At 39.1% G+C, this 58,419-nt stretch overlaps 2 protein-coding genes and 1 pseudogene across 3 annotated transcripts; all 3 read right to left on the bottom strand.

Moving 5' to 3' along the window:
- Nucleotides 1-2,324: 2,324 nt before the first annotated feature.
- On the bottom strand, nt 2,325-8,549 carry LOC127654112 (tetratricopeptide repeat protein 22-like). The gene is made up of 7 exons (XM_052141111.1): nt 7,968-8,549; nt 7,830-7,885; nt 7,539-7,654; nt 7,181-7,299; nt 5,371-5,532; nt 3,902-4,054; nt 2,325-3,807 (listed from the first exon to the last, which is right to left on the bottom strand). The coding sequence occupies exons 1-7, from the start codon at nt 8,526-8,528 to the stop codon at nt 3,280-3,282; spliced, it is 1,695 nt and encodes a 564-aa protein (XP_051997071.1). The 5' UTR covers nt 8,529-8,549; the 3' UTR covers nt 2,325-3,279.
- A 3,146-nt stretch (nt 8,550-11,695) lies between these two features.
- LOC127654187 (leucine rich adaptor protein 1-like) lies at nt 11,696-35,986 on the bottom strand. 2 transcript variants are annotated; one of them, XM_052141255.1, is made up of 4 exons: nt 35,722-35,986; nt 35,227-35,460; nt 14,852-15,571; nt 11,696-14,818 (listed from the first exon to the last, which is right to left on the bottom strand). In XM_052141255.1, exons 2-4 carry the CDS (start codon nt 35,422-35,424, stop codon nt 14,753-14,755), a joined length of 984 nt encoding a protein of 327 aa, XP_051997215.1. In that variant the 5' UTR covers nt 35,425-35,460; nt 35,722-35,986; the 3' UTR covers nt 11,696-14,752. The 2 variants fall into 2 exon arrangements, with proteins under 2 accessions (XP_051997215.1, XP_051997214.1); XM_052141254.1 differs by having other exon boundaries at nt 11,696-15,571.
- Nucleotides 35,987-51,003: 15,017 nt separating this feature from the next.
- LOC127654227 (protein WWC3-like) overlaps nt 51,004-58,419 on the bottom strand; it is a 105,570-nt pseudogene continuing 98,154 nt past the window's right edge.

The raw sequence follows: 58,419 nt of genomic DNA, 5'->3' as shown, positions 1-58,419 counted from the left end.
TGAGGACTTCTCCACATGCGACACTGCCGACAAGACTCGGTAAGACCATGTGACGTATTTCCACACAAATACCTCGTCTTCAGGCAGGGTGTGGTGTCTTTTTCCAAGGACACCTACCCCAACATGAATATGTTTAGCCCCAGCTGGAATCAAGCAAGTTTTTTTCTCTGGGAGAAGAAAGAAGAGAAAAGTCCAAACCAGCTAGTGCAGCCTGTTCCCATTGTGGGCACGTCTGGCAGCGACCGTGACCGTCAGAAGCAGAGAGATAACGACCGCAACCAGGAACTGCTCATAACCGGAAAGGCATCTTTAAAAAGACATCTATGCACATTTTTGTATTTGTAAATGTGTTTTTGTCTGTACTATGGTTCCATCTGTACAAAGACAAATTCCTGTCAAATACAGTTCTAAAGTCTAAATGTATTTTTAATTTTATTGTAGAGAGAAGATGAGAGAGACTCAAGGAAGGTTAAAGTGAAGGAAGAGCAGAATGAGAGAGAAGCTTTGTACATCTAGAGTCCTGGCTGATCTGGAGCTTAATGTAATCAGTTCGCAGGAGGCCACAGGAGCTCAGGTTTATATGGATGAGCAAGGCGCCCTCCACTGGCCAGTGCTGTTCCTTTACCCTGAGTACAGGCAGACTGCCTTCATATCTGCATTTCATGAAAACTCTAGATTTGTTGCCAGTGTTATCGATATGTGTTTGGGGGCTGGATGTCCATATTTCACATGCATTAATGGTAGTCATATAAAATTGAACTGTTCTGTATATGCTTTCTTAGGAAAGGTGGCCTGGTTAGGAAGTTAATGCTGGAATTTTATTTATTCTTTTAAGGTGAAGTGTTTGTGTCACTACAAATTAAATAAAAAAATATATATTTTCAAACAGATTTCTTGAACATTTCTGCTTCCCACCCCAATATTGGAGTGGTTCTAATTCTGTTTGCAGCAGATTGAAAAGACTCAAATGTTATTTAATAATTGTTTACAGTTCCACAATTATCATCATTGTGTAAACAGATAATTCACCCATAATTGAAAATTCTCTCTTCATTTAGTCACCCTCATGCCATCCCAGATGTCTATGACTTTCTTCTTTTCTAATGCAGCGATATTCTGGTTGTGGGTGGAAAAACAGATCAATATTTAAGTCCCTTTTTATATGCACAAAGAATGCAAATCACCAAAAACAAAAGCAGATGAATGTGAAAGTGGAGATCGATAGTAAAAATACTTACATTTATCTGTTTCTCACCCACACTTATCACTTCTGAAGATATGGATTTAACCACTGAAGTCATATGGATTACTATTATGCTGCCTTAATGTACTTTTGGAACTTCACAATTTTGGTACCCATTAATTTGCATTGTGAGGACCAACAGAGCTCAAAACTTCTATAAAAATCTTTGTGTTCAGCAAAAAAGAGAGCCTTGGATGGCAAGAATGTGAGTAAAAGATGAGAGTTTTCATTTTTGAGCGAACCATTTCTTTAATACAGATATTTTAATGTTTAACTGACATTGGATCATCTGAAATACACCTTTAAAATCATATCATCTCTCTCTCTCTCTCTCTCTCTCTCTCTCTCTCTCTCTCTCTCTCTCTCTCTCTCTCTCTCTCTCTCTCTCTCTCTCTCTCTCTCTCTCAAAAAAGAAAGTTTATAGGATGAGTAAATAAAAAATCAGTTCTAAAAATGATCAGAATGTGGTTTCAGTGATCTGATCGCGATCCAATCATAATGCTTCTTGCATAATGCATACACAGCTGTCAATATTTTTTCCCCCCAAATATTCGCGATCTTCATTTAAACGATCTCGATGTCGATTCTTAAATCCCATATCGATATTTCACTCAATGCGCAAGCCTCTACTACAATGAGAGGAAATCACTCGTGCTATGCAACTAAAGTGAATATATTTGGTAACTGGCTTGTAAATGTTTACATTTCACTCACCAGTAATCGTGTAGTTGTGTCGTGAATTGTTTCGCAACGAGATCCTTTCACAGCGTGTTTGAGAGCAAAAGTTGTTCCGTGTAATGTGCCATACATATGTCATTGAATACAACATTTCATGCTCGTGTAATGCACAGATGAGATAAAGCAAAGGCATTGTTTACGGAAATGTTTTTTTGTTAAAGAGACCGTACCAGTTTTAGCACGTTCAATAAATCAATGTAAATACTTGTAAATTGTACAAATTATGCAATTTAACAATAAATATGTAACAAAAATAACATGAAATCTAATATCTTATTTAATGTTTGAATAAGATTATTTGTTCATTTTTAAAAAGCCAAAATGTGACCAAAATGATGAAAAAGTAATTAAATATAATTAGTAAAATTGATATTATCCTTGTGTACCTAGTTAAAAGGTCCCCTGTATAATTAACAGCATTATCTGGGAGATCCTTTCTTTTTAACAAAAGGTACATTAGAACTTAAATAAACACATATGAATCGATATTTAATCGAATCGAGAGCTTGTGAATCTGGAATACTGTATCAATACCCAGCCCTTCATTTAATGTGGTCAAGTAGTATCCGATAGAGGTCAGATCACTGAAAACACACCTTAAAACAAAGTGTAAATGGGGGCTCAGATAGTAGCCTATATTAACTCACGCTTTACTGATTTAGATTCTGTGATACAGAAACAAATGTACAGTGTCTCATTCACTGAGCTTAACTCATCCAGATTTAACAATCTATAATAAAGAAACAACATTGTATCCATCAAATTAAGAAACCCTAGTGTTCCTGTAAAATCTCAACATTTTGGAGCCCCACAATAATATTGTAATTTATTTTTTATTTATTTCTCTTGTCCATCACACTTACAAAAATGAACTAAACTAAGTTGCAAATGAGTATCCACAATATTGTTAAGTAATGTTCACCCAAGGAACAGTGCACTCAAAAAGGAAAATTCTGACATTATGGACTCACTTATGTTATTTTAAAGCCATATGACTATCTCTCTTCCATAGTACATACAAGGAGATGTTCAGCAGAGCGTTAGTCTCAGTAACAATACACTTTGCATCTTTTTTCCTAGACAATGAAAGTGAATGTTGACTGAAACATACTGCATCTTTTCTGTTCTACTGGAGAAAGGCATACAGGTTTGGATCAACAGGAGGGTTAGTAAATTATGACAGAATTTTTGTCTTAGGTGAACTATCACTTTCACAGGTACAATTCCAGAATATCACATATTTCTCATTTAAAATCATATTGTCAGCAATTCTTGAGTGACTATGTTGGAGACAGCTTTCATATAGACTGGGACCTGCCCATTGTGATTCTCTTCCCCTGTGGCTGAACGCTCTGCAGCAACTTTTTAACCACCTCCATCCTTCCCTTCCTCACCAGATCTTTGGAAAGCTCAGTCACCTCATCTGTGTGTGCTCGGCACAGTGCCTTTAACTCGGTTTGAACTACGTTTGGCCCGTACCTCTCCTCGGCCTGCTTTAAACATTCCTCTAATTGGGTAATAGCATGACCTGTGTCCGTACCACTCTGGGTGATGCTCATTAGAAGAGCCTGTAGAAGGCAGTGTAGGGTCTCAGTGTCTTGTACACTGGGATATTCCAGTTCAAGTGCTTTCCTGAAACAGTTAATAGCATTCTGCTCCTCTCCTTTCAGCAGCAGACAGCGGCCACGCAGGACCTGTAATTTAGGGATTGTAGAACCTAGAGGACACTGCAGAGCTTTAGCTAGACTGACCAGGGCTTGGTTAATCGCCATCTCATCAACCAACAGGCTTTCTTGAAGGACATCCACACCCATGTAGTAGTAGACCTGAGAGGAGTGTGATGGATGTATTATAAAATACTGTACCTTCTGTATTATGGTCTGATAACTTAGGGTCTTGAACATGGAAGTTGGAACTTACCTGACCCATCTCTAAGTGAGTTCTCAAACAGGGTCTGACAGCCAGGACACGTTCCAGGTCAACACGGGCCTCTTTCAGAATCTGACGGTCGGGGTTACAACCTTGGCCACACTTAGCCTTATCCAGATCCTTGGCATAAGTTGTGACACTGAGCTGGAGAGAAAGTAAATAGCTAATAAAACACTATATTGTGGAGCACTGCTTTGTATTTGGAAGGGTGTATATTAAAACCTTCAGAAAAGCTGTTTTAAAAGAGACTTTAACGAAATGTTGTTGATTCACACAATCATATGTAATTAATATGGGGAAGACCAGGGTTAGTTGTCACACCAGGAAATTGTCATATCTCTAACAAAAAAAAATGGTAGTCAAAAGTCCAGCTGCATTATTGTGTGTTAGTTTTTAAACTTTTAGTTATAAATGTTAAAAAAAAATTTTTGTGCAAATTCTAATCACATTTTTGTTAGAATTCTTGGGTACACAAGTGAACCACACCAACACATCAAGGCAAGGGTAAACTATATTATGTAGGCAGAATTTTACAGAAAGGTTTAAATGTGTTCTAAGGACAAAGGTGCTTTTTGTGCAAGTCAGGTTGTCATATTTGAAATATATGCTAATCATATATGTACCCTATATGCTCTATCAAATACAACATTTGTAAATTGGGGGGTGCCACCCTATTGTTCACATAAAACTTACACCACTGGTTTAATGGCAGGACCATTGTGATTTCTATAACTTAAATTTTGATCTATTTCACACCAAAAGCGATTGTGTAACTTTAGAAGACATTGATGTAACCGCTGGAGTAGTATATATGACATTTATGCTGACTGTCTGTGATTTTTGGTGCTTCAAAAGTCAATATAAGGGATTGGTTTTAGTGTTTAATTAATTTGATTATATTTCCTGTTGGCAAAAATGCTGAATTAACTTGGATTTAATTTTTTTTTTAAAAGCGTCCCAAGAACTCACACTCCCAAAATTAATTTTCTATTTAGAACTTTTGTCTTGTTTTCTAGTAAAAATATGAAATATTCTTAAAACAATATACATTTACTTGAGAAGCAATAAGACTTAAGATATTTTGTCTTCTTTTCAAAGAAGTCTAACATAATTTAGAAATGTGAATGCTTATAACAAGATATGTCAACGAGTAAGAAAAAGATATATTCAAATCGAAAACTTTAAGATTAAGATATGTATGCATAAACCCCACTACATTTGGCTATATTTCTCTGAGAACATGACCTTGTTGTCATTCTGCTTCTCAATTAATGTTTTCTTGTTTTAATGATGTTGACATGCTGTTGCTAAAAATATATTTTTTGCAGGAGTGCTGATGCCAATTCAACATGTTTAAAGTTTGTGGAAGAAATTTGAGATACTAAGACAGGTAAATATATATATAAAAATGTTATTACAGTCACCTTGTTGATTAAGTGGTGCACAAGCATTACTCTTACCTTGGCACGAGTGCAATATGCTTGCCAGTTGAGTTCAGCATCAGGCAGGGCATTCAGTGCCATGTTACATATACCCATGGTCATCTCTAGTTTGCCTGACAGAAAGAACACGTTTGCTAGTCTGTTGAGGATGAATGCATCATCTGTGGCAAGCTTGATGGCCTGTAGATATGACCAATGAGAACATATTTACTGTATAATTATTTACAACATTTTATGCAGTATTAGTCACAGTCTTTATGTTATCAACCCTAATGTGTTAGCATCTCTGTTTATCAAATTATATTTAATCTTATCTTCTAACACTAGTGTCCAGAAAAAAACATATAAAAATAACTTAAGACTGGAATAACTTGTAAAAATGCCAACTGAATGTCAGCTGAACTACTCGCTACAAACTTGATCAAAGAAAAATATATATTGGTGACTAAAAGTATGGAATAATGTACAGATTTTGCTGTTTCAGAAGGAAATTGGTATTTTAATTCACCAAAGTGGCACTGAACTGACCACAAAGTATGGTCAGTTTATGGTGCTATTTTTTACATCGTCCTATTTGAAAAAAGTCATTTTTGATCAAATCTAGACAGGCCCCATCTCCAGCAGCCATCACTCCAACACCTTTTCCCTGAGTAATCATGCTAACACAGTTGAAAACTATTTGTTTAGTTAAATGTTTTTTTGTTGCCACAGTATGCAATAGACTGGCATGTCTTAAGGTCAATATTAGGTCAAAAATGGCAAAAAAACAAATCGCTTTCTCTAGAAGCTCGTCAGTCAATCATTGTTGTGAGTAATTAACATTACATTTATATAGCGCTTTTCTGACACTACACTCAAAGCACTTTACACAGTGAACAGGGTGCTCTCCTCAACCACCAGTGTGCAGCGCGGTAGCAGCCATGGTACACCAGTACACTCACCACACACCAGCTATTGGTGGAGAGGAGAGAGTGGAGTGATAGAGCCAATTCATGGATGGGGATTATTAGGAAGCCATGATTGATAAGGGCCGTTGGGGGAAATTTGGCCAGGACACCCCTACTCTTTTTGAGAAGTGTGCTAGGATTTTTAATAACCACAGAAACTGTCAGGACTAAGGTTTAACATGAAGATTTCATAAAAAAGTGTACACAGTCTTCAAAGACAAAGGACAACTGGCTCTAACAAGGACAGAAAGAGATGTGGAAGGCCAGATGTACAACTAAACAAGAGGATAAGCACATCAGAGTCTCTAGTTTGAGAAATAGATGCCTCACATGTCCTCAGCTGACAACTTCTTTGAATTCTACCCGCTCAACACCAGTTTCATGTATAACAGTAAAGAGAAGACTCAGGGGTGCGAGCCTTATGGAAAGAATTGCAAAGAAAAAGCCACTTTTGAAACAGAAAAACAAAAAGAAAAGGTTAGAGTGTGCAAAGAAACACAGACATCGGAAAATAGATAACTGGAAAAGAGTGTTATGGATCTTAACCGCATTGATCATTTGTGGAATCAGCTAGACTGTGAAGTGCATGAGAAGTGCCTGCCAAGACATCTATGGCAAGTACTACAGGAAGCGTGGGGTGAAATGTCACCTGAGTATCTGGACAAACTGACAGCTTGAATGCCAAGGACTGCATGTGGAGGATTTTCTGATGAGAACTCTTTGAAGTAGTTTAAAAAAAATCAAATTAATTTTCACATTGTTAATGTCCTGACAATATCAGTTAAATGCCACTTTGATCAATAAAAGTAGCAAAATCTGTACATTATTCCAAACTTTTGGTCGCCAGATACTGATTTATTTTCTGGGCTGACATACAGTACCGATCCATAACATGTCAAAGGGTCAGACCCAGAGAAACCACAGTCATGAACTGCCATCGGTACAGTGGATAACTCCTCCATTCGCTCCAACATGAGACCAACATAACACCAGGCCAGAGCTGGAGAAAGATCATTGAGTGGAGAAAAGAGAATAAAGATGTTGTCTGAGTTATTGCTTTAAAGTATGCTTGGCATCTGCAGTTGACCATTGGAAGACTTCTTCCATCTGCTGGAGGCAAGACGCTAACAAGAACATAAAACCGGAAAGACTAGTCTGTAAAATGTTGATTCTTCCCTTAATAGTATAAGAACATTATCTGAATGTGTTTAAGAATAAAAACTGCTTTACTAAAATCACCTTTGATATGTGTGTTGTCAGAGTTTAGAGTCTCTGCAAGAAGCTTGAGGCCCTTGTTGAAATAAGTAAGTCTTGTGTTTTCAATGTCCTTTGAATCCCTCACAATACCATCTAACCTATGAAAACAAGAAATGGGTTAGGGTCAAGATCATTTCATTGATGTGCGGATTTATGGCGATGAATGTCATAATTAGGCTTAGCTACTTTAACTTGGAATGCTTAGATATGCAGTCAAATGCTTGAAGAGGGATTAAAAGTTATGTTAAACAGGTAGGTAGTCAGAAATATTACCTTATGTAAATTGTTGCCATTTTGAAATACCAACTTCTCTTTTCCTCGACGGGTATCTGTAACAATAAAACACCAACAAAATCAGCTACAAGGTATCTTCATCTCTCTGTAAATATGTTGAAATTGCCATGTGCTCACCAGTTCCCCTCCATAATCAAGTGCACGGTTGTATAACATCAGTGCAGATGTCAATGTCTCCCTTAAATCTTTGTCTCTCTCCAGCTCCACATCATAAGGGTGGGCGTATGCCTGCTCAGCCAGGCAACGGGCCACCCTTAGCCTGGTTTCTGTCTGGTTCTCCCCCATCTCTGGGCCCATAAGGGTAGCCACACGTTCCATGCACTCTCCTTCCTCCTGTTCATGACCCAACCGTTCATGTACATAACCCAGGTTGGCCCAGGCATTGAGGTTTTCAGGATCCTCTTGGCAGATGCTGTTAAAGACCTCCTCTGCTGTCTCCAGTTCATCCAAATGGAAGGCTAGGAAGCCCAACATATTGCGTACAGCATACTGCAATCGTCCCGTCTCAGCTTCGAGCTCAGCCCTGAGGCTCTCGCTCTTGAGTTGGGTGTCTCGGTGCCAAAGAGCAGCTGGTCCATTGGGCTCACCGTTGAGATGTAGCTCCAAATGGAAGTGGCCAGGGATGTAGGACATTCCTTCAATCAGAGACTCAATGTCTTCTTCTGTGCTGTCCTCCATGGTTTCCCATAGACAAGTAATGACAATGCTTATCTAAGACTCTTTAATGAAGTAGGACAGGAAATACAGGTTTGTATAGGAGGAGAAAAGACACAAGTGAGGACTGTGTGGTTATACATGCACTTCCTTGCTTTCTTTAACAGGTTTCCCCACCCTGCTGAACATTGTGGTTCTTACATTTTTAAAGGAAAACATGGGCGTTTGTGTGCAGTTAGGTGGCACACCTTGGTGTCATGTAAGGTTTGCAATGTATAATGAGCCAGAAAACGTAGAAGAGAACATGATGGTCAAATATGTTTTCAGTTGATATCAGTTTAAAACAATGTTCTGTGAAATAAAATATCTTTTTTTAACATTCAAATGTAAAATCAGCTGAAATGTAAAAAAAAATTATAATAATTTAGCAGTGTGAGTTATGCCACCAGACCTGACCTGAGGAATTTCATTTGTTGGGCATTTTGATAAAGAGTGCTAGTTTACAAACAATACTAAAGTAACATTTTAATTGGCTTGAGTTCTCTCAAAGGGACAATTATAATTTTTAGAACAACTAACATGAATCCTTCTCATGGGGGTTTTCTCTACTAAACTAAACTAGTCATTACACCACATGTTGTAAAATAACTTTTATATGTCAGAAATACATTGTAATGTTTATTGTTGTTTATGCCTGTTGACTTGCCATTGGCTGTTGTGTTTGCTTAAGTAATAAGGTAGGTCTGTGCAGGTTTTAGGGACTGTTTAGGAGTGATATTAATTAACATTTAAAAGTAATTGTGGGTTATACAGTAGTCATGTTTCTGTTTAATTTTAATTCTAGTTCAAAATTCTGTTTAATGTTAATTATATTGTTTCAAATAAAGACAAGGGTGTATTTTTAGATACCCTGGTTGAGATTAGTGTTCCATTAAGTTACTTTGATCCTGTTTGTAAGTTGTTGGTTCTCTCTCCTATTGATTGCTAATGCATTTAATCAGTGTGATAATTATTACTTCTTATGGCTGATCCTCGGACTAGTCAGTCCTTCCCATGAACAACCTATGTATTATTTTACATGAGATTATAAACATATGGTCTATTTTATGAAACATTGTGTATTTTAAAGCAATACAACCCTAAAGGGTGTACCTTCATCAATTTTATGTCAGTTAATAGTTATCATTTGATAGGTGCAATTCCCATTCTGACCACTAGAATGAATCCTTTCATCAAGTATAAAGAGCATGCAATGACAACAATGTGAGTGTAAGAACAGAGAGCCTCCAATGGTAATTTTCAATCAAGTAATACAAACGTGAAAACAACGAGTCAGGCAGAAAAATTAATATCTCAACCTGTTCTGCTATTTGTGTCCTCTGCACATTAATTCAGCGCCATCATATCTTGATGATGCTATGTTCCCCTTACCAACTGAAATCTATGTTACCTCTTTTAAAGGTGTTTAGAAAGCTGTTTTTGTTATCAAATGTGATTAAATTTTAAGTCCTTTATCAGATTGATCACCAGAGACAATCTGCTGTGATTCTTAAATACAATAGTTTTCTGTTAAAAATTTTACATTCTGGGAGATCAAGAGTAGGCTCACTGTTAACTAACTGGTTTTAGGGTAAATAGCTGTTGTATGAAAGGCATTAGGGGAAAATGATCATTTAAAATGATGATATCATCTTGGCGAAAGATAGTGACATTTTGAAACGTATATTTTAAAACCCCCCCATGAACATTTTAGTTTGTGGCACAAATATTTGGCTGCTTTGTTTGCCTTTTAAAAATTAGTTAGGATAAGCCACATATTTACATTTATGTATTTGGCAGACGCTTTTATCCAAAGCAACTTACAGTGCACGTATTACAGGGACAATCCCCCCGGAGCATCCTGGAGTTAAGTGCCTTGCTCAAGGACACAATGGGGGTGGCTGTGGGACTGTGGGGCTTGAACCAGCGTCCTTCTGATTACCAGATTACCAGTTATGTGCTTAGACCACTACACCACCACTAGACCACTGCAGCGAGCCTCTCTGAGGACTCGACGGCCGCTAGGCTAGGGAGGAAGAACATCCAGGGTTCACACTTCTTGCGAATGCAACTGGGGAAAGAGCGCACGTCTTCGCCTCAAGGGAAAAAATTAATCATTGGAAATAAATATGAAGTGATGTGTTGACATTCAACAGTTGGTTGATCGTCAGATACCAGTGTATTATTAAGAGATGTGAGTCCAGTCCGGCTTGAGTAGACAATGGGTGGAGTCCAACTATTTGTAGATTTGTGTGTACATCTTGACACTAGATTTGTTTCAAAATTGATAAATGCGAGTAGCGATCCACAAATGTACAGGAAGCAATCCACAAATAAATTGTTGTGTGTGAGTTAAAAAATATATTTATAAATGTTTTTTTTATTTGCAAATCTCATTTTATTTATTTGTGAATTCACTTTATTTTTGTGAAACTCCTAAAATTTATTTGTGGATCTTGTTCAATATATTTGTGATCCAAATTTATATTTGTGAATCTCTTTCCATTTGAATGCTAATATACAACAATTCCATCTCCATATTGGTACAACATTGTAAAATTGTTGGCAACAACACACAGTATTCTTCACACATGGGCTGAAATGTACAGAAGTTTTGACAATGATCTAACCTGTGGTTTGTTTTACCTCTAGCGACACAAACAAAATGAATGGAGACTATGCCAAATTACTTGAAGTATGTGCCAGAGAGGATAGGTGTTGGTGGCCGTAAGAAAACTCTCCCTAGACCCACGCCACTTGCATTTTTTTTAAGGGTTAGACCCATATTTCTAGAGTGGAACTTAAGTTTGTTTCGTTATAGTTTCATGCTTTTACTGTTGTCGCCCAAGCAGTTACTCCCTGAATACATTTTTTTTTTTTTTTTTTTAATATTGTTATTTTACTGATTATGTTATTCATATATATTCCAAAAAAGTGGTTTGTGTTTTAATGTTTCATTCTGGCATCTTATACAGTGTTTTTTTTACTCTCATACAATATTTATTCATAATTATTCAGGAAGGTGCCATAATCTCAAATGAGTCTCATTTGATCACATTCAAGCTTTACTACTGACTTATTTAGAGGTGTTTATTTTTGTGTAATGTCTAAAATATCCAATATTATACAATCATTCTTCTTTGCATCTTTATTTTTATTTCATCCTTCATCCAATATTTCATTTCAGTCCTTCTTGATTACCCTCACACATCACAATATCTTCCCCTATTCCTGCCATAATCCACTTTACTGTAGCCCCTTGGAATTGGACAGTCTATATTGCTCTATTGGATTCTGACCAAACAGCTGAGCAACACACAAAGTTACATATATATATTCAGTAGTCATGGAAACCCTTTTCCAAGAGGCACAGAGACATTATTAACTAAGAGTGGGTGTTTGTGAGATGAAGAGAGGGCCTGATCTGAGCTTACTGTAGTTATAATACTGTCATCTTGTTCTGCAGAAAACAAAACAATGAATGCATAAATACTGCACACATTACTAAATACAAACTGAATACATGGTTTTCACGTTTAGAAATAAAATCCAACATTTTGTCATGTACCATGTTTTATTACATAACACTAAATGTTATATTAGTGAATACTGATAGTTCTGTAGCTAAGCTCAATTAGACCAAAAATATATTTCATAACAATGCAGTTCTCTTTGCATACAAAACAGGCAATGCAGGATTATATCCAGTGCTAACACCGTGACAAGCCAAACATTTACACCACATATAGAATTATATTAATTGGTAAGAGTTGGCCATTTCTGAGCAACTTTAAATTACAATTGCACTTTAAGTGCTAAAATAAATCTCCTCATTGTAAGGAAATGGCATCCTGCCACTTCCAAGACAACAGCATAATCACTGTTCTCCATGGAATTGGATTGTTTGAACATTACTACTTGTAACTGTGCAGTAAAATTAACAATATTTGACATTCACGTTCACAAAGTTTCTGGCATCGGCGATCAAAAGAACTAGTAAAAACAAGTACTCCAAAATCGTTGTTTATGCTCTAAACCTAACACCCAGTTTACCTGATTAAAAGATTTCAATTACAGCATTTTACTCATTGATTACATATTCATTCTGACAGACAAATAGTACAAGCAGCTTTCAAATAAACATTTTAGATATGGAGAAAATGTCATCAGAAAAGAGTAATCAGTCTGGTGCATGGAGAAGACAATGTATAGTTGAAGTAAAACCTGATGAAGGCTTGTGTGCTGAAATGCGTGGCTTTTTAGTCTAATAAATGTATCCTGTATAATTAATTGTCAAAGGCAACTCAAGGGTGTTGCTTATTCTGGACACTGCCTTTTGTAACAGGGTCACATTGTAACAGATGGGAACATGCTTGGTATTCAGAATTAATTTGTGACATTAAAATGTTAACTCAAAAGAGTGCACTATAGGGAGATTTAAGACTTTGGTAGTAAATTAAGTATGATTTAAATATTTCCTCCTGTTTGATTTCCTATTGTTTTTCATTATTGTAATCACCAGAAAGGTCAGACAAAATGGTCATCCACAGCATAAAAAACATCTATTTCATTGTGATTTTGTAAAAAATATGTGGTTTCAACCTCTTGGTTTGTGTTAGCTAAACAAACTTTGGTCCACTCGGAAATATTAAGGAAATGATCAATGTTCTTTTCAATTGTAAGCACTGGTGCATTATGTAGACATGAGCAAATAACAGACTAAGGGGCTGTTCAAACAGAATGTGTGATTGCGTCAGTTGTGTCATTACTCACTGTTTTTGCAGTGTTTTCCGCATAAATGTTGAGGTTTTAAGATGTTGTGTCGCGTTAAAAGAACTTTTAAAAACATTTAAAATTTTACAAATTAGTCCCGAGGCACCTGCATTGTGTTCCATTTATTGCTTTTATTTTATTTATTTTTTAAAGCAAGAACGCATTTGGTCTGAACGGCCCACTAGAATACATGATTCGTCATCTTCTTAACTTTTTTCTGAGGACTGATTGCTTCTGAGGACTGTTTTATAGTTCTCTTTAAGAGATGAACTCTCTGACAGGCCTTAAAATAGAAAACAGCAACAACATATGCTTAGAGAGTAAGTTTAGAGCAATTATATAATTTAAGGGATATAAGTAACTGACTTGCACAGTAATAAAACAATTGAAGAAGATGACTCTTGTTAATAAATAGTTGTGCTGAAATTCTGGAAATAGATGCCACTTAAGAAAAGATTATGATTTGCATATAAAACCGACATTTGAAACATGCATCCTTTAACATCTACATAACCTATAATATAATTCAAGGTGAAATGTGTCATTTCTGGGCCACCAAACGTCACCAAACAGAACTGCAAAAACATTTTTGTTTACAAACACTTGGACAGAGTACAAATAGACCTGGCCCAAACTCACACTATTGGTTGAGACAATGTTGCAATGTAGGGCTAGTCGGGATGCTCAAATAAACAGAGCAATGTTTCAACAGAACCAGAGAGCAACAATATTTACACTTTTTGGGGGAATTAAATGTGCTGTAAGCTATTTTTTCATGGAAAGATATGCAAAAATGTTCCTACACCGTAAGATATCTCACCTGATAGCACTAGAGTCTGTAAACAGCAAATAAAAATGTGTCCCTGGGCCACAGACAATGATGCTTTTGACCTGTCAATCATTTTGAACGTTCTCATAGTATTGTAGTTGCAGCAAATTATTGAGGCTTACTGACATTTTTAAGCCATGTTGTTCATAACAGTCGTCTGTTGAGGGCGCTATTTTGCTGCGGTTGTTTTAAACATCCATTTCTGCACAATATTGGTCTCATTAAAGCTCATTTGTTATCTTTGGAGTGCTGGGTTTTGGAAAGAGGGGGCATGGCTCAGCAACAGCTCAGTCTCAAGGAAGTAGAATGGATGAAATCGCTTACAGGACCTTTAACCGATGAATTGCTTATAGTTATCTCTACATATTAAGCGAGGAGAAGAAAAAGTATTTTAACACTGAGAAAAATAAACACCATGTATAATTCAGGGTTTTCAAACTTTGACCCACACAGATCAGGCGCTTAACCTCTGACATTTTAAGATCTATTTTGAGAGGTTGTCCTCAAATAAATCTGACATCAATGTTTGCAAACAAAAGCTCAGTGGAGACTAGAGAAACAGACCAGTCTCTGATCAACACCTTTGGCTTGATAATAATCTACATTATCACAAAAATGTCACATCATCCTGTGACTGAACCCAGCGCCAGTGTGCGTCATACTCTAGTTGAACCTTGCTATTCATTTTGCAGGCCTCTAGCTCAACTTTGCCATTCATTTTGCAGGCCTCTAGCTCAACTTTGCCATTCATTTTGCAGGCCTCTAGCTCAACTTTGCCATTCATTTTGCAGGCCTCCAGCTCAAGTTTGCCATTCTTATGTGTTTTCACTTTAGGGCTCAAACTCGTCCCAAGCTTCTCAGTCAGACAGGCCCTGGATAAGTCTGAGCCAACCATTTGCTTCACTGCTTTATCAAGGATTCCTTTGGTCTTGGAGGGCTGTGCCTGATTCGAGTCATAGTTGACTGAAGGTTGTGGCCTCCCTGTCTCAGAAACCGCTTTACTCCAAATCTGAGCTTCTTCCTTAGGAGTCTCAGACTTGACTTGTGGATATCTGGTTGCAGATGCGGTGGCACTGCTTATCCCTCCTCCAGTACATCTGGAGCCCTCCGTACCCATAGAGGCAGGACAGAGAATAGAATCAGTCCCACTGGAGGGGCAGTACTCATCCAGGTCATCAGCTAATGTGTCCAAGTAGCTGCCGATGGAAATGTTGTCAAGCTTGTCATGGGGATCTTGCAGGCTGCTCCAGCTGCCCCTCCAGGAGGTGTCAGGACCATCCCCTAAGCTGTACTGGCTGCTGGTCAGACTGCTGCAGTGGCTGGTGAGCATTCCACGATCTTCCAGGAGCCATTTGACTGCCTCAATTCCCTCATGCAAGGCTAGCAACTGGTTCAAGATCTTGACATCTGCTGCTCGTAGATGAGCCTGGGCACAGGAGATAAGATGGAAATAAAGGGTGTTGATTTTTCAGTAACTATGATTATAGTTATAACAATTCAAAACACACCCTTTTAACACCTTTGTGTGCTCATTTTTTAAAATACTTTGATGGATGTGTTTTATGATAATAGCTATCAATAAGATTGTAGTACTCTCAGCTCCATTTAACACATTGTACCATGTTTAAATCTATTCAACAGATTTCTGCAGATTTAGCACTGAAGATCAGCACAGAAAATGTGAAAGAAAAGTCAGTAGATTCTATCTTGGCCTGCTCTTCCAACTCTTCTGAAGGCAAAATAGGTTTTGGTGAAAAACAAGCTAAAATGTAGGTTATTTGTTGTGAAATTCAGGACCCCGGTTTTGAACCCCCAGGACCCCAGAAAATATTGAGTGAAACCCAAAAAGTGTTGTTTTTACTTTTACTTTTCACTCAATATTTTCTGGGGTTCAAAAGCCTGACTGGATTCTTGTTGCTGTCTGCAGAGCCGGAGGTCCATTAACGTAAATGCTGTTGAGATTTATAGATCTTCTGGCAACATCCATTTCCCAAGTGAAACTCTCATCTGCTCTTCCTAATTCCCACAGCAAATGGGCTAAGCAGTTTTCTTCATCTGACACATCTAAGTATGCTGTTCAATGCTTATAAATTTTGCTAATGCTGTAACTAAGTTGTGGGAATAGTATATAAATAAACTTATCATGGCATATGTACTCTCCCAAGTGCATCAGACTGCATAAATGAATATTGCCAAGACAACTAAAAAAGCATGTCCAAATTCAAGCTTCAAGTTTCCATAATTAATCTATAATAATGAACAATTCCATACTAATGTTAAGTTCTCATCAGTCATCTAGAGTATATGTTTATGGAACAAGGAATCTTGAAAGTGTACATCCATTTTTACTCAAATAAATCCTCCCTTACCAGGTTCCACTTGGGTCCCCTAAGGCCAAATCAATAAAGAGTCTAAATGGATGTTATTGATTATTTAGTGTCTTTAATGAAGCAATGCATTATTATTTAATAAAGAAATGCTTTAGATCCCTTCCTTCTGTTCTTTTGGAATGGATTTTAATTTTATTACTTGTATCCGTCAAGATGTGAGGGAAGTTATCGTCAATTTCATAAGATGTCATAATGTTTCATTTGGCAGCAGTGAAGTATTTTCAGCAAGTTAGGGATTTACCAAATATGTAATATAATATACAAATTCCTGAACTCTGCTTGCTGATTGAGTAGCTCTCCCATAAAACTGTGCTCATGAACATTCTGTGCTTCGTCTGAAAGCCACTGTACTTTGGTTCCCACTAACTCTAATGGATACTGCCCTGTCTGCACCCAATGAGCTACAGTAACCAGGCATCTCTTAAAGTGCCATTCTTTTTTTACTTTCTTTCATTTTTAAAGACTGAAATGAATAATATTCAGGAAGAAATAATTTCACAAAACAGCTCTTTGACTTTTGATTATGACTAATGCATGAACTTGAGTGTCTACATTCTTTTGAGGCGGCTGTTGCTCAGTTGGTAGAGCGGGTCGGCCTCTAATCGCAGGGTTGGTGGTGCGAATCCTGGTCCACATGCTGAACTGTCCTTGGGCAACACACTGAACCCCAAATTGCTCCCAATGGCAGGCTAGCACCTTGCATGGCAGCTCTTCTGCCATTCATGTGTGAATGGGTGAATGAGTCACAGTGTAAAGTGCTTTGAATACCGTTAAGGTTAAAAAGATGCTATATAAGTGCAGACCATTTACCAAAAATGGTACTTTATCAAACAGTATATTTTATAAGAAAGATTTTAGGTCAATGAGGGGTGGCAGTTGGGGGAATCATGGTACTGTTAATAGAATCGTTAACTAGAATCGAAATAAGAACCAGAATCATCCTTTAATGTGCTGGATCCCAATAAACTCAGGACCAGCAGAATGATATACATCAGTTTAAATGCAAAGGGCCTGTCATAAATGGACAGTGTGCTCTTACCCTATACAATCAGGCTTGCTGTGTAACATAAATGCACTAGAGGACTGCTGACGTCAACCACACTAATTAGAGTACAAAAAACAACAGAGAACATTCTGAGAGCATGGGAGACAAAAGGAACAAATGAGGTAGAGAGATGGGGGAGGGGGGAATAGAGACAAATTTAGAAAGCAAAAACAAACAAGCATTAGAGAGTATATAAAATAAGACTTTGTACAGTAAATAAAGAAAGATGCAAACAGTACATTTAAAAGACAAGAGGGATCAAGAGAACCGACTCCAACAATTTAGCTCTTATTTTGGTTTAACCTCATCACTCCATCTCAGTCTCCGCTGCTGAGACTAATGAACACACTCGTAAATATTCTCCTTGTCTCTGATGTGGTGAGCAATGATCCTTGCCCAACTCAACTGCCTGTCTGCATCATTATATCTATATCAGGCAATTCCAGGAATAAAGGTACAGCGCCAGTAATTTTGGATACTAGAATATTAACCCTCTAGTGCAGGAATTATTAAATCACAAAGGAAAAATCTGTTTGAAAACAAGAGTTTGCATCACAAAAATGTATAATTCCTGTTGAATTTATGTTGTCATAAATAAGAAAGACAATGGCTGCATCAGCAATTGCATCCTTGCCTAAAATAGTATGCCAAAAGTAGTTTGTCAATGGAGCGGGGAGTCAGAATCCTCAATATCCAATAAACAGTTGGTGGAAAATACCTGCATTTGCCGAGATTCTGAAGTGTGCCTCCACTGAACCCTATACTATCCCATAAATACACTAGAGCTGCTGAGAAGTCACATTCAAAACGCACACAGAGAACCGCAAGTTAGGCTGCTCTTTTCAACTGTTAGTGCTATATGAAAATTGTTCCTTGTGGTTAAATTGTACTTGCATCTTTACTGTTATTGTTACTACATCATATATTCTGGTCACGGGACAAAGTCCACATTCCCAGATCAATTATGTCCAGGAATGTATTCATACTACTCACCTGCAAAAGAACATAATTTTTAAGTGCCAAGTATGCTCTTCATCTAATACAGTACATCCTCTGACAGTACGTGACTTTCGACGTAGCCAAATAAAGAGGAAAGTAATTTAGACTTTAAGGGTCAAAGGTCAACTGTTTTGATTGGAAACAAATGGCAAATTCCAATCGAAAGTGATCGTCCCAATGCTCTAATCACTCAGAAGGACAGAACTCTTAATGTGGGAGCATGGCATTACTATATGAATGTATCCTACACAAACAGTCTTCTATATGAAAAAAAATCTTACTTTTGTTTGGAACGACCCTTCGCATGGCATCCCCTTCTCGCAGTGCCCTTCAAGAGGACCCCACGATGAATAGTTAAAAATGGCTTTTGCAAATCTGCCCATTGTAGTGAACATACATCAGAGGTTTTAGCACTGTTTAAGTTCAAACATTCATTGAGAAATTTAGCTGAAGCAACTGTCTAGAAGCCACATTATTTTTCTAAAGAGGTTCAAATAACAAAGATATCATTAAAAGGAATCAATCGCAATGTCACTAATACTGCAATCATCTTTTTAAAAGAGCTTGACTGTCCTTCCATAGCTTCCATCTCAGTTCCAGACTTAATGCCACAGTGACCCACAAACTCTCCTTAGGGAGAGCATTCCACAGTGTCTGAGGTTCACACTGGAGATGGCTCTTTATTCTCACAGCCAGAAGAATTCCAGTTTCCCATTCCTCAAAACCATAGCTCATACGTCTAGTGTTCTAATCCATGGAATTCTGGAAAGCTAATTTTCCATGCTGTGATGTCCTGCTCTGTTAAGTAGCACACAACACCACGTGTCATGTGTAAATGAGTATGCATTTTACAAACAGATTGCCACTTTTATGTATCATGGTTTAGTGAACAATTTGGGCTGGTGAGCTGTTTGGTCAGCTATAGTATGGAGAAATGTTCAGGTCACATAACCCCAAATCAAAAGACAGTACATATCAAATCAAAAGACAATATATGAAATCTAAATAATATATTATATGCAGTATATATTTTCTTTTGTTTTTATATGTATTGTCTTTTGATATATATATATATATATATAACTGTAATATAGTAATTAAATCATCCTGTCCAGAAGCAATTTTTATTCAAATCTGCATAAATTAAATTCAGTACAACTAATACTGAAATACTGTATACTCCCTATTATGCTTTATAATTTCTCATTTTACATTTTTTACTGTACTGAGATTTTTTTTTCCACATTACAGTAAGTTACTGAAAATTGGGAGGAGACACTTCAAATGTGCTTAATAGTCACGAAAATAATGTCACAATGCAAAGGCTTAATTTTGTTATGCAAAATATACTTCAATTTTTTCTGTTTCTTTTGTGGTGAAATAAGACTCAGACATTTTTTTACAGTTTTCACAAGATTTACTCATTTACAGACCACAATACTATCACAATATACAATATATAATAACACATTTTTTCGGTTTTGGCTTACTGTGCTTTGAACAAAGCCCTTCAAAGATGAGGAGGCTTCCAAGCCTTCAGTCAGGTATGTGAACAATGTTGACATAGCCATTTTTGGCAACTGCAGTAACTGTCTATAAAATAAAGTCTTAAGCAGACAAACTCCCAGTCACTAAACAAACATCAAAGTCAAGATGCACATGTAGGTGTGTGATATGGGAAAACAAACCCATACAGACCTTATTCATATCAGAATAAGGTCTATATGAATAAAACTCACATTTACTCTCTTACTCCACTAAAGTAACAGCAGCTCTCTTTACACATCTCTCTGTTACACAGCAACATTGGCTTGAGAGGATTGAGAGGATCTCTAATTTTACAACACACTATGACACGTGTGCTCTGTCTCTATGCATTCCTTCTTACAGTTTTTTGGGATTGCTTACACACTAAAATTAAAAGTAGTACAGGTGAAACTCGAAAAATTAGAATATTGTACAAAAGTTCATTAATTTCAGTAATTCAACTTAAAAGGTGAAATGAATATATTATATAGACTCATTACAAGCAAAGTAAGATATTTCAAGCCTTTATTTGATATAATTTTGATGATTATGGCTTACAGCTTATGAAAACCCCAAATTCAGAATCTCAGAAAATTAGAATATTGTGAAAAGGTTCAGTATTGTAGGCTCAAAGTGTCACACTCTAATCAGCTAAACACCTGCAAAGGGTTCCTGAGCCTTTAAATGGTCTCTCAGTCTGGTTCAGTTGAATTCACAATCATGGGGAAGACTGCTGACCTGACAGTTGTGCAGAACATCATTGACGCCTCCACAAGGAGGGAAAGCCACAAAAGGTAATTGCAAAAGAAGTTGGATGTTCTCAAAGTGCTGTATCAAAGCACATTAATAGAAAGTTAAGTGGAAGGGAAAAGTGTGGAAGAAAAAGGTGCACAAGCAGCAGGGATGACCGTGAGCCTGGAGAGGATTGTCAGGAAAAGGCCATTCAAATGTGTGGGGAGCTTCACAAGGAGTGGACTGAGGCTGGAGTTACTGCATCAAGAGCCACCACACACAGACGGGTCCTGGACATGGGCTTCAAATGTCGTATTCCTCTTGTCAAGCCGCTCCTGAACAACAAACAACGCCAGAAGCGTCTTACCTGGGCTAAAGAAAAAAAGAACTGGTCTGTTGCTCAGTGGTCCAAAGTCCTCTTTTCTGATGAGAGCAAATTTTGCATCTCATTTGGAAACCAAGGTCCCAGAGTCTGGAGGAAGAATGGAGAGGCACACAATCCAAGATGCTTGAAGTCCAGTGTGAAGTTTCTACAGTCTGTGTTGGTTTGGGGAGCCATGTCATCGGCTGGTGTTGGTCCACTGTGCTTTATTATGTCCAGAGTCAACGCAGTTTTATGGAGATGCTGACTTCATTTTCCAGCAGGACTTGGCACCTGCCCACACTGCCAAAAGTACCAAAACCTGGTTCAATGACCATGGTATTACTGTGCTTGATTGGCCAGCAAACTCGCCTGACCTGAACCCCATAGAGAATCTATGGGGCATTGCCAAGAGAAAGATGAGAGACATGAGACCAAACAATGCAGAAGAGCTGAAGGCCGCTATTGAAGCATCTTGGTCTTCCATAACACCTCAGCAGTGCCACAGGCTGATAGCATCCATGCCACGCCGCATTGAGGCAGTAATTAATGCAAAAGGGGCCCAAACCAAGAACTGAGTACATATGCATGATTATACTTTTCAGAGGGCCGACATTTCTGTATTTAAAATCCTTTTTTTTATTGATTTCATGTAATATTCTAATTTTCTGAGATTCTGAATTTGGGGTTTTCATAAGCTGTAAGCCTTAATCATAAAAATTATATCAAATAAAGGCTTGAAATATCTTACTTTGCTTGTAATGAGTCTATATAATATATTAGTTTCACCTTTTAAGTTGAATTACTGAAATTAATGAACTTTTGCACGATATTCAAATTTTTCGAGTTTCACCTGTACACTATTAGCAAATCCTTACACTCAAGAAGCAAAACATCAGCCCATATTTGCACAACTATAAGCACATTGTCAACCTCACACTTGTTGCAAAACTCTACAAACAGTGATTTGCAAAACACTAAACACACTTAACATACATTACACACAAAAATCTATCATGAAGTCACTTCCTTGCAATACCAAAGCACTGACTGTCAAATTACCGCACCGTCCAACCAATTGGTTCAACACAGTCATCAGGTGTGCAAACACTTGTTTGCTTAATTGTAGACACACCAATCAGGTGTATAAGCACTATAAAAAGCAGCAGGTGAGTTCATCGGTCTTCAAGCACAATGGAAAGAGTCAGAGAAAGAGTAAGACGAGGAGGAGAACGAGGAGGAGAACGAGGAGGAGGACGAGGAGGAGGAGGAGGAGGAGGAAGGGGAGGAAGAGGAGGAAGAGGAATCAACAGAGGAGGAATCAACAGAGGAAGAGGAAGACGAGGAGGAGAATGAGGAGGAGGACAAGGAGGAGGAGGAGGAGGAAGGGGAGGAAGGGGAGGAAGAGGAGGAAGAGGAATCAACAGAGGAGGAATCAACAGAGGAAGAGGAAGAGATGGAGGCCATGCTGGAGGTAGAGGTAGAGGTAGAGGAAGAGGAAGAGGAAGAGGAAGAGGAAGACAAGAAGGTGCTCAAAGAGGACCGAATCTGAGAAATGCGATCCGCGAAACACTGGTTGACCACGTTGTCAACCACAGCCTGACGCTGAGGGAGGCTGGACTGCGAGTACAGCCAAATCTAAGCCGATACACAGTGGCAAGTGTGATAAGAACATTTCGACTGGAAAATAGGTATTGTAAAAATATCATCATATCAAAAACATCTGCACGGTTTCAGTAACTGCTTACAGTACTGTATTCTATGCACTATCAGCACTTATGTTACCTTTTCCTGTGAAATTACTGTACTATTGTATACTGTTTTTTTTTTTTTCTACATAGGATTGAGGGTCAGGAACGACAAGGGGGAAGGCCTCTTATGTTCACAGAACAGCAAGAGAGGGAGATAGTAAACATGGTTTTGGCCAACAATGCTATAACACTCAATCAGCTCCAAGCTAACACTGTCAATAACCACGGCAGTTTCAATGATATCCATCAGGTCTCAACATCAACACTGGCACGCATCCTAAAAAAAAAACATATTCAAATGAAGCAAATTTATCGAGTGCCTTTCGAGCGCAATTCCGAAAGGGTGAAACGACTGCGGCATGATTATGCAGAGATATGTATTCACTTTAGCAGTGTGATCTTGCATACTGTCTCATAATCTTTTACTGTACTGTAATATGTATACTAGATCTACACTGAACTACACAATTTTGCCTGACACTGTTCTTCAGAGAGTTTTACGAATGGATGGAGAGGAGATCCAGCATGAGTTCATTTACGTAGATGAGGCTGGGTTCAACCTGACGGGAACACGAAGGAGGGGAAGAAACATCATTGGCCACAGGGCTATAGTCAATGTCCCAGGGCAATGTGGGGGTAATATAACACTCTGTGCAGCCATTACACAGAATGGGGTCCTCCACCGCCATGCCCATATGGGCCCTTACATCACAGCACTCATACTTACATTCTTGGACCAATTGCACAACATAACAGCAGCAAATCAAATCGATCATATGCAATACATTGTTGTCTGGGACAATGTGTCTTTCCACCACTCTGCTCTGGTTGAGAACTGGTTTCAGCAACATCCACATTTCACCGTCCTATATCTTCCACCATACTCTCCATTCCTCAACCCTATAGAAGAGTTTTTCTCGGCATGGCGGTGGAAGGTATATGATCTCCGACTCCAGGCTGAGGTACCCCTCATCCAAGCCATGGAGGAGGCCTGTGACCAGATGGAGGTAGCAGCAATGCAAGGATGGATTCGTCATTCAAGACGTTTCTTTCCAAGGTGTCTTGCTAATGACAACATTGCCTGCGATGTTGATGAAATTCTCTGGCCAGATCCAGCTAGGCGAAGAGACAATGTCTAGTTTTTTTTTTTTTTTTTTTTTTACAGTTTTTTCTGAATGCTTAAGCGCTAATCGTGATTCTTGTAGCACAATTTCTAAAACTATTAATACGTATAGCAAAACCACTCACTGAGTATGCAAAACTAAAAGCACAAACACTGCTTTGCACTCAGTTTGCAATTTTGTAACACACACTTTGCAAAACTGTAGGGACAATTCACTGCACAACACTCTTTTTGCAGAACTTTAAACACAACTCACTGCTTACACTCAATTACCAAATTTCCAACACACTCCTAGCAAAATTATACACATGTATGGCTATCATTAACACTATTTTGCCAACTGTCTGGCACACTTTCACATGTGAAAACTGTTTTAGATAATTAGTTCACTTTGCAATCAGCCTATAAGCACTATAAATAAGCCACAGGTAAGCTGTCTGTGTGGGGTACAATGGAAGGAGCAGTAAGAGTGAGAAGAGTGAGAATCAGAGGAGGCCGAGGAGGCCGAGGGAGAGGACGTGGAGGGGAAAGAGGAAGGGTAAGAAATAGAATAACTGATGACATCAGAGCTACAATAGTGGACCATGTCATCAACCATGGGATGACCCTGAGGGAAGCTGGCCAAGGGGTTCAGCCTAATTTGAGCCGCTACACTGTGGCAAGCATCATTAGGACATTTCGAAATAAGAATCGGTAAGTACTTTGTAGCACTGCCATACTCTAATGAGAAACACAACAGTACCATACATGCAAAAATACTGAAAATGTTACTTTACAGAATTGCTAGACGTCCAGATGTTGGGGCAGAGGAAGAATGTTCACTCCAGAGCAAGAGACCCATATAGTGAACATGGTGATTGCCAATAATGCAATAAGACTGCGTGAAATACAGCAGCGCATAATTGATAATGACACCATCTTTCAAAATATACACAGTGTAAGCATTTCTGCACTAAGTCGTGTACTTGCGTGCCACAGAATAAGAATTAAGCAAATTTACAGAGTTCCTTTCGAGAGAAACACAGAACGTGTAAAGCAACTGCGATATGACTATGTGCAGGTAAGCTATAGTGTCATTGGTTCTGAATTTGGAAGTGCATACTGTAGTGCTGTGCATGGGCCTGATGTGTTGCATTTGTTTTGTCTTGTCCAGAGAGTGATGGAACTAGAAGCAGATGCCATGGGACATGAGCTACTTTTTGTAGATGAGGCCGGTTTTAACCTCAGTAAAACCAGGAGACGTGGCAGGAACATTATTGGACACCGTGCCATCATCAATGTCCCAGGACAACGTGGTGGTAACATAACCATGTGTGCAGCTATAAGCCAAAATGGTGTTGTTCACCATGATGCAACCATAGGCCCATACAACACTGCACACATTATTGCATTCCTGGACACCTTGCATGACATGCTCACTGTTCAGTGACCAGAGCATACCCGATATGTCATCATATGGGACAATGTTAGTTTCCATAGGGCTGCTTTGGTCCGCAACTGGTTTACAGACCACCCATTCTTCATGGCACTCAACCTCCCTCCATACTCTCCATTCTTAAATCCCATCGAGGAGTTCTTCTCTGCCTGGCACTGGAAAGTGTACGACCGTCATCCTCATCAACAGGTAGCCCTTTTACTGGCAATGGAGGAGGCATGTGGAGATATTGACCAGGCATCATGTCAGGCCTGGATACGGCATTCAAGGAGATATTTTCCCCTGTGCCTTGGACTGGAGGATATCGCATGCGACGTGGACGAAATTTTGTGGCCGGACCCAGAAAGACGACATGATGTAGGCTGATTGTTTTTTTTTTTTGTGAAATTACTATTTTGTGTTCTGACTTTGTCTTGGTTTTGATGAGTGTGAATAAACACCAATACTTGAAGTTTGGATCCTTGTATGTTTACATGACACTATGACAAAAGTATGACCTCAAATTGACATCTGTACACAGAGAAAGCAAAAGCCAGATGTGTTTTGTATTCATACCATCAGTGTGTAGTTGGCACATTGTGTGCTTAGTAGATGATGGCTTGTGTTTACTGTTTGATACTGAAAACACCATTTTTACTGAAGGTGTGAAGAGTTAATCTAGCTGTGTTCGCTTTTGCAAGAGAACTACAATGTTTTGATAATTGGGTGAAAGGTTTTCTTATTTGTGTGTAGAGTTTTGCAAAAATAGCCAATAGTTACAAAAAATGTGCTTAAGCAATCAGAAAAAACTGTAAACAGTAAACTTGCATTACAATACGTAAAGTGACATTTTGTTACAGTATTCTGAATCTCCATGTCAACATTTTGGGCGTGTTGAGAAATAAATGAGTTTCTTCAGTCTGCAACATTGGTCTTGTGTAGTGTTTGGTGAATTTACATTATATTTGTACTTTGTTGATGGTAGCCTACTCTAATCATAGGGAAGTAGATGTGCTAAAAGTGTTTTAGGTTTATCACAGCAGAGTGTAACTCGTGCAAACAGAGTATAGTAATGTGAAACGTGTGTGTTTCATATGGTAACAAAGTGTGGTTTTTAAACAGAAGTGTATAGTTTTTACAAGAGTGTTTAATTATGCAAAGGATCTGTAGTGTTTTGCTAATTGGGTGTGTGGTTGTGCTAATTGCGTGTAGTGTTTTGAAAACACGGGCCCTGTTTTGAAAATCGTGCTTAAGCAATCCAAAAAAACTGTAACATCTATGAACTCCCACTAGCCCTTTTGCTTTCTCTGTTTCTCTTTCTTTTTCCCTACCTCTTTTCCCTCTCTATCAGACTGGAAGTGTCATCTCCCCTTTCTCCATCTGTCAGCACATCATCCCCTGCGTTTTCCATCTGTGTGTCAGGCAGGGAGAGAGAAAGCTGCATTCACCAGCAGCCAAGATGCTGAAAGTCATTGAGGACACCCCTCTCTCGTTCTTTCTTCAAGCAGATCACAGGTGGCATAAATAAAAAGCTGTTTGTTGGATTAGTGGAAATGTATTTCCAGTGTTTTAAAGCCATTTGTAATTTCTAAAGTCATTTGCAAGATTTTATTTGGAAATCTATGCAATTTGTGTTTTGTAATGATTAATGTGCATTTACCCACCGTGTGTGTGTGTGTGTGTGTGTGTGTGTGTGTGTGTGTGCGTGTGTGCGTGTGTGTGTGTTGACTGCACTTACTGCACTATAGTGCATTGACAGTATGCTTGCTTTAGCTTGTGACTAATTGGGAACATAATGAAATGACATTAGAACGAATCAGTTACCTAACGTAACCTCGGTTCTCTCTAGATGAGGGAACGAGTATTGCGTAAGCTAACTTACGCTACGTGAAAGATTAATCTTTTCTGAGATATTGAAGCCAAAAAATTATCCTTAATTTTGTATCATTTGTCAACGCAGTGCAGCAACTGCAGACCTTGAGCGGGCTAGCTAGCGAGCTCATTGGTTGCTCTGCGGCAACTGCTGCAGCCTATAGACGAACTTGGGCGAACTCGCATCCAATGAGAGGCGTCCGCGCGCTTACTGCATCAAAGCCTGCCAAAATGGGCGTGGCTAGAGTGCATATAAGTGTAGTTCGTAGGCTGGAACCCTGGTTTTCATTGAATGAAGCGGAAGTCGCTCGTGGCGCGAGCACGGCCGGCTACGCAATACTCGTTCCCTCATCTAGAGAGAACCGAGGTTATGTTAGGCAACCGATTCGTTCTCTTACGAGAGGTTCTCTCGTATTGCGTAAGCTAGCTTACGCTACGGGAACCCATTGTCAACGCCGTGCAAGCCAGTGTGTGTGTAATACATAAGCACATAGTGGGAAGGGAACGACAGAGCGGCGGTGCCGGTCTGTGTGGAATGAGTCCCATCAGTGCAGCTCACCAGGGGAGCTGTAGCGTATTAAACCGCTAGTAGTTTTGCCTACAGGGCGGGCACTTCCAGATTGTAAAATCTGACAAAGGTGGAGGGGGAAGCCCAGCCCGCTGCCACACATATGTCGTGAATGGAAATCCCGCTGGACCATGCCCACGATGAGGCCATGCTTCTAGTGGAGTGAGCCCTAATGCCCAACGGGCATGGCAGGTCTTTTGATGCATATGCGGCAGCAATAGCGTCCACTATCCATCTAGACAGTGTCTGTTTCGAGGCGGCGAGACCTTTGGTGCGCCCGAATCGAAACGAAAAGCTGCTCAGAGCGCCTGAAAGAGGCGAGCGCGCAGTATACAATCTCAGTGCTCTGACTGGGCAAAGGAGATTGGCGTCGCGTCGCTATCGGATGCTGGCAGCGCAGATAGGGAAATGACCTGTGCTCTGAAAGGAGTACCGATCACCTTGGGAACATAGCCGTGTCTAGGCTTTAAAATGACCTTGGAGTCACTTGGTCCAAACTCAAGACACGCTGCGCTGACAGACAGCGCATGAAGGTTTCCCACACGTTTGACTGATGACAGGGCAGTCAGAAAAACGGTTTTGAGTGAAAGGTATTTCAAATCCACGGATTGAAGCGGTTCGAAAGGGGGGGCTTTCATAGTTTTGAGAACTATAGAAAGATCCCAGATAGGAACCGATGGGGGGCGCGGGGGGTTCATCCTTCTAGCTCCCTTGAGGAAGCAGATGACCAGCTCGTTTTTTTTCCCAGTGACTGGCCGTGCAGGGTTCAGCGAACGCGCGACGGCCGCCACATACACTTTGAGCGTGGATGGGGATCTGCCCTTATCCAGCAGCTCTTGTAAAAACATGAGCAGCGACGACACCCCACATGTCCGTGGGTCCAGGTCTCTGTCGGTGCACTATTTTGAAAACACAGACCATTTTGATGCATAGAGTCTTCTCGTGGAAGGGGCTCTAGCGTGTATGATGGTGTTTATTACCCCTTCTGGCAGAGCGACGGGTAATCGCTGATCACCCACGCTGCAGCCTCAGCTCTGGGTGGGGATGCCAGATCGCGCCACGAGCTTGAGAGAGGAGATCTGCTCTCACTGGGATGGGCCACGGCGCTGTCAGTGACAGCTGCGTAAGCTCCGGGAACCATGTCTGATTCTCCCAACGCTGGGCTATGAGGAGCACCGAGTGACGCTGCTTCCTGATCCTCTGCATTACCTGTGGCAATAGCGAGACGGGAGGGAAGGCGTAAAGTGGGTGGTTGGGCCAGTCCTGGGCCAGCGCGTCCTCGCTGAGTAAAATATTGGGCAGTGAGAGTTCTCTTCTGACGCAAAGAGGTCTATCTCTGCTCTGCCGAATGTGCGCCATAACTTCTGGACTGTTTGAGCGTGCAGGACCATTCCCCTGGAGGAATATTGTCTCTGGACAGTCTGTCTGGGCCGTCGTTCAGGAGGCCTGGCACGTGCGTCACCCTCAGCGAGCGCAGGTGGCACTGGGACCAACTCAGTATGCGTTTCATCAGATGGAAGAGGTTCCTGGATCTGACACCGCCCTGACGGTTTAGGTAGGATACCACAGATCTGTTGTCCGAACGGACCAGGACGTGGTGACCCTGAATGACCGGGAGAAAGCGCACATGCGCGTACTCGACCGCTATCATTTCCAGACAATTTATGTGAAGGAGCTTTTCCTGAACTGACCATAGGCCAAAAAACCGGAGAGCCCTCACAGACTGCGCCCCAACCCGTGTTGGACGCGTCTGTCGAGATGACGCGCGCGCCGTGTAGATAAGCGAGCCGTCATTGCCACGGAATCTAGTTCTATTCCAAGGAAGGAAATTGCCTGACTGGGCTGTAGTGAGCTCTTGGTCCAATTGACTGCAAGACCCAAACTGTTCAGATGGCTGAGGAGAACTGTTCTGTGAGACAGAAGCTCCGTATGTGACTGTGCCATAATCAGCCAGTCGTCCAAATAGTTCAGAATTCGCAAGCCCTGACTCCAGCAGGGGTGCGAAGCGCCGCATCCATGCACTTCGTGAGAGTACGGGTGCTAAAGACAGGCCGAACGGAAGGACGGTGTATTGATAAACCTGGCCGCCGGGCTAATCTCAAGAATGGCCTGTAACGGGATTTATCTGAATCTGAAAGTAGGCATCTTTCAGATCGAGAGAGATAAACCAGTCCCCTGGCGCGTAGCGCGAGGAGTTTCCTGATTGTAAGCATTTTGAACGGTCTTTTGCAAGCACCTTGTTCAAACCCCTGAGATCTAATATTGGTCTGAGGCCGCCGTCTTTCTTGGGGACAAGAATATAACAGCTGTAAAACCCCGACTCGCTCAGCTTAAGGCTGCACTTCTCTATGGCCCTTTTGCACAGAAGATTTGTTATTTCTGAACGAAGCATGCAGGCTGCTTCCGTGTTCACAATAGTTTCGAGCCGCCCTCTGAAGCGGGGAGGGCGGCGATCGAACTGTAGCAAATAGCCCTGTTTTATTGTGCTTAACACCCATTTGGATATCCCTGGGATAGCTTCCCATGCTTTGAAGCGTAACGCTAGAGGGTGAATGGCCAAATCGCCCTGATTGCCGCACACAGCGCGCTGAACAGAATGTGTGAGTGCGCTTACTGTGCTTATGCATGACTGCTCGCAGACAGCAGGGACAGGCTGTTCTGTGAGTGACTTCCCGATTGAGGTGAATGGGGAAAGAGTCACATCTGTTAAGTGATGCGTGAGCATAGTCATGGGCACGGGACTTACATACAGAGAAGTGTTTGCTGGCCGTGTGACAGAGCCGGCAGAGAATGGGCGCCACGACGGATTCGTGGGGCGCTTATTGACTCTAACACTCGAGCGGGCTGTGTCCGCTTTATGTGAGTGGGCTCTGATAGGAACATCGGAAGTGTAATGCTTGTGTGTAGGGGTGAACACTGGATTGTGGGCACATTTTCTACACATAAGGCATGTTTGCTCTTTACAAGATTTCTTGGGTCGCCGTGAAAACGGCGCTTGAGTGCAGGCAAGCCGGCAGTATCACCGGCTTGTTGGCTGCTGAATCCACCACTGTAGTAGCCTCGAGAGAGGGGACTGACAGGGGCTAAGCTTTGACGGTGGTCCGCCGCGGCGGACTGAGCCGCCGCTTTTTCAACAAGGCTAGGAGGACTTCGGTTGCTCAGGTTTCAGCGCAACCTTAGACTGAGGCCCGCGGGGGGCGGCGGTCTGCGGCGGCTGTCTGAGCGCGATCAAGGGTGGCCGCCCTGTCGACGCTGAGAAGTCTGACTTTGTTGAGCTGGGCGCTGTGAAGAGGCTCGTGCAGGAGGCTGGTCACGTGGGCGGCCTGCAGAGGAGCTAGCGCGACGTGGCAGGAAGAGGTTCATGGCTTGGGTGGCTTTCTGGACTTCTGAAAAGCGGTCAACAATGCCACTCATCGCGGAGCCGAAGAGACCGGTCGGAGAGAGCAGTGCGTTGAGGAACGTGGAGCGCTCTGCTTCTCCCATGTCAGCTAGCGTTAGCCACAGATGTCTCTCGGTCACAGTCAGCGAGGCCATGCACTTCCCTAGAGCTTGGGCTGCAGCTTTGGTGGCGCGAAGGGCGCAGGTCCGTCACGCTTCTTAGATCTGTAACAGCCTCTGGGTGCCTGCCTTTCTCATCCCACTCCCGAAGAAGGTCCGCTTGGAGGATCTGTAAGACGGCCATGGAGTGCAGAGCAGATGCGCTTGGCCGGGCGGCGGAATAGGCGCGCCAACATAGGCGGAAGTCGCTCTGCAGGCCTTAGACGGGAGCACTGGCTTAGACCGCCATCTCGCGGAGGGCGGGAAAAGGTGTGCTGCTACCGAATCCTTGACCGGGGGGATGGAGGAGTAGCCCTTGAGTGTGGAGTTCCGGCAGGAAGGGAGCGGCCCGGCCGCGGGTGTTGCGCGGCGACGGCTCTGAAGAAAGCAGCCATCGAAGTCTGTTGGGAGCCTGCTCAGGGGCGGTGACCACTCGAGCCCGAGGCGGTCGACGGCCTGTGTGAGGAGGCGTGTTAGTTCCCTTCGACCCGGCGCTGGTCCTGCTGGATTCCTGGGCCGAGGAGGAGGCGTGGAGCCTGACCACTCCTCGCTGTCCGAGCCATGATGGAACAGCCCTTATCCTCTGCCTCGTCCTCCGAGATGGCAGCAGTGCGGCCGCTGGGCGGCAACTGCGCGTCCCGGGGCGGGAGGGTGAGAGTGATGCTCGAGGGAGAGGCTCCGGCGAGGCAGTCGCTTCTATCACCGGTTCTGGCAGCCTTTGGGAGCGGGCGCTTTTCCTGCGCTGGCGGAACGGAAGGCGCGGCGGCTTCGGTTCTGAGCGCTTCGAGTCGAGCCCGCAGGGTCGACATCGGAAGCTCCTCGCAGAGGTCGCATCCGCCTTCAGCGAGGGTGAGCTCTGCATGCCCCAGTCCCAGGCAGAGAGCGCAGATGATGTGGCGGTCTCCGGTGCTGAGAGGGGCGCGGCATGAAGCGCAAGTGGTGCAAGGCATCTTAAAAAAGACGCTCGTTACTCTTTTGTGAAGTTCGTTAAGAACTAGCTTGCTCTAAAAAAGGATACGTCGCCGGATGGCGTAGCTCGCAGGATGGCTGAAGGTGGCGGAGACGGCCGGCTTCTTCGAGCGCTGTCCAAGCTTGCTAGATGCCCCTCGAACGGCGATGCGGCTTCCAGTTCAGAGATGCGAAGAGCTTCACTGAAGAGATGAAAATCAGGGTTCCAGCCTACGAACTACGCTTATATGCACTCTAGCCACGCCCATTTTGGCGGGCTTTGATGCAGTAAGCGCGCGGACACCTCTCATTGGACGCGAGTTCGCCCAAGTTCGTCTATAGGCTGCAGCAGTTGCCGCAGAGCAACCAATGAGCTCGCTAGCTAGCCCGCTCAAGGTCTGCAGTTGCTGCACTGCGTTGACAAATGATACAAAATTAAGGATAATTTTTTTGGCTTCAATATCTCAGAAAAGATGAATCTTTCCCGTAGCGTAAGCTAGCTTACGCAATACGAGAGAACCTCTCGTAAGAGAACAAAACATAATATTCAACATAAAATCAACTGTCTACACTAGAAGCAAGCGATGCAAGCGATACAATGTGACACAACAAAAGAAGATTGTAGAGCACCAGCAGTGTAGACAATTTTGTTGATTATAAGCATACTATATACTTGTCAAGATTCACTGTTGTCTGGCCTGTGTTTCTCCCCTGTCATCTGTTCCCGGACTACACTTATGTCACGATTCACTGTTGTCTGGCCAGTTTCACCCCTGTCATCTGTTACCGGACTACACGTCCCATAATTCCCTGCTCTCATCTCTGCCAGCTGTCCTTCATTGTCCTCACCTGTGTTTCATTTAGTCATTATCCTTTGTGTATTTAATAAAATGAACAAAGTACAGATTAATGGAGAAACACAGGCCAGACAACAGTGAATCGTGACAATACTATTGCTTGTTTCCAGTGATGATTCAGCAGCAATCATCAAGACGCCAAATTAAAGGGATAATTCACATAAAAAAATGTATTTTCTCATAATTTACTCACACTCATGCCATGCCTGATATGTATGAAGTTCTTCTGCTGAACACCAGTGGTGGAAAGAGTACACATTTTTTTTTTACTTAAGTAAAAGTACTCCTAATGAAGAAATTCACTTGAATACAAGTAGAAGTAATGAGAAATATTATGACTCAAGTAAAAGTAAATAAGTAGTTTGCCAAAAAATTCCATGTAATTATGTAACAGGCTACTTAATGATAATGATATTAAATAGTATATACACTTCCATTTTTAGAACACAATGACATTTTCACCAAGGATGTATTAAATTGATCAAAAATACTTCCAAAATCATTCATTGCAAATGATTATTACGGTTTGAATTAATTGTTTTAAGTGGTATTTATTAACTTTTTTCTTACAAAAAACACTAAAAATAAGCCACATCTGTTGTACCTCTCTGCTGTGCACAAATAAACAGCTTTTAGTCAGTGAGTTAAACAGTATGCCTGTTGAATTCTATTAATTTGTTAATGTTAGCAAATGTCTATCTGTGGATCTGACTGAATGTTTTTACTATGAGTGTGTTGTAACTTTAGCGTTTACTTTACTTAAAACACTACTATAAAACACTACTACCATCTTCATGACTGTTCTTTTCATCTGTTTGTAAGCATATGTGTTTTATTGTGCAGTGTATTTAACCAGCCGGTAACATAGCCGAAAGATTATGTATGTATAGGTCACTTCAGACTACAAGTCGCAGGACCTTTCAAATTATGAAAAAACCCAACTTATATTCCAAAAAATACTATAAATATTGATCTGTTTCACTTCTAAAGACATGGATTAAACCACTGGAGTTATATAGGCTACTTTTAAGCTGCCTTTGTGTACTTTGTTGAGCTTCAAAGTGCTGGCTACCATTCACTTGCATTGAAAAGACCAACAGAGCTGAAATATTTTTCTAAAAATCTTCATTTGTTTTCTGCAGAAGAAAGAAAGTCATACACATCTGGGAAAGCATGTGGGTGAGTAAATGACGAGAGAATTTTCATTTTTGGGTGAACTATTCCTTTAATAAACATATCTTCCTCAAATCAGAAATGGCAGCTGATAGTAGCATAAATCTTGACAGCTTTGAGCCCTTGTAAGAACTGACCCACTCAAAAGCACCATAGCAACAACATCAGGGTCCATTTCCTTAATGGCTCTGCATTCCACTGGGGAACAATCTAATTACCCTAACTAAAACAATTCTCCAGTCCACACAGTTGAGGGTGTACATGCCCTAAGAGCTTTAAGTTATTTGGTTTACAATATGAACAGTTGAAAACAGCAGCTTATTGAGGAAATTATGGAAATCGTGCCAATCCCCCACTTTAACCTCATTACAGATGTGTGGTTGCAAGCAACTGTAATTCAACATTTTAAAAAACATAAATATTCCTTGTTAGACATTTTTGGGCCTTGTTTCAATGCACATTTTACTATTTGGCAATGCTGTGAGAAATTCTTTAGCGTCTGGGTGATTTGGTTTGTGGAATTTGGGTTGGGAACTTGGGACCCTTCAAAATGAGAAAACAACAACAACAGGCTGCAGGCTTCTCCCTGCATGTTTATGAAAAGATGAATGCAGTCAGTATGTAAGTATGTATATATGTTTCTATAGATATGTGACAAACAATAACAATAAATTATAAATTTCATAGCCCTTCCCCCAAAATGTGTAATTACTAGTATTATTAGTATTATTCTAATTTATTTGAATAAAATATATCCTTTAAGAAATGGAGAATGGGGTCTTACCATCTCCAATTTAAGTTTTTGGATCTTCTCGTCCAGGCCCTTATTCTCTGTCTCAGTGCTCTCTGTCTGGTGATGATGAGAAATGATCTTGTGGTCCTCTCTCATCCACTTCAGGAGTCCCTCCGGTGTCTTCCTCCCCACTTTCACCTCCAGATCCTTTAAATCTGGCACTGATTCACTGGTATTGCTTTCCTCCATGATTTAAAAAAAAAAAAAGGCCTTTCCCAAAAGAAACTGTCAAAAAGACAGAAAAAGGGTAATGCTGTTTGATTTTTCCTGTGAATTGTAAAATAACCAGCACCTTGGCAAAGTAACAATTTGCCCACTGATATAGCCAGTATTATGCCTGAAAAGCACATGCAACATTTAATTGTTTGCATGCAGTATCAGTCATTCAGTATTGCTGAAATCCGCGCATGCATGAACAACGCACAAGAAAACACATAACAGCTGCGTCAACTGAGCTGAACGGCATCACACATGACAGTGACATACCTGATTAATATTCTAAACAGTCATACGGCAGTCCTCTTTTCCAAATGCGGTATATAACATCTCCTTAAGTGGGAAAAGCAGACCACCTGAGAATAATGCGAGTCTATTTGATGATTCGACCGCCCAAATGTATTCCATCTACACGCAGTTTCAACTCCTCGATTGTGCATGACAGTGTAAGGGTAAATAATAATGGATGAGACGCTCGGAGATGAAGTCAGGTCTGGACAGGAGCTGTGCTCATACTGATGTGGTTGAGTCTGGACTGAATTCCACCTGCATGACAGCGCGCGCTGAGAAAACACATCGCGGAGCTCAGAACTTCATTGCCGTAAATATTGTAGTAGACACGACCGTGTAAACTGAGAAATTATTAAATCCAACAAGTAGCACAATCATACTTTACATAACACTGTCAATATTTGCAACATATTACATTCTGATATGATTAACAAAGGACATAATTACAATAACAATGGGTTGTTATTAAGTTGCTTCACAACATTACCCAGAAATAGCCCATGATGCGAACCGCACCATTGAAATAACAATAGGCCTACTGAGATCAGTGTCTTCATCTCACGTGAGTGTGCATGATTTAAACATCCTTTTTCAATGTATTATCCGTTTCTTTAGGAGTAAAAGTTTTTGAATGGTCAAGAAATACCGAGCGCACTTTAAAACATCTTGTGTTCCGAATAACAATAATTATATAATCATCATCATCATCATCATCATAATTTTGAAAAAGTAATTTGATTTTGGTAAACTATGACGCTTCTGGGTTAACTTATGGGGGAAATATATGTAATGAACATGGGCATCCACACACACACACACACACACACACACACACACACACACACACACACACACACACACACACACACACACACACACACACACACACACACACACATCATTGTGGGGACTCTCCATAGACTTCCATGGATTTTATGGATTTTATACAAATCTAATGATAATTTATATCTCCTAACCCTATCCCTCACCGAAACCTTTTTACATTTTCAAAAAAACATTGTTTAGTCTGTTTAATAAGCCATTCCCCGTGGGGGCAGCTGGCTGGGCCCCAAAAGATAGGTGATCTCAGGTTTTACTATTCTTGTGGGGACATTTGGTCCCCACAATGTAGTATAAACATGCACACACACACACACACACACACACACACACACACTACCGGTCAAAAGTTTGGCAACACTTATTCTTTATTTTAAATAAGTCTGATTTAGAGAATTATTATTATTATTATTTTTCTCCACATATTTGAAAAATAGCAGTCATCATTACAATGGAATAACATAAATGGAACTATGGGAATTATGATGTGACTAAACAAAATCCATAAATATATCAAAACTATGTTATATTTTAGCATCTTCAAAGTGGCCACACTTTGCCTAGAATTTGCAAATATGTACTCTTGACATTTTCTCGACCAACTTCTTGAGGTATCACCCGGGATGCTTTTTAAATAGTATTGAAGGAGCTCCCATCTATGTTGGACACTTATTGGCTTTTCTTAATTATTCGGTCCAAGTCATCATTTCAAAAACTTTTTTTTTTAATTACATTTTCGTTTCATAATGAAATAAATTAATATGTTGGCACAATTATATTTTTGTCTAATTTCAAACATTTAAGCATATGCTTTCAGATCAAAAGATCACGAGAAACATTTCAGTCAAGTGTTTCAAATCTTTTAACTGGTAGTGTATATATAATTATTTTGAGAAGATGATGTTCAGACTGAAATTGTTCGGTTTAAATGTCGAATATCAACCGCCATTGTCTGCCAAGAACATTATGGACTGACATTTAATATTTTTCCACCCAAATCCTATCCATAATCTCGCCAAATGCATGTCAGAAAAGGATATGGTGAGTTGACACTGTTTTTCCATTCCAATAAAAAAAGTCATGCTGGTCTGTGCAGCATATTACCACATGGTTAATATTTATGATCTTTTCCTGTATTTAGTTACATAGAGAAATAAAATACTTTACAGGTTTAGACTAGAAGGATAAGTCCATATTCTACTGTGTCATACTTGTGTTTACCTGGGTCAAGACCAAGTAAAGTCAAGATGACATCATTGCACATCTGCTGGCTGCAAAATGAGGATCTCCCCACTGTTATATTCATCATGGACAAAAACAGAACAGGAGCATGAGGAGAACAAACTCACACAAAACAGACCCATCCCAGTTGCCATTTCAACGTTTATTCATGAGTGAATCAATATCATGGAATTTGCAATGTTGTTTCAACATCTTTTCAACATGGGTGAATTAAGGTCTAGCATCAACATTGAATGAAGTATTGATTTTGCAAACCGAATCAATGTTGAAATAACTTTGATTCAACGCCTTTTCAACATTGAAAAAACTATAGATTGAGTTTCCTTTTCACTCTGTACACAATTATGCATTCAATTATATTATAACCTAGTTTGAAATTGGATCAACATATGACAATACTGTCTGAATCAGTGATTTACTGTACATATTCCATGTTTTCAATGCAATTGTTGTACGTATGCAATTTGCTGTGCATAACTTGCGATACTCCCTATTCCATGTAGTACCTGTTTTATTCTAGGAAGAGGTTACTGCAGTAAGGCATTCCCAAAATGTTTTTGTTAGCCAAAGTATATGACTAGCATAGTCTCATGACAACTCATAATAATTCATACAACATGGCAAAATCTGAAGATATCATACATTTGGCTTGACTGAAAAGGTACAATTTCATGCCAACCAATCAACAAACAGAATAATAAATCAAAACAATACAGGCATGAACTTTTAGCTCACCTCCTATCCAACACTTTTTTTCAGAATAAAAACATCTGTGAACATATATGGTTACTCATTCCATATTTATTTATATGATACAAATGACTAATGTATCAATAATTTGGAATAGGCTTTCCATTTCTTGTTCCAACCCCAATGTTAATTTTTTTTCTGCTGTGGTACACACCATTCCTATTAAAATGATGTTTAGGTTTAGGGTTTGGATTAGGGGTTAAACTTTGGAAAAATTGTAATAACATCATTCATTGGTTTGTTTATTTATCTCTCTATTTGAGGAAAATTGTTAATTTATTTCTAAATTTCACCATTTCATACTTTTATTACGACTTCAAACAGAGTTGCTATTTTATGACCAAAATATTTACTTGAAGAACCCCCTGAGATTTTAAGTTTAAGATTATTGTTACCCTTTCAATAAATAGCAATAATGAATTTACAACAAATTTACAACCACGTTATCACAATTTATTTATATGATAAGTGTTTTTAGTGGGGTTTGTGTGTGTGTGTGTGTGTGTGTGTGTGTGTGTGTGTGTGTGTGTGTGTGTGTGTATGTGTTAATATTCAATTTAATTTGGCTGTGGCATTTCTGTCACAATCTTATGAACACCAGGTTGAGAAACACAGTATTAACAAATTACCTTTGTCATAATTTCTTTGGCAATTTCCCCCCTTTCTTTTCCTTTCTTTCCTTTCCTTTCCTTTTTTTCATTATTTTTCTTTAAGGTTCAATGAGCTATATACAAATAGACATGCATGTGGCAATATAGTTAAGAAATATTGAAAGCTAAATGTTGAGTAGCTGTTTAGAGTTGAGCCCCTTATTTCTCCCCATGCTAGCCAACAGGATCATACAGTTCATGCCTCTCTGAAAAACTAATGACAATCAGAATTTTTGTGTTGAACTTGTTTTTAAAAGCTTGCACAGTTTTGGTCATAAATTAAGCATTCCTCAGCACAGCAGGACCTTAATTCATATGATAGGTTCCAAATGAGAGATTTTTGCTTAGTTAGCGTGGCGGCTAACCCCATGTGTTAAGTGTGCTTCGGTAGTTAAATACAGCCTACCTTGCTCTTCACCGCTAACCACACAATGAAGCGTCTCTGCACTTCTGCATAAAAAAGTTTTTGTTAAGCTTTGTGTGCTAACAGACAGTATAAATCATGCACAGTTGTCAAGGACAGTTTGGTTGACTGGCTAACCAGAAGAAAACACCCCAGATTCTTCTTTACATAAAGTAGTTAATTATGACTCAAAGCTGCAAATCATGTTGCAAAGTGGTATTTGCATGCAACTGTGTTTTCCCCCCTAGATTTAACTGTGTAAACGGGTCATGCAAGTGTTGTCATTATGGGTATATGGTATTTTATTAGCAAAAAGTGTTGGCAGCTATAAAATACTTTTAAATCAGCCCACCCATTTAGAGAAAATATAGGGCTATATATATTTAGTATATATTTAGTATGTTGCCCTGTGCAGGAGGAGCCACTTTTACACTTACAGCAATTATAAAGTATTATATTCTCAGAATGAGCATATACACTCTAAACATTTTGGATGCCACACTGGCGAAACCCTCTGGAGATCCACCAGACACTCTTTCAGTTCTCTGAGATACTCTTAATACCTGTCAACGGTTCCTTTAGTAAAATCTTCATAAGGGAAAGGCTTAGAGACACTTAAACTATATATTGAAGTTCCTTGAGTACATAAATATGATATTTGTAAAAGGGTGTCAGGATCTTCATGGTTCCGCTGGGTTGAGAGCTGAGGAACCCCAAATGGTACCTCAAGTATCTTTTTGTCTTTTTTTATAGTGATATAATTGGTATATGTACTGTATACTGTCCAAAGTAAAATTTTTGAATCCATCTTTTTGAGTACGTTTTAGCCATACAGTATATCAAGGGTTCAAAGACGTATCTGACATCTCCTATCCCCTCCCCACTATTCCCATAAACACCCAACCCATGTGTGCACACACACTCAATTGCATAACACCCCCTCCCCACCCACCCACCCTTACCACACACATAAAGTCTCAATTACATAATATCCACACCCCATAATATCCAGAAAACCTACAGGCTGTCATGTGTCACCTCCAACAATCACTCTATAAAAACACACTGGTTTTTCCACACTCCAGCCAAAGTGGCCAGTCTTCACCTAAATTAAAATGCAAGTCACATACTGTATGATTCAGCTAAGATGCTTTCAAGAGGCTTTTGAATGCTCTGGAGACCTGTGCAGAAATTATTTGTAGGGAATACTAGTGTGTTATTTCTTTGGCTATGGAGACTGACGAACAGAGGCAAAGATGAAAGAAGCATCCGCCTCTGTTTTCCCGTAGACTCCTTGATCTAATGCTTCTGTTTGCCAGCACCTGACCACTACTGAAAGAAAGAGGGCTTTTCAGTGATTTCACACATTTTCCTTGCTCCAGTTTAATTTTCTGTTTCAATGCTTGTGGAGATAAATGCATAGTTTAAAAAGTGGGCTTGAAATCAACAGCAAGGAAGCCAGAGTTTAGGGAATAATAGTTCTACTTCCATTGATGTAAACTTATGTGTAAGTCTGATTTAGACAGAATAAATAACACTTTTTAATTTGAAGATAACATTATCTTCAACGTTAATTTACATGTTACTATATGAATCACAATTTTTAGGCAACCTAACAAAATGTTTTTTCACTGTGTTCAAGTCATCTGCTTGGTCACTACCCAATACAAATATTTTCACAGGATGTTATTCATGTTGCATCACAGGATGGATTATGGTCCTGTAAGGCCTCAGGGCAACAGTGTCTTTGGAGGCCCCCCTCTTGTTGAAACTGCAAGATGTATTGTCCAAATACATTGAAAGAAATTACATTGCAAATATGAAGTCGCATTGTTGCAACTGCATGATTAAACAGCATATATGTAATACTCTACAAAAGAAGCAACAATGTACTGCAATTAGTTTACAACATCAAATCTGCACACACCTTTTGGAAAGCACTGTTAGTTTGGAGGGGCCGGTAAAAGATAACATTTTTCATTTCTTTCTTTATTTCACATTGTGGCAATAGTTACTGTTCCACATTCGATTGCTGTGCTTCAGTCTATATCAATTTTACATCGCAGTAGCTTGTTTTCAGTTGTTTTGGTCTCACAGCTGGAGGTCACAGACAATAACTTTTTCCTGTGCTGCTGCTGAAAGCACATTGTGCATAACGTGCAACCACATTCACATAATCAATGATAAGGGCAATTTGCAGGATTGAATCTTTACTCTACTGCCGCTTAGGTTTAGAGTTGAAATTTGGGTTAGGGAGTAGGGTTGATAAAATATGCATTTCTGTAGACTTTATTACATCACTTGCAACTAAAACAACCTGCTTTTGGAGCCACTCTGTGGAAACTAGAGCTCACACAAGCCCATTCGTTCAACAACACTTTTAACTTCGGCCTCTAAGGGCAGTGGCTCAAATTTTGGTATGCATAGAACGATTTTCAGCTGAAGAATCTTTGACCTTCTGTCACTGAATTAACTGTGAGGTTGCATTGTGTGTTAAGCTTTGAGCAGTATTAATATGATGTTATTGTCATACCTAACATCATCTGTACATATCAGATTAGACCATATGACTTCAGTATTTACCTACTGTTGCCATACCAATAATAATAACAACTGTGTCCAAGTGGTTACTCTTCTATTTATTTGTGGTTGGAGCTGTGTGATGGAGAAGCCTAGTAATGAATGTCTGCTGTGCTTGTGTCAGTGTGCACAACCAAATATTGGGGCAAATTAGTTTTGTCTGGATAGGAGAGCGTTTGTCTAGATGAGAAAACCCAGCAGATTTGACCACCAACCACACTGGTTGTTGTAATGGCAGAGATGGTGGGATGCTGATAATTTTCCAGAAGCCACTAGAGGGAATCAGAGGGATTTTAGCCACAAAGAGTTGGGGCTCCAACAATCACAGACACAAATGCAGGTTAGTGGAAATGAGCACCATATGATTTGTAGATTTGGTACAAATATAAGATTGGGCCTTTATGCGCTTCCCATACTTCACAGATTGCTTCATGGGATTAAAGGACATATTATTTTAGATGTACTGTAGGCACCAGCAATGAAATAAATGTAAAGCAAAATTTTAAATGAATTCTACATAGTCTATACAGAGGCCTCAAAAAGTATTTGGACACGCTACATTTATAAATAATGGCATAACATTAGATAACAAAATATCAAACCAAGTGGCATTTCTTTTAAAGCAATACAACAAAAGCACACATTTCAAGCAAATACATTTATTTTATTAAAAGAGAATATGCATACTGTTCAAAGGGAAGACAAGAGGTATATGGACACTTTCTGTTTCTATATGGACACTTAAGATGCTTTTCCACTGCACGGTACAACTTGACTCGACTCTGTACTTTTTTTAGTACCACCTCGGTCGAGGTTCCAAGCAAGCCGAGCCTATACTAAATGTGACGTCAAAACCCTGCAGATCACTGATTGGTCAGGGAGAATTGTCACTTCCAGCATCACTGGATTTCCAACAGGCGATATCAACCTGCTAGTTTTAAAGTTAGCAATAGCGATAGTAGTATCATTTGTTCACGTGAGTTTAGAATTGTGAAAAAATAAATGGTTCTCCGCAAAACCACGCCATGGTCAATAAACAAGGTGCAGTCGGTCTACTCATTAGCGATGAGCGAAACGAAAAAGTCTCTCAGGAAGTGTCCCAGCTGCTGGCCGCACACGGCTACCAACAGACCTACCAACAGTGTAGGGAAAAGTTAAAAAGCTTAAGTGACTACAGAACCATCTAGGAAAAGTGGAAGTCTTTCGACCAAATGGACGCTATCTAAACCGGCGAGCAATTGGAAGGAGAGTGCCCTGGACTCAGCCACGATGGATGATGATACATTTTGTTATGTTAACTCTATACTCTACTTGAAAGATTCACTTTATTTAGTTGATCAGCTACTGGAAGCTTGCTTCTAAAACAACCACGCCAATTTAACTGTTACACTTATGTAAAATCACCATGCAACAACTGCTTTATGCAGCACAATGAGCTTGTAGCTAACAGCTAGCGGTCATGTTATTGTTGATGGTCAGTAGTGTTTGTGTCGCATTTAAGATGATGTCACGGCAGTAGAGGCGGCGCGACTGTGTCAATCAGCCTATAATCCCACCCACGTTGAGGTGGCACTAAACTGCAGTGGAAATGCAAGCTCAGAAAAGTAAAGCGAGTACAGTTGAGGCAAGTTGAACCGTAACGTGCCGTGGAAAAGTGTCACTAGTGGAACATGTCCATATTTAATGATGAACTGATTTACTGACTTTATGTAGCCACTAAATATCATCTTGAGACAATAGAAGCAGCTACAATATTTGAAGTTATTCCTTAGAAATGTCTAGCATCATTTGTTTACAGTTGCCATTTGTTTTGATTCAGTATATTGTAATTTAAAGTAATAAGTGAGTAAGCAGTAAGTGGTTAACTCTAGAAATTTGGGGCCAGTGTATTTGAAAAAATGATGTCATTGACCTCTTCATATTGATATATGTGTATCATATAGAATATTTAATATGACTGGTTCAGATGTTTCATTTGTGCCTTAACATATGCATATACCGTATTGTGATATACACATCAATCATGTAATTTGTTTCACATTTCTGTAGAAGAATGCAGATTCACTTACAAAGAGTTTTCAGTGCAGCTAAAATGTTTATATTGTAACTGATAATGTTTAACTGCGGTGTTATTACAGGTTTATGGATAATGCTCAGTTTCAGAGTCCATCTGTGTGCTGAACCATAATTTTCACAAAAGTAACCACAACCAAATACCAGAAAAGGTTTTGGCACCTGTAGTGTACAGTTAAATCTTATGATTTACAATGGCTTTTATGGCTGACACAAAATCTTGTATTCTATTCTAGTTGTATATTTGTTAAGCTCTTTTGGTCGGGCAGTTTTACCCTAGACTGTTAAAAAAAGAAAAGACAAGAAAGAAAGAAAGAAAGAAAGAAATTATGAAAAACATTATGAATCACTGTCATGCAGTAATGAGGCCCATTTTATTTTCAGTACATTGAATCACAGTGGCTATTCAAATATTTACATATGAATGTAAAGCTGTGTTTATAACTGATTATTTTGCAATAAAGCTCCAAAGCAGAGAATATCTTTAGCTAACCACATCAGACAAAGAGTAACGGCATAAGTCTTTCCATCACTGTGGCCTAACCGCAGCTGACTCTCTTTCCCTTCTGTTTTGTTCCATCCCATAGAGGCAGAAACATCCCCATCCACCCCAGGGGTTCTCTTTCAACATTGAGAATCCACATGCAGTATATTCCTTATATAATAGTTTTTGCAAACATTGAATTAAAGATATTTATTTCTGTAATCAGTATTATATAATCATTCAAATGCAAAATTATCCTGTTTTATTATTAGTGCAGTGATTCTTAGTGTTGTGTTATAGCAGTTATGTCTGTCTGATACAATCTGTGTAATTGCTTGGTTCCATTACATTATTGAAATAAACATAACATTTTCACCTACTCAGATGTGTAATGAAGATATTAAATTACTAGATAGAATGGAAAATAACATTTTCGAACCTATACTCATTTATTATGAAATAGTTATAGAGATCATATTTGAAACATTCACACAATTCAAGTATTAAGTAAGTATAAATTTCAAATATGTTTTATGTTTTAAATCTGAATTATTGAATCATTAAGGTAAATACATTACATTTAGATGCTAACAATTGTATGTTGAGATTTTGTGCTATGGCAGAGTGGGGTGTATTGCTTTGAAGATGTCCATTTGAGTGGGAGAGAGAGGAGGAAGTGAACAACGGGGCTAAAACAGGCTGCGTTGTTCCCACAATGTGATGTCATGAGCCAGTGGCAGGGGGGCAGAGGAATACACAGAGATTTATCTCTTTAATGGATAACAGACAGAAGAAAACAATAACATCCCAATTTTTTAAATCTAATTTATCTTTCTTTGTGGGGGTTGCAAGGGCTCATGTCACTCATGCTTCCCTGCTAGCAAGATGAGATGACAACCCTTCATAAAAAATAAATAAATAAATAAAAAACCTTAATCATGATAATACATCAAATAGTTATAAAGACCATATTGAAACTTTCACACAATTCAAGTATTAAGAATAACATTTCAAATATGTTTTATGTTTTAAATCTGAATTATTGAATCATTAGGGCAAATATGTTACTTTTAGATGCTAACAATTGTATGATGTGATTTTGATAAAAATTAAAATGTATAGGTCTATCAAATAGCAGTTAATTTAATTTATATTATTTATTTCTATATTAATGATAATAAAACCTTTATTTTTAAAATATTAAATATATAATAAAAGTGATAACAAAAATGTAATATTAGATTTATATTTTAATAAAAATAAATATAATAATCTAAATACTGCCGGGGACATGCCCCTCTCAATGACTTTGGTGATTATGGGACTGGAAACTGAGTTCAGCCAGATATTTTGAAGAGGGGAATTTGTTTGCACTGTATAATAGCCTGACATTTGACCCAGATGCACTATTCTCAAAACCAGCACAAGGAATTATCAGAGGATAAAGCCCTGTGTGATGCCAGCTGCATTAAATGCCTTGCGATCAATGAAGGATTTGTGACAGCATGGCCCCAAATCTCTTGTCTGAGCTGCACTCTCAGAGAGGAATAACAAGTGACAGAAATTTGTGTTTCATTTATTTTACTAGTACTTATATATATTTATATACATATTTTTTAAAACGCATACTTTTTTCTTGCACTTTAAATGTAGTACTACAACAACATTTAGAAAAGAAAAATGTAGCTTTTTCAAAGTGCGGGCACATTTATAAATTGACAAGACAAGGACTGAGAAAAAGCTACAACAGATGTGAATTTGAACACTGCATTTGAACGCAGAGATTTAGAAATGTATTGATTTGAATCACATGACAATAATAATATTTAAATAATCCTTACCACAGCATGGGTCACTCTTCCTCCACATACGTATGCATCTGAATGTAGTAGTATTAATATCTGCAGTGGTAGTAGCAGGTTTATATATATATATATATATATATATATATATATATATATATATATATATATATATATATATATATATATATATAAAACAATTTTCATAATACGTATGTCTTTCTTATACAATGCTGTATTCGTTTTTTTAATATGCACTGACCTGATGTTGCACCAATGAAGCCAGGTGGTTCATATCGGAACTTGACCGATAAATCAAATCGGATACTGAAGTTTATTTTTATGACTATTATGAAATCACAGAACTTTTTCCAGGGAGATGAGCGGCCTGGCAGGAAGATGTTTGTGTAGAAAGAGATAGTGGCTGTTATCCAGATGAGTTGAGTTTGCTTGGCCTTGTGAGAGGCACTTGGGGTTGTATTAGCTGACTGTTAAAGACAAAAGGATGATAGAAAGCTTGCCATACCAGGATATCTGTTAACTACTCATCTGTAAATACATTCCAAAATCCAGTTTATCAGTAAGAAATCAGGGTTAAAGAGGTCTGTACACCCATTCAATGAAAAATATTTTTAGTCCCTCTTTATATTAGATGTCTTTAACTACTGTGTTATAAAGCATTTTATACAATGTACTTAAACTTTGTTCAGCGAAACTCTCCCAAGTTTACAATTACAGCGATCGAGGTAGGGGCATGGATAGGGTTAGATTCAGGGGCCAGGCTAGGGTCAGTAGGTCAACAGTGTAATTACAGATGTAACAACATGCAGGTATTTTATATATAAGTATAATGTTACACATACGTAATAAGTGCATTTAATCAATTTCTTATAAAATTTAATTTCTTAAAATGTTTTCACAAAGTTAGATCATGCCTTCACACTACCTTGGGAGAGGTTTTATACTGAAACTGAGAGCTAAATGTTTAGTCCAATCACAGCCTGGTCCATGGAAAACAACAGTCAAGCAACAAGAAAAGGACAAGAAGTAGGTTTCTGTTCTTACAGTAGAAGCTGTGAGTCAGACATTGAAACATTGTAAGTGGACAGCATTTCTGAGCATTCCTCAGAGTACAATTACATTTTGAAAAGAGCTTTAGCTCTTTGGTGGAATCTATGCCTCCTGTGTATAATACTGTCTTTGCCAGATGCTAATTCTTTACAGATGAAAGGTTGGTATCTCCTGGGTTTAAAAGTACCATCATGTACATTTTTCTAGATCTGCCTTATCTCACCCTCCCTCAGTTGAGCAGCCAGCACCCCCAAGAACAGCCAGACACAAACCGACTATTTCTGCTCTTTGGTGAAATCAGTACCTACACTGGAATGTTGGAGAAATTGCTACAATAAAATCCAATTATTTTCAACAAAGTGGCTTATCGACAGATTCAATTATCATATTAAAAATGTTTGGGTATATAAAACCAAACACAATGATGGTAATAATCAACTTATAAGATGGGATTAATGTAGTTATATTATGTTAATTATTTATGTAATATCACACGAGCAAGTGTGCGATATGGCCCTACATCAGCACTGCCGCAGGCAGAGTACCGTAGGATAGACGGATGGATGGATAGATGAGGATAGACGGATGGATGTGTGTTTCTGTGAGAGAGAGTGCGATCACCTATTGCCACACCTAAGCAGAGATGCTGTCAGCTTTCTCAGTGGAAAATAGACATCCAAGCAGGGGTATTCCTCCCTATTTCGCGGTAGCAGGTGCACAAGAGTCGATCACTATAAAAACAGCGATGTCCTCCACCATTTTAAACAGTATGTTTATGTGGAAACTCCGATAAAAGGTAAGCACCTTGAGTTCTGTAATTAATCAGTTGTGTCTCTCAGCTGTGATGAGCCTTAATCCTGAAGTTGTCCGTTTAAAGCTGTCTAAAGCTATTTCCTTGCTTTGTAAATGTATTAGTAATACCTGCAATCATGAAGCGCCGTTCTATGTAAACAATGACTAACAGATTCACTTTACGTCACAAAATGGCTCATATTACAAACAAAAATGATCTTTGCCACCACCTGCTGGCTAACATGTGTAATTACAAAAAAAAAAAGACAGTAACTCCTAACAGATCTGCACTGCTCTTACACTTTAGTTTAGAACAGTATGAACACAAGCGGAGTGATACACACACAGTGAAGCGTCTGAGTGCTGATGGTGTCAGACCATCAGTGCTCATGGAATGTCTCGTCCAATCAGATTTGAGGACCAGAATTAACCGTGGTACATATACTATTAAATAAAGGTGGGTTGAATGCCATGAATGCCATGAATCCCAATAAAATAAGAGCTGCATCACTTCACAAGAAGTTTGTATAAATTATCAATAATTAGCACAAACGTTAACATGAACTTACAATGAGCAATTCTTTAACAGCAATTATTAATCTTGGTTAATAAGAATTGTAACAAACATTTTAAGTTGTATATGTTGTTATTATTAGGACAGTGCCTGTTTCAACATTTCATAGTTCAGGACATCATAGTTCATCTAGTGTTCTTGAAGGAATAGTTCACCCAAAAATCGCATAATTTACTCACCCTTACTCACCTGACCTCTCTCATCAATAAGGCATTTCCATCCACAGAACTGCCACTCACTGGATGTTTTTTGTTTTTGGCACCATTCTGAGTAAATTCTAGAGACTGGTGTGTGTGAAAATCCCAGGAGATTAGCATTTACAGAAAATATCAAACCAGCCCATCTGGCACAAACAATCATGCCACAGTCCAAATCGTTGAGATCACATTTTTTTCGCCATTCTGATGAAACATTAGCTGAAGCTCCTGACCCATATCTGCATGATTTTATGCATTGCTGTCACATGATTGGCTGATTAGATAATCACATGGATGATTCTTCGTTCCAGATGGGCTGGTTTGAATATTTCCATCACTGCTGATCTCCTGGGATTTTCACACACAACAGACTCTATAATTTACTCTTTTTGCTTTTTGGAGCATAAACATTTTGGCACTCGTTCACTTGCATTGTATAGACCTACAGAGCTGAGTTATTCTTCTAAAAATCATAATTTGTGTTCTGCAGAAGAAAGAAATTCATACATATCTGGGATGGGAGGAGGGTGAGTAAATAACGAGATAATTTTCATTTTTGGGTGACCAATTCCCTTTATTAGCTACAACAGCAGTTGAATGGGTTGCCATTTTTTTTTTCAATCAATCTTAATGAATCACTCAAACTCCCCACATTCTACTGTGCTTTCAAAGAGGGATTTTAGGAGTCCTGATGCATAAGTGCTCCTTGTCCTTGAAAGCTACTAATGTGTATTTCACGTCAAATGCTCTTGCGTTTAATTAGTCCCCTGCTCCATCTCTCCTGTCTGTGGAGCAAGTTGCACATGCTTTTACACACTGCATGGATACAGTGAGAGATTAATGGTAGGCTCAGACTTTAGCACAGGCTAAAATACACAGCACTAGTTGCGTAGACCTATCTCTTTGTCGGTAAAGCGGTTTCATCCAGAAATCCCCAGCTGAGATCTAGGAGTCATGACCCCAATTTAATCTACTTTGACACCCTGTAATGTAATTAAGTAATGCACATGAATTTGATGTTCTAAAATAAATGAGTCCATTCAGTTCCTGTAATTTCAGAATAGATGGTCACCATTCTCTAATCATTTACTCACCTTCATACATTCCAGATATGTATGACTTTCTTTTTTCTGCAGAATGCAAAGATTTTTAGAAGAATATCTCATCTCTGTTGGTCCTCACAATGCAAATGAATAGGTTCCAAATCTTTAAAGCTACAAAAGCACATAAAGGCAGCATAAAAGTAATCCATACATTTCCAGTGGCTTAATCCATATCTTTAGAAGCCATATGATAGGTTTGTGAGACAAACAGATCAATATCCAAGTCCTTTGTACTATCAATCTCCACTTACATTGTTCTTCTTTTGTTTTTGGCAATATACATTCTTCATGCATATCACCACCTACTAGGCAGGGAGGAGAATTTATAGTAAAAAAATGACTCACATCGATCGTATCCCTTCTGAAGATATCGATTTAACCACTGGAGCCATTTGGATGACTTTTATGCTGCCTTTATGTGCTTTTAGGAAATTACGGTTCCCATTCACTTGCATTGTAAGGACCTAGAGTGGAAATAAAAACCCTTCAACATGGTGTTGGGGAAAAAGCACATAAGATTTTTTTGGTTGTTTTCTGTTTCTCACATTTATTTCAGATGAAAGGTTGTGCTTTCAATGCTTTTGAGAGAAATGCCCAAAACAGTTTGTGACAAGTTCTTTGTCTATCTCAAGGAGGAAGCGGGAGACAGTGAACAATTCATGTGAATTTTATTTTTCACACTTTTCATTGTCAACCAAAATAAACTGCTTTTTAGCACAACATAAACTGAAAGCAGTCAGTGTTGTGCATCTCTCTCTCTGGTGGGCTGGATCGCCCTTTAAACCACTCTCCTCACTCACTAAAACAGCTGTTAGAGGTGATTTTCCACAGGTGTTCCCTTACAGCACTCACTCACTCGGCCTCGCTCTCCAAAGACGTTGCTTGGCCAAATCCCCATAACCACAGTTTGCTAATCATCTCTAATTTGTGTTTTATGTGAAAAGCTGCTAAGTCTCTCAATGGTAAATTTCTTTAATGATGGTGTTTTATGCAGCTTTAAAGAACATTACTGATTACAACAGCTATTTTTAAACAAACAGCACTGTTGCCAATCTTTGTGTTTATAGTGTTAAGATTTCCACATTAATATTCCAGATCTGTAGCATGTTAATTAATCCTTCTGTGCATTTATCTAAAACCATCAAAACGCAGGTAAAGTACTGGAGTGTACCAGAATTACCTAGTTGGAATAAATTTAACCCAAGCCCAATATGTTATTAAGGATTAGTCTGTGCAATAATTTATTTGAGAGAAATCAATTTTTGTAGTCCACAATGTTGAAACACCATCAAATCTAAAGCCAGGACTAAGCTTGAGATGCCACCTTCTGGACAATGGCGAGAAAATAAGTGGCATTTATTGACCAAACACCAATTCCCAGATGAACTGAATAACAAATGGAAAGGAGATTGAGAGATGCCACAAATCATAGATCATATAAAACTCAAAAGCTGACATCATTCCACTGATTAAATTAGCTGAATATGCCTATTCACCTGTATTGGCCAGACCTTGAAATATCAATTCTGAAAAACAGCAGAACTTTCACCGTTTAATGGTTTTAACTTAATGAGAGGTAACACTGCAGATGCTTTACAGACAGCATAAAAAACAACTGAAAACAGTGTTTCATATATTCATCTATATATTGAAAAGTACAAGTAATAAGTAATAATTAATATGAATCATTTTAATAGAATAACAGCTCAAGGTACAATGACAACTGCAATAATAGTGGATAAAAAAAGTGACATTTTAAGTAAATAACTTTAAAGTATCAGGTAACAGAAACAAAATCAGCCAAAATTTCCATTCTACTGTACGTCAAAGAACACTTACAGTAAGTGCTATTTGTTTTAAGCTTTTAGAAAATACATTAAAAAGCAGGGAGCATTTTTATTTCCTTCAAGGAAAAGTACTATAAAATAAGTTACAGTACAGTGAATTTGTCTAAACTGACTTTGTTCCCGTCTTCCAGCCTTAAGTAAGCGTAGACATTGAAATATCAGAAGTACATCATACATGAGTAAAAAGATGCTTTGTTCTTTAAAAAAAAAATCTGTAATTTCCCCATTTAAACAAGCAGGAAAATTGCCATGATGTCAATAATTACAAAAAATATAGGTGTACGTGATCATTAGTACTACCACACGCACACTCGCTCACAATCACACACGCTTGTTTTGTACAGCTTTCTGTTGTTCAAATGTAGCATATCAAAAAACTTTTAATCTTTGTGCTGATATAACTACATTTCTGTTCTAATTACTTCATGGGCTTGAATACAAAAAACTAAACAGACAGATTCTTCATATTGGATAGTGTGGCCTAGGGGGTGCTCACACGTCGTCAGCTGGCAGAGGCGGTATGTTGAATCTTGGTCTGGTAAAGAAAGCCATCTTCTCTCTGTATGAAATGCACACAAGAAAAGAGTATTGATGATAACATCCAACCATCTTTGGTTCTGATCAAGTCATTTCATACAATTTGAATGTAGTAATGCGTAGATTTATATATGCGTAGATTTATATATGCGTAGATTTAGGCAGGGATAATAGGGACATGTCCCTATCAGTTTTTAGATAATTGGAAATGTCCTGACCAACATTTGGGCAATTTTACCACACAGAAAATACTTGAATTTTATACTATGCTTTTATTTTCATTTTGACAATTATTAAAGCTCCTTAGTATAATTATTTATGTGTAAACTTTTGTGCATAGAACTTTTTAGCGCATAAATGGTGTTGTCACATGGCACCAGTGACTTTTCTCAGCAATGTTCAGGATGCCAATCACAGTCATTTGTGATTTAAAAAAAAAAAATTCTTGATATTGCACGTGTGGACTTACATTGGTATCTTACTTCCAATCCTTGAAATTAATCAATTTAAACAAGCATACTTTTCGTGTACAAACATTTCCTGTCTAAGTCAAAACTGTCCTGAGTTTTTACATGTAGCCCAATGGAGGACTGGTAAGTGCCCTCTTGAGGAAGACACCTTAAAATTTGAATGATTGTGAGAGCAGTGCAGGATTTTAAGATGCTAGTATAACTGCTAATAAATGTTTTAAATTACACATCGGAGAAGAACATCGGGAAGGATTGAAAAATAATGTTTGGTCAACAAAATAAGGCTTTTGTGTTCAAAAAATGTATTCGTTGTAAGCCTACAGCCTACTTTGTTCACAAGGCCTAATTTTTCAGTTTAAAAGTTTAAGTACTGCACATATACAGTGGGTACGGAAAGTATTCAGACCCCCTTAAATGTTTCACTCTTTGTTATATTGCAGCCATTTGCTAAAATCATTTAAGTTCATTTTTTTTCCTCATTATTGTACACACAGCACCCCATATTGACAGAAAAACACAGAATTGTTGACATTTTTGCACATTTATTAAAAAATAAAAACTGAAATATCACATGGTCCTAAGTATTCAGACCCTTTGTTCAGTATTTAGTAGAAGCACCTTTTGATCTAATACAGCCATGAGTCTTTTTGGGAAAGATGCAACAAGTTTTTCACATCTGGATTTGGGTATCCTCTGCCATTCCTCCTTGCAGATCCTCTCCAGTTCTGTCAGGTTGGATGGTAAACATTGGTGGACAGCCATTTTCAGGTCTCTCCAGAGATGCTCAATTGGGTTTAAGTCAGGGCTCTGGCTGGGCCATTCAAGAACAGTCATGGAGTTGTTGTGAAGCCACTCCTTCGTTATTTTAGCGGTGTGCTTCGGGTCATTGTCTTGTTGGAAGGTGAACCTTCGGCCCAGTCTGAGGTCCAGAGCACTCTGGAGAAGGTTTTCGTCCAGGATATCCCTGTACTTGGCCGCATTCATCTTTCCCTCGATTGCAACCAGTCGTCCTGTCCCTGCAGCTGAAAAACACCCCGACAGCATGATGCTGCCACCACCATGCTTCACTGTTGAGACTGTATTGGAAAGGTGAGGAGCCTGGTTTTCTCTACACATACCGCTTAGAATTAAGGCCAAAAAGTTCTATCTTGGTCTCATCAGACCAGAAAATCTTATTTATCACCATCTTGGAGTCCTTCAGGTGTTTTTTAGCAAACTCCATGCGGGCTTTAATGTGTCTTGCACTGAGGAGAGGCTTCCGTCGGGCCACTCTGCCATAAAGCCTGACTGGTGGATGGCTGCAGTGATGGTTGACTTACTACAACTTTCTCCCATCTCCCAACTGCATCTCTGGAGCTCAGCCACAGTGATATTTGGGTTCTTCTTTACCTCTCTCACCAAGGCTCTTCTCCCCCGATAGCTCAGTTTGGCCGGACGGCCAGCTCTAGGAAGGGTTCTGGTCGTCCCAAACGTCTTCCATTTAAGGATTATGGAGGCCACTGTGCTCTTATGAACCTTAACGGCAGCAGAAATGTTTTTGTAACCTTGGCCAGATCTGTGCCTTGCCACAATTCTGTCTCTGAGCTCTTCAGGCAGTTCCTTTGACCTCATGATTCTCATTTGCTCTGACATGCACTGTGAGCTGTAAGGTCTTATATAGACAGGTGTGTGGCTTTCCTAATCAAGTCCAATCAGTATAATCAAACACAGCTGGACTCAATTGAAGGTGTAGAACCATCTCAAGGATGATCAGAAGAAATGGACAGCACCTGAGTTAAATATATGAGTGTCACAGCAAAGGGTCTGAATACTTAGGACCATGTGATATTTCAGTTTTTTTTTTTAATAAATGTGCAAAAATGTCAACAATTCTATGGGGTGCTGTGTGTACAATAATGAGGAAAAAAAAATGAACTTAAATGATTTTAGCAAATGGCTGCAATATAACAAAGAGTGAAAAATGTAAGGGGGTCTGAATACTTTCCGTACCCACTGTAAATAAACAACATGGGAAAAGTGGGGTGAAATGTCAATGATCCATTCTCCCTACAATTTGTTCAGCTTGTGATGTCATTTTGGATTTGTCAATTGTTAATTTAACCTAAACTTTGTTTAATGCTGATAATACATTTTACAGAATGTCACTTCATGTCCCTGGGATATCATTTTCTCAAGATAAATCTTCTTGAAAAAGATAACATTTGATTTTGCCCCATTAATTTAGGTTTATCGCATCGCATATCACATTTTTCCTCCAAACTGTGCTGCCCTAGTGATCAGTTTGGAATTTGTTACTCTTCAGAAATCCTGGGTGAATGAGACGCTGTGAAAAGAGATTTGAATACCGCTAAGGTTAAAAAGGCGCCATATAAGTGCAGACCATTTAACATTTATTTTGCTTATATTACCAGACTGACTTTCTCGCATTTTCTAAATACCAACATTTTGAATATTATTCGAAACCAAACCTATGCCCTTGTTAGTGTGTAAGATGGGCATGTCATGGTACACTTACTTGAACGTCTGCACAGGAAGGGGCTCTTTGTGGCTCTGGCCCCTCATTTGCAGAACCTCTTTAGAAGCTTTACGCAACCTCCTCTCAGCAGCCTCCTCTTGCCTCTGCTCCTGTCTACTCTGCTTTGACTGAGAAAGAGAGATAAGGGGAGAGAAATTATGAATTATAAATCTTATTCTAAACAATGCATTCAATGCACAGTGTCTTACAATGGTATCTGCTTGTCTCTTTCTCCATATTTTCAGGTCATTCATTATTTTAAAAGTATACTAACTTTAAGTGAAAAAAGGCCAGATGCCATAGTTTAGATTATTAAAATAAAATGCTTCAAAATGCAGTGTTGCAGAGGCTAAACATTAGGCAATAACAAAGGGCTGGTGTAATGAATTATAAAAGTATTCATAAACATTGCAGTCCTTGCGCATATTACAGAACCAGTCACCTGAATTTTACACTAAGGCCAGACCAGACTAGAAATGCATATCAATCAAAATTAAGGTTGATATCAAGGAAATTACACTTATCAAGGTAATTCCACTTAATATCATATTTAAAAAATTTTATAAGGCAAATTTTGTTTAGGTTAAATGGAGTAACCCTAAGAAAACCCCTTGATCTTCACTACTCAAAAATACATATGTATATAGATACACCGATCAGCCACAACATTAAAACCACCTGCATAATTTTGTATTGGTCCCCCTCGTGCCGCCAAATCAGCATCAACCTTCCTATTCTGAGATGCTATTCTTCTCACCACAATTGTACAAAGCGGTTATCTGAGTAACCGTAGACTTTGTCAGTTTGAATCAGTCTGGCCATTCTCTGCTGACCTCTCTCACCAACAAGGCATTTCTGTCCACAGAACTGCCTCTCACTGGATGTTTTTTGTTTTTGGCACCGTTGGCTTCTTCCTTGCGGAGCAGCCTTTCAGGTTATGTGACATAGGACTCATTTTTCTGTGGATATAGATACTTGTCTACCGGTTTCCTCAATCATCTTCACAAGGTCTTTTGCTGTTGTTCTGGGATTGATTTGCACTTTTCGCACCAAACCACATTCATCTCTAGCAGACAGAATGAGTCTCATTCCTGAGTGGTATGATGGCTGCATGGTCCCACAGTTTTTACACTTGAGTACTATTGTTTGTACAGATGAATGTGGTACCTTCAGGCTTTTGGAAATTGCTCCCAAGGACGAACCAGACTTGTGTAGTAGCACAATTTATTTAGTATTTTTTTCCTGAGGTCTTCGCTGATTTCTTTACATTTTCCAATGATGTCGAGCAAAGATGCACTGAATTTGAAGGTAGGCCTTAAAATACATCCACAGGTACACCTCCAGTTTCAGTACACCTCCTATCAGAAGCCAATTGTCTAAAGGCATGACATTATATTCTGGAATTTTCCAAGCTGCTTAAAGACGCTGTTAAATTAGTGTATGTAAAATTCTGACCCACTGGAATTGTGATCATAGTCAATTAAAAGTGAAACAATTGTTGGTAAAATTACTTTAGTCAAGCACAAATGTCATAAACGACTTGCCAAAACTATAGTTTCCTAATATTAAATCTGTGAAGAGGTTCTAATGTAAAACGTGTTTTAATGACTTCAACCAAAGTATATGTAAACTTCTGACTTCAACTGTGTGTGTGTGTGTATAATATATATATATATATATATATATATACATACACACACACACACACACACACACACACACACGCACACATTAAAGTGTTAGTTCACCCATAATTGAATCACCCTCATGCCATACCCGATGTGTATCTGCTGAACTCAAACAAAGATTTGAGGACTTTATAGGTCCATACAATGTAGGTGAAGGGGCCAACATTTGTAAGCTCCAAAATCCACATAAGGGCATCATAAAAGTACTCTAGATGATTCTGGTGGTTAAACCTATATCTTTAATATGTTTTAATATAAATTCTCAAAAATGTTGGCACCCATTCACTTGCATTGTGAGGACCTACAGAGCTGAAATATTCTTCTAAAAATCTTCTTTTCTGTTCTGCAGAAGAAAGAAAGTCATACACATCTGGCATGGCATGAGGGTGAGTAAATGATGAGAGAATTTTCCTTTTTGGGTGAACTAACCCTTTAACTTGATGGTAACACCACTTTAAATTTTTTAAGTCATTAATTTCTTTTTTTGAAAATGCTAAAAATGTTTTTCTTATAGGCATGAAACAAACATGGACACAAAGATAATATTTCCATGAATTTAACATATGTTTGAAGCTGTATTTATTAAAAGTATTTCAAATTTGTATCAAGACAACCTTGTTTGTCAATGACACTTAAAAAATACAACACTCCATAAAATCACTCAAAAAGTTGCATTCATTAATTTTTATATACTAAAACATACAGAAAATGGCAAAAGGAATGCAAAACTGTTGTATTACACAGTGTCCTAACTAAGCGTGATGCAAAACATTCCAGTAACAAGCAATCTGTCTGTGTACACAGAACACTAAACCTTCAAGTAGCCCTGTCCACTATGAATTCTCATTGGTCCAAAATCCCTTTCCTCATGAATATACCTGTACATTAAACACAAGATATTTTCTGACTTGCAGTGATTGTGCTGCTTGAATCACCGCAAATCAGAAGAAATTTGATATACAGTTTTGAGGAGTGAGATTTTGTACCAATGAGAGGTCCCAGTGAGCGGAATTACCTTCTCACTGTCAATCATTGAATGAAATTCAAATGATTGATGCC

The sequence above is a fragment of the Xyrauchen texanus genome, chromosome 13 (assembly GCF_025860055.1).
Source record: "Xyrauchen texanus isolate HMW12.3.18 chromosome 13, RBS_HiC_50CHRs, whole genome shotgun sequence".
Classification (NCBI taxonomy): Eukaryota; Metazoa; Chordata; class Actinopteri; order Cypriniformes; family Catostomidae; genus Xyrauchen; species Xyrauchen texanus.
Note: the sequence above shows the minus strand (reverse complement) of the source record. Positions and strands in the feature narration are given on the sequence as shown.

What these genes read in the sequence shown, in the direction of transcription:
- LOC127654112 (XM_052141111.1), bottom strand. Translation starts at nt 8,528, where the DNA reads ATGGAGGACAGCACAGAAGAAGACATTGAGTCTCTGATTGAAGGAATG. An exon ending in TGACAACACACATATCAAAG is followed by an intron (nt 7,300 to 7,538) that starts GTGATTTTAGTA and finishes ATCTTTCTCCAG; the next exon opens with CTCTGGCCTGGTGTTATGTT. An exon ending in CTTTGACATGTTATGGATCG is followed by an intron (nt 5,533 to 7,180) that starts GTACTGTATGTC and finishes TCATATCTACAG; the next exon opens with GCCATCAAGCTTGCCACAGA.
- LOC127654187 (XM_052141254.1), bottom strand. Translation starts at nt 35,424, where the DNA reads ATGGAGGAAAGCAATACCAGTGAATCAGTGCCAGATTTAAAGGATCTG. An exon ending in AAAAACTTAAATTGGAGATG is followed by an intron (nt 15,572 to 35,226) that starts GTAAGACCCCAT and finishes TCCTGTGCCCAG; the next exon opens with GCTCATCTACGAGCAGCAGA.